At 50.0% G+C, this 69,488-nt stretch overlaps 3 protein-coding genes across 5 annotated transcripts; all 3 read left to right on the forward strand.

Annotated features, from left to right (window-relative positions):
* The first annotated feature begins 3,063 nt into the window (after window positions 1-3,063).
* Window positions 3,064-18,753, forward strand: SMARCE1 (SWI/SNF related, matrix associated, actin dependent regulator of chromatin, subfamily e, member 1). Of its 3 annotated transcripts, XM_062507929.1 has the most exons (11): window positions 3,064-3,105; window positions 3,831-3,881; window positions 4,389-4,432; window positions 7,300-7,404; window positions 9,670-9,750; window positions 10,862-10,993; window positions 12,511-12,682; window positions 14,305-14,477; window positions 15,512-15,613; window positions 16,177-16,387; window positions 17,094-18,753. In XM_062507929.1, exons 2-11 carry the CDS (start codon window positions 3,875-3,877, stop codon window positions 17,303-17,305), a joined length of 1,239 nt encoding a protein of 412 aa, XP_062363913.1. In that variant the 5' UTR covers window positions 3,064-3,105; window positions 3,831-3,874; the 3' UTR covers window positions 17,306-18,753. The 3 variants fall into 3 exon arrangements, with proteins under 3 accessions (XP_062363913.1, XP_062363915.1, XP_062363914.1); XM_062507931.1 differs by lacking the exons at window positions 3,064-3,105; window positions 3,831-3,881 and having other exon boundaries at window positions 4,388-4,432; XM_062507930.1 differs by lacking the exons at window positions 3,064-3,105; window positions 3,831-3,881 and having other exon boundaries at window positions 4,393-4,432; window positions 5,686-7,404.
* A 7,845-nt stretch (window positions 18,754-26,598) lies between these two features.
* CCR7 (C-C motif chemokine receptor 7) lies at window positions 26,599-33,961 on the forward strand. The gene is made up of 3 exons (XM_062507938.1): window positions 26,599-26,608; window positions 31,532-31,581; window positions 32,897-33,961. The coding sequence occupies exons 1-3, from the start codon at window positions 26,599-26,601 to the stop codon at window positions 33,959-33,961; spliced, it is 1,125 nt and encodes a 374-aa protein (XP_062363922.1).
* Window positions 33,962-59,355: 25,394 nt separating this feature from the next.
* TNS4 (tensin 4) lies at window positions 59,356-69,458 on the forward strand. Its single transcript, XM_062507918.1, has 12 exons — window positions 59,356-59,857; window positions 63,349-63,775; window positions 63,935-64,350; window positions 65,168-65,254; window positions 65,723-65,842; window positions 66,105-66,197; window positions 66,477-66,554; window positions 66,943-67,014; window positions 68,009-68,177; window positions 68,494-68,562; window positions 68,777-68,803; window positions 69,329-69,458. The coding sequence occupies exons 1-12, from the start codon at window positions 59,356-59,358 to the stop codon at window positions 69,456-69,458; spliced, it is 2,190 nt and encodes a 729-aa protein (XP_062363902.1).
* The last annotated feature ends 30 nt before the right edge of the window (window positions 69,459-69,488 follow it).

Consider the following 69,488-nt stretch of genomic DNA (forward strand, 5'->3'; position numbering starts at 1 on the left):
ATCGATATTGCCCCGTCCTGTCTGTACTGTATCAAACTCGCTAATTATCCTTAACCTGAATCATGAGCTGATGTTACCACTTGAGTACTTGGCATCCTGAATGTATCAGCCTGCTCCAGTATTTTCACTATGCAGCTTTTTTTTTTTTTTGTGCTTAGACTCTGTACATTTTACAATACTTGAATTTAAACTAAGTTTTAATTGCTTTACAGCACTTTAAACAGGGATACAAATTTACCAAAGTAAATTATAGTACTACAATAAAAAAATATTAAAATGGATTTTGTCCATGCATATTTTGTGTGTGTCAATGTCTTCTCTTTAAGTGGAAAGGAATAAAAGAGAAATGCAAAATAAAAGTTGCAGATAGGAAAATCTGTAGTACTGCAACAAGTGCATTCTAAGATCCTCTCTGCAATTGCAAAGGCACAAATTCCCTCAGAATCTTTATCATAACATGTCAGTGTCCTCCTGCTACGAAACTTACCCTTTCTTCCTCGTAAATCCAGTCACCCTGGCTATTTTCTTCACATGTGACTTCCTGATACTGACTTCAGTAGCTTCTGCTACTCTATGCCTGGTTCAAGTGCATTCTGGTTTAAACCCAGTTTTCACCACTTTCAGTAAGTATCTATTTTTGCATTATTCACAAATGCCATCTCTTCAAATGTAAAGAACTCTCTTTAGTTCACAAAGTAGTGAACTTCCACAAGTGTCAGCGTCAACTCCACATGAGCATCAAAATAATAACATCTCACCCTCATTTACAGGTCACTTTAAAGATGAATTTTTAAAAATCAACACTGAAGCTTAGTACTATGGTAGAGAAATCTTCGTTTCTGTGGTTCTAATTAAATCTGGACCAGTTGAGCCTCTGCCAACCAACACCTGCAAATGGCTGATGTAAAAACAAGTTTCCTTGTCTCAACCTACTTCCCAGTGAATATCTGTCCTCATTCCAGAGCTTGTGAAACTGCTGGTAATTAAAACAGTTGGGTAAGAATTAGTTTTTACATCCCCCCCTGGTGAGCATGGTGCAGTATAAACAATTCCATTAAATCAGCAACACTACTTATATATTGTACAGGATATTAAAAACTGTACGCTGGCAAAGCCTTTCACTATCACCAGATGGAATTGAGGCAAAGAGCACAATCAAAAAAAAAGAAAAAAAAAAAGACAGAATAAAACAAAGTAGGAAATACAGTGGTGGCTTTGAAAACATATAGTTATTTAGAACTATTAGTATGGAATGTGAGTTTCCATAAACGTACTTGAACAGCACAATAAACAATTCCGTTTTAAAAATTAATACATTTTAAATTATTCCAATTTAAAAGTTAAAGTTAAAATTTAAAATAATTAATAAATATTTCGATATTTCAGTTTTTAATTTAACATTAAATGCAACTTACACTATCAACAAAACCATGTTATTAATAAACTAGAAGTGAATGTATGAAACAAAGGGGAAACCTGGTCAAAATCAAGGGGAAAACCAGGTTATTTTTCACCTCTTACAAGTATTTTCTCTCCTTTTCTTTAGCTTTTCCTGCCCAAGTGAAGCTGGTGAACTAGCTGGTGACATATTTTGCTGTCTGAGGAATCTTTCCAACTCTTGCTTTAATATCAAATTGAAGTCACGGATTATTCTGCTGCATGTCAAAAAATGTCCATTGTGGGTACAGTCTAAGCAGATGAGGGCAGAGCTCTTCTCTTTATTTGTTCATAAAAATAAGTTTATTTAAGCGTAAAAGCAAACTGAACCAGTGGAACTGTAGGCATCAAGAAAAATTGATCAAACTTGCAGCAACTCATGTTCAGTTAGTTTTTTCTTCTTTTCACCTTCTACCATCCTTTTGGGTTAGGCAGGTACCATCCTCCTCAGCTTTCCTTCAGATTCACCCAAACTCTCCCTCATGAACGTCTGTAAGTATTTTATTTGCCACGTGAGAGCATTTCAATGCCAAACAAATTCAATTTCGGCGTCAAACATTCAATATCCAACTTTCAATTTCAAGTTTCATTGTCAAAGTTTTCATATTTAATTCAGTCACTTTGATGATTTTCAGTGTAAAAGGCTGGAAGCGTTGCCATCCCGGCCCCATACTGTGCACACACAAGCGTCCCCCAGCACTGACGGGCGGTTCATCTGACTCCAGCGCTGCTTTTATGGGATATTATTCGGGCTCCGACACCATCCCGAGCGTTTTCCCGTGGCCTCATGGCAGCCCGGGGGGGGCTTCAGAGACCGCGCGCTGCTCATGAGGGGAAAAAGGCCCTAAAATCCCTCAGGGGCCGCGGGCAGTCCGTGAGGGGAAAAAGGCTCTAAAATCCCTCACGGGCCGCGGGCAGTCCGTGCGGGGAAAAAGGCTCTAAAATCCCTCACGGGCCGCGGGCAGTCCGTGCGGGGAAAAAGGCTCTAAACTCCCTCACGGGCCGCGGGCAGTCCGTGCGGGGAAAAAGGCTCTAAAATCCCTCACGGGCCGCGGGCAGTCCGTGCGGGGAAAAAGGCTCTAAAATCCCTCACGGGCCGCGGGCAGTCCGTGCGGGGAAAAAGGCTCTAAAATCCCTCACGGGCCGCGGGCAGTCCGTGTGGGGAAAAAGGCTCTAAACTCCCTCACGGGCCGCGGGCAGTCCGTGAGGGGAAAAAGGCGCTAAAGCGCAGCGAACACGAGGCGTCCGCAGGCCCGCTCTGCGCGCCCGTTCTGCGCCGCAGATTCGCCACCGGCAGCCACCACTCGGGGCACCGTGACCGGGAGCCCGGCGCGGGGAAAGGGACTAGGGCGGTGCTGGGCACTGCGGGTCTGGGGCGCCTGGGGAGCCCCGGTGACGCCCCGCGAAGCAGCTCCCCCGTGCCGCTAATGGCGGGTTGCAGCCCGCAGATTCGCCACGGTCCCTGGAGTTGCCGGCGTCCCGGAGAGTGCGGGGACGGCCCTTGCCCCTCGGTGAGGAGCGGAGCAGGCGAACAAGCCCCCCCCGTAGTGAGTAGGGAGTCACCGGCGGGCCGAGGCCGGAGTGTCGAAAGTGCGGAGCGCTGCGCGCAGGCGCCGTCGCCGCCGCCCCGGCCCGTGGGAACAAAGGGAGCGCGGCCGCGCCGAGCTGGTGAGTACGGGGGGCCCGGTGGGGCTGACCGCGGGGTTCGGGACCGCCCCGGGCCCTCTCCGGCAGCACCGTGGGGCTCGGGAGGGCCCTTGGGCTCGGGGAGGGAGCGGTGGGGCCGAGGGACCCTCCCCGGTGGCCGCCTTGGGCCCGCTCAGGCTCCGCTCGATCTCCCCGAGCCGGCCCGGGGAGAGCCCCGAGCGCGGCTTTAGTGGGGATTCTGAAGGAGGTTGCAGCCGCCGTGGTGTTACTTGAAGAAAAAGGCCGAATAAACACTTTGTTACAGCGCTGTTTGATGCGCTCTCAGGTTCGGTGCTGAATGGTTTAAGCATTTCCTGTCACACCCCAGCTGCCGGGTTCGGTGGTTGGTATACGAACCCTGTAAAGGAAATATATAATTTGGTCATTTATGTGTTGATACCAAATTCCTGAAACAGTGAGTGTAAAATAATGGGGCATGTTCTTTTTATTTCTTAAGGGACAAAATATATTTGACCCTTTGATATGAAGGTGACCTAAACCTGGGTGCTCTTGGACAGCTATTTAAGGCCAGATTCCTTGGAATGTCCATTAATTCTTCAAAGAGATAATAGTTTATGAAAATTCTTTTGTCTGTATTCCAGAACTGACATACTTTAATAATCACTGCTATCGATAACAATCGGAGCTTCGAAGATCTGGTGGGGTGAAAGGCACAGCACTTACTAGTGTGATCTTTTGTCTTGCAGAAGTACAAATATAATGTCAGGTGGCTGAAAATTTGACTATCAAAATGTCAAGTAAGTTTTTTTTTTTAATAGATTTTTCTTTTTTTAACTTGATGTTTTAAAGATCTGGTTGTGCAGAACCTGTTTGTGAGATGATGCCATTATTCCTGGCATTAAAAGAAATTAGTGAGTGTAGTGACTAAACTCTTGGCCTTAAATCCTGCAGTGGCTGATTCCTGGCGTATTGTTTTTGTGGGAAATCCAGATATTGCAGCTTCTAAATCCTGTTGGACTGCATTTTTGCTTTCCCTCCATGTAATTGGTGTGCATATAAATGAATTTCATATTCTTCAGTCTTGTGCTTTAATAGAAGGCTGGGACTAGAGCAGTAGCATGGGTTCGATTTTTCTTTCTTGTGTTGCTTTTTGCTGTTCAGTAGCAAAACGTATAGTCTTTCAGAGTAGAATTTGCTTCTTCTGTAAATTCCTTTAAAAATGTTGGCCACAGCAGATGCCTTAAGAATTAGTCCAGATTTTCAAGAAAAAAAAAAAAAATGTGCTTACATTTCTATCTTAACAGAAAGGCCATCCTATGCCCCACCTCCCACCCCAGCTCCTGCAACCGTAAGTATAGTGATTTTTCTCATTAACACAGAGCCTTTAGTAACTTCCCAGAACAATAGTTATGGAGTTGCATCACCTTCTTATGTGGGAAACACAATATTAATGTGATATCAATTGTTTAAATTAAAATCACTCTGTTTTGAGAAGTTTGGGAAAGAGAAGCTGAATAAATTTGTTTTGCCTTTAAGGCTGCATCTCGCAGGCACTGAATTTTCTGTGGGCAATCACTTGCCTCACAGTGGGTTACAGCAGTACTGGGATAATTAAGAATGAACTGCTTGTAAAACATCCTACTCAGTTTGTGCCCAAATCATGGGCAGACAGTGCATTTTTCCACATTTCAGTTGTACTAAGCTGCTTTTCAGTGGAATGTAGGATTATGAAACTTCCTGTTATATTGGGGCACAATAATGAAACGCTCCTGATTCCAGTCTTGCATTCCTTGAAATCACTGGTATTTTGGAGTTTGGGGCATGGGAGATACTTTACTTTCTAGTAAAGTGACACTGAGGAAAACATGAACAGGAGTCTTGAGTCCCATCCAGTGACATTCCTGGATGTACAAAGGTGCTGCAGTACCACTATGCTGTGGACAGTAACTGTGTGAAAGTAAATGCACATCTTTGGTCACATTTGTGAATAGTTTGGATTTTAGGACAAATCCTTCGTACAGAAGATTGAGCAAAGATCTTTTTGTGATTTTTTTTTTTTTTTAACCAAAGTGAATTGGAAAACCCAGTAGTGTGTCTTTGATCTCTGCAGGATGGGAGTTAGGAGGAATGCGATCCTTCAAATTTATTGTGCCATACTTTACAGGAAGAGGCTTGAAAATTATATAATGGATAAAAATATAAGTTATGTTTTTTATAAGTTTACATAAATAAAACTTGATTTGCATAGTTTGCTCAGAGTTTTCATTTTGCACACAGCGAAATAGATCTGTGGCAGTGTTAGAAGGAACATGATGGATCTACTCTGACCACTGGATTCCTGCATCAAAAGCTGTGCATACACATGTGATTGTTTTGGGATGTAGCATGGATACAAATGTTTAATGGTTCATGTTGATGTGGTACAGTCCTTCAGAAGGATACATGAAGCACATGTCAGAACTGCAACCAGTGACATGCACTGCCTGTGTTACAAGCATCTTTTCTGTTGTATTATATTTTATACAGTCCTTCACCTGATGGTCTGTGCTCTGTTAATGCAAGTCACAAAGTAGCCAAATAACCTTGCTTGTTCTTCCACAGCCAGTTCCAGGTGCTGCAGTCAACAAAATCCAAGTAATTCTCAAAACTGCAGTACTGTACCCGAAATAAAAATTCTCCATGTGATGCAAGGTAGCTCCTGGTAACATTTAAATCCTGTCTTGCAGAAATAAAGAATTAAGCAGACGGAGATTACAATTGTCACCTGGTTTTATTGAAGAGATGTAGTTCAACATACTCAAAACTTGTTGTTATGGTAATACAAAAAAGAAAAAAAAAAAAAACAAACCAAAAAACCTGTTGTAAAACAGTGCCTTATGAAGCAGTGAATGTGTGTGTTATGAGCCCAGGTATACAGAGGAACACATCAGACTGAGTTAAAAAGCTTGGCAATAAAATCTCTATTGAAGACTGACTGTTAAAGGATAATTTTCCTCTGCACTTGTATGTTTAGAAAGAAACTCCTGCAGTGTGTCTGCATTGACCTGAAACCTTCCTAGTTACTGTAGTCAGTTCTTAGGACACTTCTGTTCAGTATTTGTATGTGTCATACTTTGGTTCTTCGAGCCCTGAACCTATTTGTCAAATTTTTATAACTGTAATCTGGAACAGGCCCAGTCAGCAAATCCCTGTCTAAGACTTCTAGGAACAATTATGCTGCAGAGTGGGGCACTGTGGGAATGACATTTAAATGTCCAGAAACACTACATGCTCTTGTGAATCCTAATGGAATCATAGAACCACCACAGTCAGGACTTAAATTATCATTAAATAGCTGATCTGTTTTCTGACAAAATCTGATTGGGAAAGGGGGGATAATGGAAAGGAATTTTTTTTTTTTGAGGAGGGAATACAGGGAACCTGGTGTCCATTGCTAAGTGAGAAGGGAATGTAAAGGAACAAATTTTTTTTTTTGCTGTGTGACTGAGGTGAGAGCAAATCAATCCACTTCCATGAATGAATGAAGATGTATTGATTAACTTCTGAATTGTCTTGGATTTGGTGATGTGCTCAGACCAGTTTAAGGTTTTTAACTTACAGGTCGTACTGCAGATGTGGAGTTCCTCAGCTCTGTCAGTCTACAGCCTGCCTTATAAACAGTGGGATGTCTCTGGGAATTGTCTTCAGCCATTGGCAGTGGAGCACAAATGGTGCTTTGAGAGATTTCCTCCCCTGCCCTGTTTGTTGGGAAGGCAGAATTCTGGGACGAAAAGCAGGCAGGAATTTTCATTGGTGTAATAAATGTGTGTACTGGGAATTTCTGCCCCATCACTGGGTGCTGTGTTGCCCTGTAACTTTCACCCCTGGGAGACAAGAATCTTCTGTATTCCTTGGTGGCTTATGTTGGAAAACTTTATTAGCCATGAACTGAATTTACAGAATACTTGTTTCAATGAGTTGCACAGTTAATAGAAATAAAATCACCAATTTCAGACAGAAATTTGTAGTGACACATTTGCTGTCAAGTCCTGATTCCTTACTAGGTTTATACTGGAGTAAGTTGTGTGTGTTGAGAAGACACCAACTGCTACACCTCATTGCTTGTTTGAATTCTGGTTGCTTTTGCATGCCATATTGCAGTTCATTTTCATTTCTGTGTTTTCCTCGTTTGAGCTCATTTCTCATTCGTGTTTTTGTCTCATTTGTTTCCATCAGCAAATGCCCAGCACCCCAGGGTTTGTGGGATACAATCCATACAGCCATCTGGCCTACAACAACTACAGGCTGGGAGGGAACCCGGGCACCAACAGCCGGGTCACGGTAGGAGAATCAACTATTACATCCTCCAGCAAACACCAGGAACTGACCAGAAATGGCTTTAGGGTTAGCTTCTTCGGAGTCTTGGCTGCTGCCACTTCTTTATTAAAAAAAAAAAAAAAAACAGAAACAACTTCTGATTCTTGCTCCTCACCTTCCCCCCCCCCCTTCCCCTTCACTTTGAAACCCTTTGCAGGAAAACGGGTTTTTATTCAGCAGGGAAAACTGGTAATGGTATATGATGCAGACGTCAGAAAAGACAGACTTTGTGGTCTTCAATGACCACTGCATGCATAGGAGAAGGTTCTGCAGCTGGGTGTGAGTTTTTGGAGGGAGGGAACTGCTCTTTTTGCTGAGATTCATTAGTACAAAAATAAGGAAGAGCATTTTGCAAACTGGAGATCATTGACAATCGTTGCATCATCCTGATGAGCCATGCGAGAGGTACAGGCCTTTATTTTTCTTTCTAGTCTGATAATAACTGCACAGTCCCAAGTTCAGTCATTATTTTTTCAGCAAAAGTGTGATGTTGATAATAAAGTAGAATCCTTCAGGTCGTATATGTGTCAGTGTCTGGGAAATGGATGTTGCATTCATTTTTCATGGAGTAAACAAAGTGAGATGGAGACAAGTGATGAGGGAGGTGACAGCTTCTTTCAAACATGAATCAAGTCCTAGCATTATATGCAGTTAGGAAACAAAAATAGACAGTGGAAATGTAACACTTTTATAACACAACAGAAACAGAAAAAATCCCTGATATTTTCTTAAATATCTCACAACTTTAAGGTTTTTCCATGTAGAACTTGGTACCTCAAAACTTCTAATCAGTTTGGAACATGATACAAAGATTTCTCAAGGATCAAATACATGGTGCTTATAAAGAAATGTAGTCTTTTTATGCCTCTCATATAAACCTTCTTTCAAACTTAATATATAAAGTTCGTCCAATTTGTTAAAGCGTTTACAGAAAGGACCTTCCCCTACAAGCTGGAATTGACTGTCCGAATGGATACTTTCCTTATAGAAGACTAAGTCAGGTTTTGTCTGAAAACTTCATTGTTTCTGTATGTCACAAGCATACACAGCCTGCTCTGCCATGCATATCCCAGTATATGGATGGTGTCTTTAAACCCCTCTTAATTTAAAAGCATTAAACAGTTTCCGTTAATGTTTTTCCAACCCATCTGTATGTGTATCTATGTATACATTTTGGTGATGCATATACCTCATGCACATTATTTATACACAGTTCTGTATGCATTGTTCATAGAGCTCCATAAATTCAGCAAACAAAAAAATAAAAGAAAAACCTTATAAGGAGGAAAACTGAACTGATTGAACATGAGCCTTCTGAGCTATACCCAAGTATTGATCTACAGGCCACAACCCTGAATGATCTTGAACTTGCTTTATATTTTCATGGAAATATTCCCGCTTAATACAACTCCTGGCATGTGGAAGTGCTGGAAGAGTGGAGGGTTTCAGACCCTGCAGTTGACAGAGGCTGTGATGTCACTGCAGTGTTTTAGGAGCAAGCCCTGTCAGGTGTTCTGTGGGTTGAGGGGTTGCAAGGGGACCCAGCAGCAGCATTAAAGCTCAGTGGCCTTTTGTGTGGTGCCAGCACTGTGGCAATTTAAAGCCAAAGGAAGACAGAGCACAGGAATATGTTCTGGGCTAATTGGGACAATACATTACAGCTTAGCTACAAGTAGAGCACATATTTACCTTTTAGCTACATAGGGTTGTTTTCTTTTCATAAAGAGTCTGTTAATAGGCTCCAAATTACCACTGACAAATTTTGTAATAAAATAATTGCTAGAAGTATTTGATAATGTCTCTAACTTAAGGTTTTGAATCCGCCTTCATATCTTTTTTCACCTGTACAGTAGCCACGTTAAATTGGTCAAAACAGATAAATTAGTCATCAGTAGTGAGAAAAAAACCTGCTGGAATTAGTGTTTCCATGACAGTTCCTAAGATGTGTAGTTCAGTTTTAAGAACATGGAACCCTTTTGATGATTTATCTAGTTACTGCTCTGTAAACTTAGAGAGAAGGACAAACTTACATTGGAAATTATTCCTGTGAGGACCAGCTCTAGCTAGTGCTTGTTCACTTACAGACTGGGTAATTTTTTTGGTTGATGTTGCTTGCTTCTCTTGGTGGGGATGTGTGAATGCACAAGAATGAGTGTTTTCCAAAACGAGTGCGTGTAGAAGCTGTTCAGCAATCCCATTAACAAATGGATTTATCCGGTTCTTTTATAGGCTTCCTCTGGTATTACCATTCCAAAGCCCCCCAAACCCCCAGACAAGCCCCTGATGCCCTACATGAGGTACAGCCGGAAGGTGGGTATTACAGTGTCCATCAGTAATAAAGTCAGTGTTCCTTTGTGCTAACAATTAATTGCTATGATCTTAGTTTCAGCTTCTAAACGTTGACTCCTAACAGCCTGCGCTCTCTTAAGGGGATGTAAAGTACAGAGTCTGCCCTGCAGAACAAAGGCAGCAGTAGTCTGGTCACACAGTTGCCAATTTCTGGGGGGAAAATTGCTAAAATGCTAATTCCTACCACTGTCTGCTGACAAGGATCCACCCCGCCACATTCAGAAGTTCCTGTGACTTACTGACAGAACTTTTTTATAAAAAGGAAATATTCCTTGCGTTTTCTGGGCTTGGTGCAGTGCTGTAGCTGGACTGAAGAGTAGCAATGAGTGGACTTTGCATGTTCTCCTTCACCACCCTAGCCCGTGGCAACGTTTGCTTCGCTATTCTGTGAACTGTTTGACAGAAAGTAGGAGAGAGACTCTTGTGGAGTCTGGAATCTGATGGGGCATGGGGAGGGCATGGCAGCCTGGCTGAAGCAGGTGAGCCAGAAGGAATTTCTTCCATTTCTGGTAAAGTATCTTTACCAGCATGTCTGTCTTAGGCCAAAAAACATCAACACACCCAAAAAAAAAAAAAAAAAAAAAAGTCAAGTGGCGCAGCAAGAAATTACACTGGCAGCTCTCCTTTTTTTTTTTCCCTGTAAAGTTAGAAACCTTTTTGGTGGAGTCAGAACTTGTTGGAACTCAGATTGATCAGCAAGACTGAAATATTGTGAAATGTTACATTCTGATCTGAAAAGCTCAGTCTCTTTGTCATAATCTACTGCTGGATGAGTTTACTCAGTAGCATTTTTTCCCCGAGATGCAGCGATGTTCATTTAAGAAGAGAATTGAGAGGGTTAAAGGCAATATTCCCATGAGACCAAAGCCACTCAGCAATTGCCTGGTTCAGTAGCTGGCTTCCTACTGACTTCCTGCCCCAGAAAATAATCCAGATAGTTTAGCCAGACTCATTCCTAACTTTATCCTGTTTTTCGTGGTGATTCCAGAAAGAACACTGAGATGACAATATAAAATGTTTAATTTGGAAGTATTTAGATATCATTAGTAAAGCTCCAGCTGTTTCTGTTAAGGTCTGGGACCAAGTGAAGGCGTCCAATCCTGATTTGAAGTTATGGGAAATTGGCAAGATTATTGGAGGAATGTGGCGAGATCTCACTGATGAAGAGAAGCAAGAGTATTTGAATGAATATGAAGCTGAAAAGGTAAATGGAAGAAATCTGGGATGTTTATTACAGCTGATTCTTCTAGGAACTGGTCTGAGAAGAAAAAAATCATCTTCCCCATGCAGGGGTGTTTGAGGCATTCACGAGAGCCCTGTATGTAACTTAAATGGAAGTTTGTCCTGACACATCTCTTAGATTTTTTAAATAACTGTGCATCAACTATGACTGGTCAGTTTTTAGACCTAATTCAAAATGAAGTATTTATAATTGAGTGTCGATTTTAACTGTTTAATGAATGGATTTGATTGTACAACATCAGTATTGAAAAGATTGTCTCAACACCAAAATCCTCTTTCAAAACTGGTGCTCTGCAACTACTGCTGTTGTCATGAACATGTTCCTAAGAGACTTCCAGTCACGTGGGGTTTGGTTTTCCTGGTGGAACTCCACGCTGTGGCATTAGTATTTTGTTTCTTAATAGAAAATGCTACCACTTGTAGAGTTTTCTTGTGCTTTTGTTCTGGTTTTATTGTTCTTAATGACAAGAGATGACAGCTGCCTCGTGTCTAGGTTGGTAAGTGTTGAGCACCTGTATGAGACTGTTCTTGTGATTCTCAGGTACAAAGGGAGAATAAAGCTGATGTGTTGTGCTTACACTTGGCAGGCACCCAAGGCTCTGGCTACCTGGTCAAATCTCAGCTGGTTTTATTCCAAGGCAATAGAGAAGTACTGCAAAGTACTCGGTGCTCCTAGCTGAGTAAAAAAAATATCCAGGAATTCTATTTTTACCTCGGTAATGATGTTTAGATTGTAAGCTCCTTGGGGCAGGGGCCAGCTGGTTTCTATTTGTGCAGTGCCAAGGCAGAAGGATTCTGGTCCTGATCATAAAAAAGCGTTTCAGGTACCTTTAGCAATATCATAGATTATATCCATTTTTTCATGGGAAATAAATCACTGTATAAAATCTTAAAAGTGATATTAAAGAAAGCAATTCAAAGGGAAAAGGTATTTCAAAGAAAGTGCAAATAGTGCTGCTGTCCTGCTGCCAGGAGACAGGAATCTGGCTGCAGCTTTCTGTACCATCCCAGAGCAGGGATGGGTCAAAGAATGGACAAATCTTAAGTGATTTTGAAAAGTGGTTCATGACATACTGGCATAAGGAAAGAGAAGAAATCAGAATCACAGATTTAGGTAGAATTCCAGAGAATTACTGAGAATATTTGTGTTTCCTAATTTCATCTTACCAGAACTTCATCATAAATGTTCTGAGGTGTTTGAATTTGAAATCTCAGAGAAAAAAGCTATCATAAGACTTCAAGGTAGTAAAACTGAAAAAGACCTAAAAACCAGCTGTGTTTTTAAAACACGAACGACTGTAGAAGAAGTTCTCATTTGTAAAAAAAGAAAGACTGAGAGAATCTGGTCTTTTGTATCTCAGCCAGACGATTCAGATTCAGCTTTGCCCGTGTAACCGCACTGTGAGTTTCACAGAGCGCAGTTGTGGCAGGGTGGGAATCACCCAGTGGTGCAATCAAACCGTGTTGGTCACCTTTCAGATCGAGTACAACGAGTCCATGAAGGCCTACCACAACTCCCCTGCCTACCTGGCCTACATCAACGCCAAGAGCCGCGCCGAGGCGGCGCTGGAAGAGGAGAGCCGGCAGCGGCAGTCGCGCATGGAGAAGGGGGAGCCCTACATGAGCATCCAGCCCGCAGAGGATCCTGATGGTAAGGAGCTTGTGTGCACTCCCAGTGGGACACTCTCATGGCAGGAAAGGCCATGGAGATACAGAGGACCACCCGTGGGCACCTTCCGCAGTGCTTCACCTGCTTTGGTGCTTTAATGCCGATTTTCATTGCTGCATTTTATTCCATACAGCTGACTTGGTTCCCAAAAGTGAGGTGGCACCCGTGGCAAAAGTTATTCCAACCCTTCTTAATTAAGTGTGAAGTAATGCTTAATATTTCAAACCAAATCAGTCTGCTTACAGCTCTGTAATGGCTTTAGCACATGCTTTAGAAAAGGCTTAGATGCCTGGTTTAATCCGGGTTGGATGGAATGTTGTGCTTTATTACCAGAAGCACATAAATCTGACAGGCAGAGTTCTGGTGTGATTAAGAGCACCTGAACTTTGAATGTGTTCAACAACTGTCATTTGAGATTGTTTGGAGAGTGAGGTGCCCTTGCTGCTGACAAGTTGATGAGAAAATTCTGAAAGTTTATTTGACTGCAAGGAAATGCACCCCACCCAGTGGGAAAAGTCAGCCTCACACACCTCATCTCATGGCTGCTTTTAAACTCATCACCAAATACTTGTTGAAACCTGAGGGTAAAAAATGTACGCAGTTACACCCTTTTTTTTCCTTCCCCCTTGTAAAAGCACACCCCTGAGATAAAGCTCATGGCAAACAGCACTTTCCCCCATGTAAGGTAATTGCAACATTTATGTAAATATATTTCATGCTGGAATAGCTGGAACCTGGGGATTTGAGATTCTGTTCTGTGCTATCTAAGCAAAGTAGACTCAGGCAGAACAAACCTTTACATCTTTTTTGCTTTGTTTAATCAAATACCTTAGTGAGATACAATATAACACTTTGAAATAAAGGAAGTTTCATTCAACTACTACTCTTCTTTGGCAGTATCTCCTCGCATGGTGTTCAGCTTAAGGTTTCTGTGAATAGGTGGTACAGTCATCTCCATGGGAATACTTAATGTAAAACAAATGAGACTGCTGGACTTTTCTATGTGGCATTGTTCTAGGAGATAATTCATACTTGTTGTTTAACTGATTCCTCTTTAGCGAAATGCACTTACTAATAAATAATTGAATATTCTTTATACATGACTGAATATTCATTGATGAATAAATGTGTCTCACTACTTCATGCTTTCAGTCCTCAGTGTTTTAAAAAAATAAGTGGTTTTGATCTGTGCTACATAGGTTATTTATAGAGGAGTCACTATCCTGCTGGCATTTTGTTCTGGAAACATGATTAATCAGGAATGGGTCTTTTATTTGGTGTATTAATAGTCCCTCTTACTGTGGAAATGTGGAAAGCAACAGAGTGAATAACTAGGTCAGTCCCAGTTTCAGCTGGGAAATGCCTGTGAAATCAGCCATTAGAGCTGTGCCAGGTAAATGCTGCTCTGGCCACACTTGGTCTCCTTTTGTGATTCTCTGATGCTCTGTGTATGTTACTGTGAACTTTGTGACATGACAACTACTGGTGTTAGGACTCATATTTTGTTTTTTTGTGAGCGGTAACGTGGATACAGTGTCCTTAGCCTTGGCTGTCACTTAGTGAAATCAAAGCAGTTGATTTGATTCCTCAAACTCCTGTTCCAGATTACGACGATGGCTTCTCCATGAAGCACACGGCCACGGCTCGGTTCCAGAGGAACCACCGGCTCATCAGCGAGATCCTGAGCGAGAGCGTGGTGCCTGACGTCCGCTCTGTGGTCACCACAGCCAGAATGCAAGTCCTGAAACGCCAGGTTCAGTCTCTAATGGTTCACCAGGTAAAAAGAAACGATATGGATGCAGCTAAAAAAGCAGTGGGGTTGGGCTGGACTCCCAAGTCTTGGCTCATTTGATCACCTACATGACTGTTCTTGCTGGGTGTCAATGTTCTGTGTGCTCCAGGAGCTAATCTCTGGGATTTCTTGGGAGCTGCAGAGTGTGAGACTTTACCTTCTGTTTTGTTGTTTTCTGGAGAATCATGTTAGGCTGTAGTTCATTCTTTGGGATATCCTAAGTGTTAGTTCCGTAGTTCTTCATTATTACACGCAATCCTCTGTATGCAGTGCTTAGTAAGTACTGGTAGGGTTGTGGTTTTGGATACCTGACAACTCATCTTGTTTGTAATGATTATTTTCTTGCAGTAAATTGTCCCCATTCTAACATTTTTCACTGAAAGTTAAATTAGTAGAAAATACATGGTGAAGTCACACCTGCATGTTTCACCCAGCTCTGGGCACATGCCTGTGTTTTCCAAACACTCGAGTTACCAAAAGAACCCTTTCAGCATGGTCAGTGTGTGTGTGGGGGTGAAGTGAGACCAGAATTAAGTAGAGATTTGTCAGGGTTTTTTTTAATTACGGAAGATTTGGAGGGTGGAGGGGGTGATTGTCCTTCTTTCCTGTGAATTGTGGCCTTTCTGTGTTAGAGAATATAATTGATGTGGAGGGTGTGTCTATACCTGTGAGCTGTGTATATACAGACCTGTGGGATATGCATACACATATATACACATATACACCTGAGGGTGCAGAATAGGAAAGAATATGTGCAGATTTGATGCTGGAAGCTTCACCTCAGGTACACATTGTGTAAATTACAATATGCTTGTACTGCTGCACAGACTCATGTACTGTTCCTACTTTTCAGTATGAACTTCTGAGCTAGTGGGTATCAAAGGCAGGCAGAATGATATTTACATATTAGACCAATATTTAAAAATAAATCCATGTGAAAATTTGTATGCATAGCTGTACCTTTGCCCAGTTCTTAGGCCACTGCACAGTGAGGTTCTTGCTGTTTGTTTCACTTCCAGCGTAAGCTCGAAGCTGAGCTGCTGCAAATTGAGGAGCGTCACCAGGAAAAGAAGAGGAAGTTTTTGGAAAGCACAGAATCTTTCAACAACGAGCTTAAAAGGGTACAACTCAATTTTCTCACTTAGTCTGAGGAAGCTGCTGGTTCCATGGTGGTACAAGTGCTTCAGTTCTCTGTTCAGTTCTGAGCAATTGCCCAGCTGCTGAGGTAGTGCTCTGGTGTGGGTGGTACAAAGCACAGGATGATTTCCTGCTCCTTCAGTGACCTTTAGGGGGACATTGGGCCAGTATAGTTTAGAAGTGCCTCGAGGCTGGGCTGGGTGAATTCACTCAAAGCAGCTGGAGGAAGGTGGCCTGAAGCCACTGTGGAGGGCACACTGCTCTCCTTGGCTGCATTCCAATAACGAGTTTGAGGTTGTTTATTTATTCCCTCTCTCTTTCTCTCTCTCTCTCTCTTTTTTTTTTTTTTTTTTTTTGTTTGTTAACATGCCTGTATCTAGCTCCCTAGTTACTTTAAAACTTTCTTAACTTTGTAAAATCAAAAGGACTGTGTTGCATGTAGAAATAATGAACTCATCGTCAGGGTTTACTGATGATTTATTTCACAGGGTAACTAAGGTAATAAAAGGGCTAAAGAATTTTCCTTTGTTTTGTTTTTAATTGCTAGTTATGCAGTTTGAAGGTGGAAGTGGATATGGAAAAAATTGCAGCTGAAATTGCTCAAGCTGAGGAACAGGCTCGCAAGAGACAGGAGGAAAGGGAAAAGGAAGCAGCTGAGCAAGCTGAGCGTAGTCAGAACAGCCTGGCAGCCGAGGAGGAGCAGGCAGCCAGCAAGGGGGAGGAGAAGAAGGAAGAGGAGAGCACTCCAATGGAGACAGGTAACTGCATCTGAACATCTGCTGCAGAATCCTCCAAGGATCAGTATTGAAGAGTTCACTGCATCTTGTTGAACCCAGGCATTTGCTTACTTCTCATTAAATTACTCATTTTTGAAAGAGGTTATAATAAGATCCCACAGAGCCCCATGTCATGCTTTGTGTGTGATGTACCAAGGGGGGGGGGGGGGGGAAATGCTAAACCTGAAGTTAAACTTTGATTAACTAGGAGCAACTGGGAGTGTTTCTTTGTCCTACTGTCAGTGTCTAGCCAGGACGATGCAACAGCAATGCTTCCTATGCAGCTTTCAGGCAAAGTTTTAAGCTGCTTTGTGCTCTGGACACAGTGGGAATAAGAAATGCTGCTGGATTCAGGAATCAGTGAATCACTGCTGCAATAGCAGGAGCATAAGGAAAGAGGGACCAAGGAGTTTGAATTCCAGTGCTTCTGCTTTAACAAGGCACATGGCTTTCTTATGGCTGGAATTCTGAGGCCAGGCAACTTTAGCTAACATCAGGATGCTATGGCAGGACCACACGCATGCTTCAGCACTGAGATACCTGAGCTGTGCCTGTCCCTGCATGTTCTAAGTAAAAGAAGTGACTGCTGTGGAATACTCGGATTTATTGTAGCTTCTGTTTCTTCCTAAATCCTAATTGCACAATAAGTATTGGCGTGTAAGTGACACTGAGAAATATGTTTTTCCAGAGGAGCCTCACCCAGAAGAGAGCACAGAGAACCAGCAGAACGGTGAAGAAGGAACCTCCACCCCAGAGGACAAGGAGAGTGGGCAGGAAGGGGTGGACAGCACAGCTGAGGAGGGAACCAGCGACAGCAACACAGGCTCAGAGAGCAACAGCGCGACCGTGGAGGAGCCGCCCGCAGACCCCAGTGCTGAGGAGGGCGAGAAGAAAGAATAATCACTGACTCAGTTCCTGTGTCTCTGTAATGAAGTACTGTTTGATTTCAGAACGTGCTCTGCGGCTGTTGTACCTTCCCTGCCTCTGTCACTTGTCTCTAAAGGATACCGGGGCTTAATGACACGTCAGGTTATCAACGTAGCAATGTGAAGGGGCCTGTAGGGGCACAGGGTGTCCTGCAGCAGGCAGAAAAGGAGCCTCATGAGTCTAAACACAGCTATTGCCATGTGGAGAGGTTGTTTATATCACTTGTAATCCTTCCCTAGAAAGACACCACTGGTTTTGGTTTCTATATGAGAAATCAGGCCTTCCCCCTTTCTTCTGATGCCATAGACCCAGTGGCACATTTCCCCAGAGGCCCTTCCTGCCCCTTTGTGGCAGCAGTGAGGTGCAGGTGTCTCACCTGTGCAGCAGTCCTGGCCTGACTGCACGAGGGACCTGCTCCTGGCAGTGGCACTGGCTTTCCTGGAGAGGCTGCAATGTGGCTGAAGCATTCAGACCTGTTCTTACTGTGGAGCAAAGACCTGATGCCTGCCCAGGGTGTCCCCTGGAGCCTCTCCTTACCTAACAACCCCAGAAGTCCCCTATATCCCACAACTACTGCGCTGCATGTCAACAAGGGCAATTTCTGCTGCAGCTGCCCCAGTCTGTGCTTTTAAAGAAAGCTCTCAGTCCTCAGGAGCAGCTCCAGAGTGAAGCTGAAAGTCTGGGGTTTAGGGGTTTTTTGGTGTAACTTGTTTTTCTAGAGTAGCTGCTCTGCAGTGGTGGAAACTTGCTCATGGTTTGTGTGTGGCATGTCAGGAGATCCAGTTCCAAAGGGCTCAGTGTAGTTTTGCCCGAAATGACACATCATGAGGGATTTTTTTTTTTCTGTGGTGCAGAATTCTTTATAACAAGCTTTGGCTTTTCTTTTCCAATTAACTCCTTTATTTGCTACCAAGAGCCCCTGGTGTGGCCTCAGCCAGAGACCTGGCACAAAGCAGAGCAGGAGAGTGTTTAGACACGCACATGTTCTCTGAGCAGACAGTCACTGATATGGCACAAATGGTAAAAAAATAGTAGTTTTGCTTGTCATGAGCTTTCAGAACCTCTGGAGACTCTACAAATGTACTGAAAAGGCCATGATTTGCCCTATATAAGCAAAAGCCCACAAATAAATACACTGAATTGCAGCAACAGCCATGGGCCACTTCTTGACTTTACAACTGAGGGAACACATAATGTTTCAATGAACCAATGTGTATTTGCAGAGCAGTGGGTCTGTCAGATGATGTTTTTTAAATCTTTTTTTTTTAATGGTCTAAAAATAATAAAATTCAACATGTTTGGTTTTTTTTAAACTCACAGTGGTCTGTTCTTGTGTTTTAAGGTAGTGCCAGTGTTTGGTTCACAGCTTTCATCAGCTGTTCTCCATCTCAAGCCAGAGGAAAATGAGCACACAGGATTTTATTTCTTACACAGTACCAGCTGCTGGCTGGACTGGAGCCCCCCTCCCTCCCAGACCCCATGGGGCCCAGGTGGTGTTCCACACCTGAGGTGCTGCAAACCCTTGTTGTGCAACAGCTTTTATCTGCAGCAGCTCTGGGTTCTGTAGGCCAGGGGTGCTTTTCATCTGCTCCAAATTCTCAAGGTGTATGTAAATAACTAATTATTGGCAAAGACGGGTGTGTGCAGCTCAGGGTGTGTATGTGAAGGAGTGGGTGTCGTCTTCACGAGTGAAAGAACTTGTCCAAGCACATGAGAACGTGAAGGAATACCCATGGGCAGCATTGGAGCAGTGACCAGCCCCATGGTGCCTGGCAGAGGTGCCTACAAGGGACAGGAGCATCAGGGACCCAGCACAGGAGAGGGACGGGTCTCTGGAGAAACCTGGTTCCTGCAGCAGGAGCCTGGAGTTCCTGGTGGACCCCACGTCCTACAGACCCTCAGTGGCATGTTCTTCATGGACCCTGTGGCCACCTGCAGGTTCTCAGCAGGGCCAGGAACCCTTCCTCCCAAGAGGAAGAGCCCTCACACTTTGCAGCTGGTCCTGCTGGAGCTGCTCTCTTTCCTGGGTGCCCTGTCTGGTGGGTGCAGGCTGCAGGTCTGGGGTGCAGCCAACCCCATGAGAGCTGGTGAGTCCCTCATGCCCGCAGGGGATTGAAGCAAAAAGGCAAATCCAAGCCTTGCATCAGGCGAGGGAGTTTTCTTTGGCTTATTTTTCTCTTCAAGAAAATCTAGGGGTTTTCGAGTCTGACTCAGGTGTTATGACCTCTGACATCACTGTGCTGCTGCTGCTGCTTTGCTCTCCAGGCAAAGGTTCTTGTCTGTGTGAGGTTGTTGACAAAAATATGCTTTTATCTCACCACAAAAACACACTCAGTAAAAGTTATTATGAAGCCTGGGTTAAAAAAAGAACTGATCTCTAAGTTTCTTTGTTGGTTTGGGGGTTTGTTGGGTTTTGGGGTTTTTTTTTGCATTTATGTAATTATTAGATTTTATCACCCCAGAAACCTTCTAACTTACAAAGCTGGTACAGAGTAACGGGTACATAGCACTAAACAGGCCCAAAGGGTAAGTTTTGAAAGGGATTTAGATGTTAAAATATGAGCCAGGCACCTTGTGAGGTTGTTCAGAAATGATTCACCAGTTAAAGTGAACCCAGAGCCGAGGCCTCCCAAGAGCTTCATGCACTTAAATCCCTTACAAACCCCTCACCTACATACAGGACTGAGCTTGGCTTCCCAGAAAGGCAAAAGCTTCATGTTTGTGCAGCAGCTGAACTTTGAGAGAAGAAGAAAAGGCTTATAGAGAAACAAATAAGATGGTTTTTTTTAAAAAAAAATTGTAAGAAATCACCTGTGTATCACCTGGACAAGTCTTGCCAAGTTGCTCTGCCTGGAGCCAAACGAGCTGCAGACGCTGTTCACAAGAGAGGATTATGCTGGTGACAGAAAGAAATAAAACAGATTAAAGGAGCCTTACAGGAATAAAATATCAAAGCAAATACGAACGCTGGCACAAAGGGGTGGCTGGGGCAGCTCGTGTGTCAGGGGAACCAGAGCCTGTTCAGAGCCTTGTGCTGCAGCAACACAGCTCAGGGCAGGAGCAGACCCTGAACCCTGACCTTGGGGAAACAGGTCCAGAGCCCCTGATGGGGGAGCCCACATCCACACCTGTGTGGTGATAAACTGGGGGTGAGGAGGGTCCTGAGAAGGGGAGGTGCGGGTGGGCAGCACACAGGGAGCAGGGTCAGACCCTTGCTCTGCTCAGGCTTTGCCGAGGTCCCTCCTCTATCCCAGGATGTGTTTTTCCATTTCCCACCAGCTCCAAGTGAAGCTTCTGTGCCTGCCCTGGCCCAAGGAGCCAGGGATAGTTTATTTCTCCTTTCTTTGCCCCAGGTTTTGCCCTGAACTTCCAGCCAGGCAGGCTTTGCCTTCAGTTTTTTTGGTACTTTTTTTTAAACTATTTTGGTACTTTTTTCCCCTCAATTTATCAAAAGCTACACAAAGCACATTTGATCAGCCACCAATCCAAACCCCCCACCATGCTGCCACCACCACCAAAACGGAGGTGGGGTGTCCTTTATCCCCTTAACTGACAAGTGTTCCCAGCAGTCCCAGGTGCTGGAATACTGGGGAGGAACACCCTTCATGGCTGACTGGAGATGCAATTGGTGCAGGTGATGCACTGGCAGAGGTGTGTGAGCTGCAGCAGGCACTGCCACCAGGAGTCCCCATCAACCTGCCCGAAGGACACACAGCCCTACCCTTGGCTGTAAACGTGAGCAGTGCTTTTCTTGTACAGGATCGGCAGTTCCAGCAGCAGCAGCAGCAGTTGTGGTAGCTCATGCTCTGTGTGACTGCTCAGGGCTTTACAAGGACACAACTCCCAGTTGGAGGTCTCACCCTAAGAGCTGCTGGTTGTATCAGCTCAGAGTGAGATGCAGTTGTACCAACTCATGGTGTGAGGTATTTGTACCTATTTGCTAAATCAGGATGAGATGCAGGTCACTCACCTCCAGCTTTGAGTTCTCCAGGCACCTGGATATGAACTTCAGGTGCTCCACTGCAGAAGTGGGGGTTCAAACATGTCAGATGGTCAGAGAGGCTGGAATTGCACGTGCTCTCCCAGACAGGCACCCAGAAAGTTCCAGTTCCATCCCTGTTACAGCCAAGACTATTCATGCCTTTAAGGAGTTGCAACACCTGCTCAAGACTTTGAATCCAGGGCTTGGACCCCTGGGTTTGAAATCCCCCATATATGCAGACTGTTCCTGACAGTGACTGGCAAACTCTCCCAGCAGGATCTGATGATCGAGTGGGATCAGGCACTCGAATCTCAAAGTCCAGATCCTGCTTCAGGTCTGTCTAGCTGTTTGTGCTCTCAGTTCCCTTCTTTCACTTTGACGTTTCTTTTTCCACAGTCTTCGAGGGGTTTTTTTGAAGTGGTTTTGTGTGTATCAGGCTGGTGTCTTATTTTGTTGCAAATCATCATGTAAAGCTTCACTTGTGACTCCAGCAGTCAGTAATTTCTGTCAACAACCAGTTTCAATTTGCTTTTATTACCCAATTCTGTTAAAAAGACAAGAAAAACCATTTTAGTTCTAGCACCAGCTTCAGGGTGGGGAAAGTCAAACCAGAAAGAGTGACAGTAACAACAACAGAAACCGAGTGAAAAAATCACATTATCATGGGGTTATTACAGTTTTTTAATCCCAGAGATGAGAAATGCCATTTCTGTAACAGAGAGGGCTGGATGAGCTCTTCTTGGAACAAACACTGATGGGATTATTTCTAGTTTCTAGATCCAGGTTTTATCCAAAGTCAGCAGCAGATTGGTGTTAAACCTTCCACCTTTTGAACAAGGGAACACAGCCCACAGGAGTGATGTTTGCTGGATGGTCAGGGACACCACAACTCTCAATTATTTTTAAGGGTCATAATGCTTTATCTCTTTAATCAATATCCCTTTATCTCTCTAAACCATATCCTATTATGTCTCTAAATGATTCACTGCTCACCAGTGTTTGATATCCTGTGGGAGCTGCCAAAATTTTGCCCACCTGGGTGGGAAGTTTCAAACCATCTCTAGACACAGTTGGTAACCCCCATGACATAGTTTCTGTAACATCCTAGGAACTCTTCTTCCCATTTTCAATCACCTCTCCCACTCTTTTCACTTTGAGGTGACCACTGTCTCCTTCATGTTCTGGCCAGAAAGATCTGTTTGCTCATCACAGCCCCTCTGCATACAGCCCAGGCAGTGTGGGCAGACAAGAGGGAGCAGATGCCATCTGAAGCTGCCCAGCCCTGCCCTGAAGGACAGAGGGACCAGCAGTGCATGTGGTCAGTGGCTGATCACCCGCATTGCTCTTCTCACCCTGGGGATGGAAAGGGGAGTGTCGATGTCCCTGCCAGCCTGACCCCTCCCCACTGGTATCTCCAGGTGTTTCCCTCCTCACGTCTCAATTCCCGGGCTCCAGGATGAGGGAGCTGCTTTCATGGAATAGAATCATAGAGTCATTTAGCTTGGAAAAGATCTCCAAGGTCACCAGGTCCAACCTGAGACCAATTCCCACCTTACCAACCAGACCAGAGCACTGAGTGCCACATCCTGAACACGTCCAGGGATGGGGACTCCACCACCTCCCTGGGCAGCCCCTTCCAATGCCCGACCACCCTGCCCATGAAGAAATTCTTGCTGATGTCCAACTGTTTAGTGCAGGGCAGAAATTTTTTATTTTTCTTAAAAAAAAAAAAAAAAACCAAAAAAAAAACTGGAGAGCCAGGCCACCACCTAGGACATGATGTAAGCACAAAGCAGGCGAATTCTCAGTGACACTGGGTGTGCCTTTCTTTGCTGTGGCTGACCACCATGGGCAACAGTGCATCCCAATCAGAGCCTGGTGCTGCACAGATTGCTTCCTCCCTCCGGAGGATAAAGATCTGTTAATAACCTGGTGGTGAGATCACAATCATGAGATGTTTCTCAGGGCATCCCCTACACCCGCTTAAAGAACTCTGCTGGGTGAGGAATCCCAGCTTGGTGCCACTCTTAAGGTCAAGAATTTACTCACGATTTCACTTCTGCTATTTTATATTTGCCTGAGGAACAGCAACGTCAACACCTCCCTGGGGTGACCCATCTGACTTCCACCACAAACCCCTCTGGATGTCCCCAGACGTCAGGGGGGTCTGGGCAGGACCACAGCCAGACCTGGGAGATCCTGGGCACCTCAGGCTGGCCCTGCCAGGCAGAGGGAGCAGCAGGACAGACGTCAGGGTCCCTCCTTGACGTCAGTGCAAGGATGTGGCTGGGAAGTGCAGCTGAGAAAGGTCCACCCTGAGCTCACCAATGCTTCTGTCGGGGCACCCCTGGCTTCCTCCAGCCACGGGGACAAACCTTCCCATGGCTCATGTCAGCCAAAGGGCAGAACTGGGGCACAGAGCCAGTGTTTCCATCTCAAATCACCTAAAGCAAAACTGGTGGAAAATACCAAAAAGTTTTGAACCCAGGATGTAAGGGCATCCTGTGCTGAGCTTCTCTCAGACCAAATTCCACCTCCATAAGCAAAGCCATGAGTTTTGATTTCCAAGGTCTCCCAGCCTGCACATGGTGCCTGGGAGCCCTCTCCTGGAGCTCTGGGATCTTTCCCACCTCAGGATATGTGTGAGATTGTGTTGGGATTGAGATGTTGAGATTGTCCCTGTGTTGGGACATCCCACAGGAATTCATTTTACATACAGGCTACGAATGTGAAACACAGAGCTAAACTTCCTTGTGATATTCCATTGATGAATGAGTTACAACTTAATGCCAGGACAATTCAAGATAACACGGTTTGATTCAGTTCAACTCAATATTTCAGTCCAAGTGGAACCAATGAGAACTGAATCAAAATCTCTTTGAGCAACTTCCTGTGGAATTTATCAGGAGCTGCATTTTCATTTACAAGTTTACGGATGAAAGCTGCCACCCAGCTCCTGCTGCAGCCTGGGCAGCAGGTTTAAATCACTGACTTCCACTCTCCTGGGAGCAGAGGGACCCAGAGACTGGAATCCCTGATATTTGATTCTTTTTATATAGTTGATTAACTTTGGAATAAGAAATAGGTTGCAGTAGCGCAGTGCAATGGCTTTCATGGGCACAGCTCAGGCCTGGCACTTTCTGAGTTTGGTCTGTCTGCTCACACAGGATCACAGTTTTGTGAAAAGCAGCTCATGGGGCACCCAGGTTGAGGCAAAGTGTCAAATAGATGGAATCACTCAGGCATTAAATAGGCTACAAATATACACAATCAAATTAAGCAAAGATTTAATCAATGTTCTGAAAACTCTCTGGGTATAAAACGTGACTGTACAAGAAGTTCAGTGTCATACATAAACAGCAAATAGTTTATTTTAAATATCCCAATTTTAAATATTCCTTTTTTTTTTTTTCAGAAAAACAGTTTGCTTGAATGGACTCTGACAACACAGAATTTGGCTGCAAACAAGCTGCAAACCACCTGCCTGGCTCCCCTCTCTCACCTTTGGCTTCAGCCAGAGTGGACATGGGGATGGATCCACCAGAACATTGCCTGGTGCCTGTGCCTGGATCAGGGTGAGCACAGAGCACCCTGAGAGGCCCATGCCCCCTGTGCACACCCACTCCCTAGGCAGTGCTGTGACCTCGTGTGAAGCCTCCAGTGTACTGTTACACCCCTCAATTCCGGGTATTCTGCTCATACCCAAGGGAAGTCTTTCATCTCTGGTTCTCCTGAGCGGAAGTGGTTACAAGATAAAGCTCTCGAGGCAGCGTACCTGCCCGGCTACCTGATGAGCAAAGGCAAACAGAGCAAAAAATAGCTGCAGAGATGTGAATGGCGCCTGGTGACTGAGATAAGCGCCGGGAGAGGTGCGGAGGAGTCAGTGCCGCGCACACAGAGAGCGCCGAGGCCAGGGAGCAGAGGAGAACTGTCACAGTCATCCTGTCCCAGCACCCTGCCCCTGAAAACCCCAAAATCCTGACCCTGAGTACCCCAGCACCCTGTTCCCTGAGCACCCCAGAATGGACTCGGAACCACACCAGCACTGGTGCGCTGAGAGGGAAGCACTGGGAAGATTTTTGAGTTGGGCTGGGACCATGTCAAAGGAGGGTCTGAAACTGGATCTGGGTCTTCAGAAAGGACCTAAGACAATCCACAGGAGCCTCAAAACTACCCTCAGCTTCAGATATATTTAATTTGAGCTGGGATTCCATCCTGTGATGCCTTATTTTTCCACCTGGCTGTAGTAACAACACTGACATAGCATAAGAAGACAGAGAGGATAAGATGCCAAAGGCATCACTTCTAGTTGAGCCTGGCTTAGGAGAAAAGTGGGTTTGTGAGGAGCTGGAGATGTTTCTGTCTGAGAAACAACCCCTCTATCTGAGGACTCTGTTTCAAGAGCAGAGCCCTCTTTGACACCCACCAAATGAAAGCCACTGTTTTGCCTTGGGGGAAGGCATGACACTGACAAAGTGCAGAACCTTTTGGGGAAGACAAAAATACCCAAAAAGAGAAAGGGGGGGGGGAGGGGGGAGGGGGGAGTCACTGAGCTACTGACAGTGTAGTGAAGGACAAAGGACTATTGGTCATGGGTGGTCCTGTGCACTGAGACTTTTCATCCTGAACACCCTTCCCAAAACAGGGATGGTAGAAGGGATGGGATGGGATGGGATGGGATGGGATGGGATGGGATGGGATGGGATGGGATGGGATGGGATGGGATGGGATAATGGGATGGGATGGGATGGGATAATGGGATGGGATGGGATGGGATGGGATGGGATGGGATGGGATGGGATGGGATGGGATGGGATGGGATGGGATGGGATGGGATGGGATGGGATGGGATGGGATGGGATGGGATGCTTCCTCCAGCACTGAGCACTGATGAAGTAGGATTTGCTGGAGAGGGGAGGTAAGAAAGAGCCTCCTTGCCCTGTTTCCTTCACCACAGCCCATTCCTCTTTTGTCAGTCCAAAAGCAGAGCCCATTTCACTTCCGTGACTGTCACTAACAGCTCTGGGTGTGTGGAACACTCTGAGGCAGCACCTGAGCACCCTGAGAGCTCAGCACAGCTCTGAACACATGAGAAGGAGGAGGAGGAGCAGGGTCTACCAAATGTGAGTGACATCAGGAGGGTGCCCGTGATCTCTTCACAGGGGCACAGGAAGTATAAAATCAGAGTTCCCCGAGGAGGATCTCTGGCAGGAGCTGGGGAGGCAGCGCTGGAGTGGGTGATGCTCTCGCTACCTCTGTGACTGGATCCTGCTGGAACCACACCATGGATGGGGGTGAGTACCTGGGCTGCAGCCTCAGGCTGTGTCTCCAGCTTTATTAATGATGCCCAGTCCCTGTCCTGTGACACAGGAGTGGAGCACTTTTATCGGAGTATTTGAATAGTAGAAGAGACTTTCATCTTCCTCATTTTTGCTATTTAAAAAAAATGCACGGTTCTCTTTTAGAAGCTCAAAAACCTCAAATCACTTCATAAACAAACACAAAAAAAGAGGTTAGGAGGCAATTTTAAGGGGCCCTTTTGTTCCAAAGCAAATGGAATCTTGCATAATTTACACCTTTGCTCTTTGTTCTTAATTTTAAAAAATAAAAGAGAGAGCGCACTCTCCTTTGCAACATTTTAATTCAGTGAATCAATCGAGGAATTGAGAGTAAGTAGAGCGGAGTTTGTCCACTAAGTCCATGTAGTCTTTTGTAAATTATTTCTATTAAAAAATATCTGCAGGAACACTGGGGGAAGCAGGATGCATGGGAGATGCAGGAGGCTCTGGGGATGGTCGGGGGATGGATGCAGGAAGTTCTGGGGAATAAAGGAAGTTCAGAGGATGCTCCAGGGATGCAGAAAGCTCTGGGGAATGCAGAGAAAAGAGGGGACAGGTCCCAAAGGGCCCTCCAGGCAGTAGCAGGGGATGGGCTGAGGGTCTTTCTCCTGGATGTCTCCTCAGAGCCTCTGGCAATCAAAGGTGGAGGAAATCTTGGATTTTGAAATCCCTGCATCCAAACAAACACCCAGCTAGACCTGCCCAACACACATCATTCTTCTCCTTTAAACTTTTGGCCTCTCCATCATCCTGTGGGCACTTTGTGGGCTGCTTGCTCCAAGGGGTTCAGTGTCCACAGGCAGCTGAACTTTGCTCCTGGGAAAAGTTAATTAAAAGAAAGGGAAAGAAAAAGTTAGTGAGAACCTGACCAGATTATGATAATGTTCCTGCATTGGAACATTGCAAGAACCTGCACTGTTTTTTTTGTTCAACTATTGTATTTCAGAGGAATATTTCTTTTCCCTGGAAGATGCACCACCATGGTACTTTCTTTAAAACACAATTAGCTCACTTCAGCAGGAAATATTTTACTTGCTTATCTCTGCTTTTCTCATCTTTTGTTTCAAAGTTTCCTGAAAGGAACGAAGGTAGATAATTACTGAGTTTCTTCTGTGATAGATCAGTGAGCACATGAAATAGAGAGCATGACTGTTTTCACTGCATCACTGGGATGCATTCACTCCCGAGATGAGTGTCTTTCCTCTGCCAGTTGTGAGCAGGGCAAGGGGGGAAAACAGGCTGTTAACTGCCAGTAGTCATTAGATCACTTAATCATGATTAATTTTTCTCAGAAATGTCCGGTTCTTCCCCCAAAAGCCTCCTGTACTGCTGGAGAAGGGGCACCAGAATCTGGTACATGTATATATATAAATATATGTATACATGTATACATGTATATATATATAAAATACAGAGAGCAGGTTAAGCACTGCCTACGTGTGTGCTGACGCCGGAACTTTTGCTTTGCAATTCCAGATGGCCAAAAAACGTTCTTTCACCACGAGGGTTTGGCCAGAGCAGGTTTGCTCAGCTTTACCAATGCTCCCTGAAGCATTCCCAACTCCTGCTTTGCTCTCGTGCATCCCTTGGCTGTAGCAGCAGCCAGACCCTCATGAGCTGCCCTGCTCATTTGTGTGATCTGATTAATCACCCTCAGGGCTGTCTCTCTGCTCTTCCAGGCAGATGTCCTGATACCAAATATTTCCACTGTCAGAGACTTTTCTGGGTGCACCTGACAGGATTCACTGCTCCTGCAGCTGCTCTTACCTTGCTTACAGTTAGTAGCTGGTGCTGAGGGAGATCCAGATAAACTGGGAGGGATCTGTCCAAACTCACCCACTCTTCTGCCACAGCACAGCCTCAACTGTGCCCCAGGTGCTCACCCCAGGGCTTAAACTGGGACTTTAAATCACTTGTTTCTTTCCTTTTGCTATTGAGGGAGCCTGAACATCTCAACAGCTGTAAAGGGATGAATCCTGCTCCTTGGTCTTAATCTGTGGGGGAAGATTGTAAAACTGAGGGGTTCCCATTCCCTGCCATGAAGAGACGCCTTTCTTCCTTCACTCCCATGGAGCAATTCCCCTTTCCACCTGTTTCCAGGTCCTTCAGGACAAGGATGGCCTCAAGCAGCACCTCTCAGGCTGAGGCATGGGGGCTGACACAGGGCTTTAGGACCAGGCTGACTCATTTGCTGTCGTGGGGTTTTGGTGTATTTTTATAAATGAGGTTTCTAGTGCAACTGGTTGCAGGGACTTTTGAGAGGGGATTTTTTTCCTTAATATTTTGAGGAACAAAACTTTAAAAACTTAAAAGAAAATACCCACAGCAGCCAACTGCCAGGAGGTGTTAAAAAAGAAAGAAAAGGTAAAGAAATGTACCTAAACTGCCTGATAAACTGCGCAGTAAGACTCATGTCACGAAAATTGTTTCTGCCCACTGCCCCAGACCACAAGACGAGGAGATGCCAGTCCTGTCCAGTCTGACTGAAACCAGTGACACAAATGTGCTCAAACTGGTGCAGAGGGAGCAGGAGGCAGCAGGGCCTTTCTGGTTGTGCTTTTGCAAATGTGTAATCTGAGGTGGGGGCACAGAAGAGGGGCAGAAACAGCACATGCTTTCTTTCTTTCTTCATATTGAAAAAGTCATTTGACATTTAAGACACTTGAAACAGCAACTAAGAAGAGGGAGAAAAAAGAAACCTAAGATGATCTTCAAAGGAATGATGTCGGCTTAACTTGTTTCAGGAGTTGGTTGAGTCACATTCTCAGTCCTGTTTTTCTAGACTTTTGCAAGTAAGAAAACAGAAGAGAGCAAAGGAGCCCTCACCGGGGCTGAGGCTGGGACTGGTCAGGTTAAGTCAGGGCTGGACCTGGAGTTTTCAAACCAAGCCACGGAGAGTTGGTGCAGTCTGGTTTAGGTGGGTGCTTTTCTCCACGGAGTGAGGGTGGTTCTTCTCTGCCTCTTACCCAGCTGCCACAGGGGTAATTTCCTGGTGGGGCTGAGCTACCAGCACAGGTACTCATCACCCACCCACAGGCAGCCAGGAGCACCAGCTCCAGCAGTCCCAAGGAAACCAGGCTATTCAGAAGGTGCAACAGAAGACTAAAGGCTGCTCTGGTGTTTGCAGGGTCAGGGACACTGTGCCTGTATCCCAGGCAAGAAGGGCAGCTACAGTCTGTGCTTGCTCAAACCCACCCAGTGGGTCTCAGTCCTTGGGGCTTTTAGTGTGTTTCCTGTGTCATATGCAAAAGCCAGAGCAGCAGTTTGAAGGGAAGACAGCCACAACAGGCACCAAACCTCTTCCTGCAGTCTGGGACTGGTCAGAGTGAAAGCCACTGGCTGGACAGAACAGCCAGAAGCTTCACTTCACCCTCAGCCCCTGCCTTGCACTCCTCCACTGCTGAGCCACTGCACTAAGGGTTCCCATGGGAATCCCTCAGACACCCCCAGGAGGGTTTGGAGAAGGTATGGGGAGGGTGAACACAACTGAGCACACAGCTGCATGAGCACAGAAGATGAAAATAAGGAGGGAAGGTGAGATAGAGCTTCTAGGAGACCTCAAGGGAGGAACTTGCACAGGCCTGGGGATGAGCAGAGTTTTCCCAGGTGGCTGAGGATCTCTCACCCACACATCACCCTTGTGTATTAAAAATATCCCCAGTCACAGGTAACTCTATCTGTTACTATATTTATCTGTTATATATATCTGTGGGAAGCTGTTTGTATGTGACTTAACATAGGGACTTGGTGCAGTGACCTGTAGTGGAAGCTCATCATCCTGGTCTGCTGCAACATGAGCAGGAGCCTGGCACAGCAGGCTCCAAACTGAAAGCAAGCAGAGCTGAGTCCAGCAGACACTAAGCACAGGAATCAGTCACACTCATGAACAACCAGGCCATGAGGAGCAAGACAGAGCTCTAGGAGGAACAGGCAGCTGAAAGCCAAAGGTATCTCCTTGCTCAATGCCCCCAGAGCAGAAAACCTGCAGGGAGTGAGGGGCTGCAGGGACCAGCCAGTGCCTGGAGGGACATCCTGGGCCAAAGCACCCCTCAGGAAGAGACACATCTCCTCCTCACACCAGAGTGGAGCCCGGGGCTTTCTCACTGCCACCTTCCAGCTGAGCAACTTTTAGTGACAGCTGCCTGAGGTAGATGCTGGTACGAACTGTAAAACCAGAGAGGAGAAAGCTTTCCCTGGCCCCTGCCCTGCTAACCACAGCAGGAAGAGCTGCTTGGCTGAGATTGCTCTCACCATCATCACACCTGGCTCTGAATTCAGTTTTTCCTTCCAGCTGTCAGCATTCTCTATTTTCACATCCCAAGGCAGCAGAAGCCAACTCTTGACATTTAGAGACAAGCCATAAATTTCAGCCAGCTCCAGTTCTGTCTGTCCCATGGGGAGCTGACCCCTCTTCTCCACAGCCTAGGCACTACAGGAGCACAGCTGGGCCAGATTTATGGCCCTCACAGCTGGATATTTTCACATGGATTAAGCTGCACCCTCACTGCCTGAGTTAAGAGTCCTCAGCTCTCAGCCTTCACTGCACGGGGTCCTGGGCAAGCTGGTCTGGTTGAAGACATCCCTGCTGACTGCAGGGGTTGGACTGAATGACCTTTAGAGGCCCCCTCCAACCCAAACTGTTCTGTGATTCCGTGAAGCCAGAAGGGCCAGGCTCCAGCACTCCACCAGTGTTCTGACAGTAACACAGATGACCCTGGGTTATCTTGTTGGCATCTTACTCAGATTTTGGTTTCCTCAGTGGTGAGGGCTCTGCAGGGTTCCCAGTGCCATGGACAACATGACCCACTGCTTTTTCAAAGTGAGAGCCATGTGGAAACCCCCACTCAGCCACTAACACATCATCTCCTTCGTCCCTAGGCAAGCAGCTAAAGGCCGCCCTTGTTTTCAGCCTCCCGCTTGTTTTTCAGGTAAGATGTTTTCAACAGTGTTGAAATCCAGCTGTTTGTTTTGTGGGTAAAGGGAGATCTCAGAAACGCAGAGCCACCCACAGTCCCAGAAATGTGTGGGGACACTGCTGCTCACCCCAGGGTCCAGCTGTGGGAGGTGGGAGGTGAGAGCAGAGGCCAGCTACAGAAAAACAAACAAAAGAAGAAAAACAAGGAGAGAAAAATGGTGACAAACGCAGTGATTTTCAGATTACCTGGACTGTGTGAGTCCCCTTTTAGCCCCAAAATGAGTATTTCCAGGACAGACAGGAGTACATCACCTTGATTGCAGGAAGCAGCCAGTTTCTGCTCCCTGAAAATTCCTGGTTAAGGTGCTGGGCTCTGACCAAGCACAGAGCTGGAAGGAATACACCCGAGGAGGGAGAGTTCAGCATCTTCCCCTGACCTTGCTCGGAGTCCCCTGGCCCAGCAAGGAGGACCCCAAGCACAGAGCTTGTGCCATGACCTGCTCGCAAACCTGCTCTCAAACACCAGGTCTTGTCCTGGTGCCTGTGGTCCCTCGGCAGCACTGGCCAGACCCCAGCCCGTGGGGCTGCCCGGGGCTCAGCCTGCTGGCAGAGCAGAGCAGCCCATGCTTTTCCCTTTCACTGCCTGGCAGGATGTGGTGAAAGCCAAACCCACTGAAATGGAGAGCACCGAGACACTCTCTGATAAAGGGTGGGGGTGTCCAGGGGAAACCTTTCATGTCTGCGCGATGGGGAGAAGGTTCTGGAGACTAATAAGTCACAAAAAGCAGGGCACAGATAACGCAGGTTATGGCAGCGTAGGAAGATGAAACAAGAGTAATCAGAACTGAAATCAGGGGCCTGAATGAGATGCCAGCCCCGCGTCTGCACCAACACGGAAGCAGCTTCCTGCTGCACTCACTGCACTTCCTCATGGACTCACTAACACCTTCACTGATTTTTAATTTAGCTGAAGGATGTTTTATTTCTCACATTTTATCTGACAGCCAGCTGTGCACACACAGCTGGAGGAAGGTCCTGGAACACTCTGAGAAGCTGCCACACATGTGAGGGCTTGCAGGTGTTACTTTGGCTAAGCATGAAACATTTCTGGTGGAATTCCCACTTGGAGCCCCCCAAAAAGTCCCAAACTTCACACATTTACGGGAAACTCTTTCAGCCACAAGGTTGTGTCTGCTCTATTTGTGATGTTGGCATGAGACAGCACTTGGGAACTCCCTGGGACTTCTCTCCAGGCTCCTTTCCCAGCACGGCCACGCAGGCAACACAGTCCTTGTCCCAACACACTCTTCTTCTGTTTCCTGTTCTAGTTCTGTGCTGGGAACAATGTCACTGATGACTACGACTCCAACAGCACCATTGACTACAGCATGTTTGAGTCCCTGTGTGAGAAGAAGGAGGTCCGTAACTTCCGTGCTGCCTTCCTCCCAGCCATGTACAGCCTCATCTGCTTCATGGGGCTGCTGGGGAACGGGCTGGTGATGCTCACCTACATCTACTACAAGAGGCTGAAGACCATGACAGACATCTACTTGCTGAACCTGGCTGTGGCAGACATCCTCTTCCTGCTGACCCTTCCCTTCTGGGCCACGAGTGCAGCCACATACTGGATTTTTGGGAACTCTCTCTGCAAAGCTGTCTACTGCATCTGCAAAATGAGTTTCTTCAGCGGGATGCTGCTCCTCCTGTCCATCAGCATCGACAGGTACTTCGCCATCGTCCAGGCAGCCTCAGCCCATCGCCTGCGTCCCCGCATGATATTCATCAGCAAGGTGACCTGCATCCTCATCTGGCTCCTGGCCTTCATCCTCTCCATCCCTGAGCTGGTTCACAGTGGTGTGAACAACTCCGAGAGCGATCCCCATTGTTCCATCATTGCTAATGACTTGCAGACCTTCAACATTGGCATCAAAGTGTCCCAAATGGTGTTTGGCTTCTTAATACCCCTCCTGGTCATGTCTTTCTGTTACCTCATCATCATCAAAACGTTACTCCAGGCCCGCAACTTTGAGAAGAACAAAGCCATCAAGGTCATCATCGCCGTGGTCATCGTCTTCGTTGTCTTCCAGCTGCCCTACAACAGCGTCATGCTGGCCAAGACCATCTCAGCCTTCAACCAGACCAGCTCGTGCGAGGAGAGCAAGAAGCTGGACATGGCGGATGACGTGACCTACACCCTGGCCTGCTTCCGCTGCTGCCTCAACCCTTTCCTCTACGCCTTCATCGGCATCAAATTCCGCACTGACCTCTTCAAGCTGCTGAAGGAGCTGGGATGCCTGAGCCAGGAGCGCCTGTGGCAGCTCACCTCCTGCCGTGACAACAAGAGGTCCTCCTACGCCATGGAGACAGAGACAACCACCACCTTCTCCCCGTGAGCCCAGCTCCAGGCACACTTTGGTCGAGCTGAAATGGTTTTGGACATTATCTCTAGTCTGAACTCCTGGCAGAGCAAGACCTGCCACACTGCAGAGAAGTCGAGGGGAAAATTCAGAAGCCTCCTCCTATTTCAAGCAGCAAGGGCTGCTGGCCAATATCCCACGGGTGGAGAGACTTTAAAAGAGAGTTGTCACTAACAGCAAAGCAAGGGAGAGGTGGCGAGTCTACAATTTCTCCTGTCATTTCACCTTCAGCTTAGTCTTTCTCTGTCAAAACGAGAAATGCTCAAAATAGAACATTTACTCTAAAAGTGACAAGTACCAAGAGAAAACAGAGGTTGGTGGAGCAGAACTGTCGTTTGGAGCTGAACTGCCAGGAGCATCACCCTTGCTTTGGATGCTGCTTTTAACAAGACAACGGCTCAGCAATCCCACAGAAATGCCCTTGTATTGAGTCAGTCCAAGGCAAACCCACAGCCACAGCCACGGGCTCAATCCAGCACACAACCCCAGCTGTGCAGCACTCAGCTGCTCTGTCTTCCCCCGTGAAAAGGGAGCAATGACCACAGCTAATGCAAAATCCAGACAAACTCTAGCCATAATTCCAATTACTTTGTATTATATTGTAACCTGTCATAGCTCTGTTAGAAAAAGTACAAATTCCACTTTACTTCTGCCTGTGTCCTGTTTCTGGGCTATCACCTGCTGACCTTGAGATAAATATGAATGTAGGTTTTCTCCTCCCCTCCCACTCCTTCTAGCAGGACTTCATCTGCTTTTGAAGTCAGATCTGAATTTCACTCATAAGCTACTGAGGCGTGTTTTGCATCGGTGCTGTGGGCACCAACAAAGACACCACTCACTGAGGTTTGATGTGAACGCAGTCCCAGCACTGCCAGGGCCACAGCAGCTGAACAGCAGATTATTACCATGGAAGTCAGACCTTGGAGGAGCTCAGACTGTAATTCCAGTTGGCGCTTTGACAGGAAGAGTGAAGATTCCTGATGACAGATGAGCGCTCTGGGAACCGCTGTGGTGGGACAGCTGAACGTCAACTCGGAGGAGCTGCTGCAGTCTGGGCAGCTGTCCCTGTCCTTGTCCTGTGTGCTCTGATCCCACAGCTCTCCCAGAGCCATCACCAGAGGAGAGAGGTCTCAGTCTGGAGCTGCTCCTGGGGCTGGCAGGGGAGATATGTCCATGTTCCCCTGAACACACAGAGCCATGAGCAGCAAAACACTCACTAAATGGTCCTTTATCCTTTCTTTCAACACATGGATCCATCAGGAGTGGCACAGAGAACTCTCTGGCTCATGGGTTGGAGAGCACTGCTTCGGAGAATTGAGGATTAAAATCAGCCTTCCAAGACAGAAATCACTGACTTAGTCTAAGACATCTGGCTGCCACCAAATCTAAATAAATTCTCCATAAACCATTTATCTCTGGTATATGAGATTTTTGCCAAGGGCTGGGATTTGGGAAGAGAGGCTATTCTGCTCTGTGTTACCTATCTGTTCTCAGCTGTTGAACTCATTTTCGTTTGCAGTGCCCGGGTAACTCTACAGAAGTGTTGTTTCTCTGTCACATGAAACAGGGGGTGACAACTGACACTGAACAGCTATTTGCCCTTGGTTTCCTTCTCATCCTTATTTGGGCAAGACACAGCTATCACGATCTTGGCCAGAGCCAGGGACACCCCCAGCACGGGGTATTTGCAGTTTTCCTCGTCAGCAACAATACATTGCTAATGTATATTCAATACATAAAGCTGCTTTACACAAAGTTCAATCTGTTCACGAATGTACCCCAAGAACACTCTGCCTCCATGGAACCTTTTTATGCAGAATCCATTCACCTCATTCCAGCCAGGAAACTGCTCCACCAGCACATGAAACTGTTCTTGTGTTCTGCAGGTAAAAGCCATTCCCCTCCTTCAAATGAAGAGGTTCTCAGGTCCTTACACACTAGATGAATTCCAGATAGGATAACACACAGCTGCTTCCATGAATGAGATGCAGAGGCACTCTCTGGGGCAGCTGCAGCTGGTGCCTCAGCGAGGCAGTGGCGATGTCAGAGTGCCTGGCTTTCCCTGGTTACATTTAACGGACAGAACAAATTTGCATCTAATTTAGATGAGTCATGTTAACACTGGCCTAAGATCCCAACCTGAGGTTCCCCACTGGTATCTGAAAATTGACTGTATTTTGCTACCTGAGAAGAATAAATTATAATGATTTAAACAAAATAATTCTGGTTTGCTGTTGCATTTTCTCCATCCTTGCACAGTCCTTGTCAATCCTTCTGTCCTGTCAGGAGCTGTTTGATCAGCTCAGCTTCATACCAGTGCTGCCTTGCAGGAAAGAGAGTGTAGGAAATAAACTAAATAGAAAAATGTTGGTATACTTCATCTGCTGATGGATTATAAAAGAAACAAGTCAGCAGCACGTTAAGGAGTTTTTATTTTAACTATTAACCGACCTGTTTTGATGCTGCTCCACAGCTGGAGGTACCTAATAGCTACTCATCAACCTTTAAGTGAAAATTCTTTGAGCTGTAGCATTTCATTATCCATATTTAATGAAAATTCAGTAATAAACCACCACATTACTGTGGCATTGCTCACAGGGAGAGGCAGAAGTTCTGGGTGCTATAACCCACATCCAGGGTGAAAGCAGGAACTGTAACTAGAACAATAAACACACTACTCCTGCCTGACCTTCCCAGTTAATTTGTGCCTCAAAGCACACGGGGGGGGGGGAGTGAGGGGGGACCCATATCCTTCACAAAAAGTGCCTTGTAATTGTAACCACGGAATCAAAGAGGAAGAAACTCAAAGAACACGAGGAGACAGAAGCTTGACACCTGAGTGCCAGAGCTAAGGCACATTTCTGCTTTCACTGAGCAATGAAAGTCTCACGTTTTCTCCCAGAAGAGAAAGGACAAGGTGAGTTTCAGCATCTGGCCCAGAGACTCAAGAGGCATCTCCAAACTACAGCACAACGCAGCTTATGATGCAGAACCCCAAACCCAGGGATCCTTAAACAAATGCTGGGTCTCACCACGGCGAGGTCCTCAACTGCCCCAAGAGCTCATTTGTGCACAAGGTGCTGTCAGTGGAGCAGGGCTTGGAACAAGAACTGAGGATCTACAGAGAGACACAGCACTTTTAACCATTCCCCTACTCCTCTGAGGTGAATTTGAGCCAAACTCTTAATATTCAGGAACTTTCTTAATTAAGAAAACAGACTCCACCTTAAAACCCTAACTTAAACCAGTAAAACCCACCAAGCAGCGACACAAAATCACAATTTGGGCCACAAATACTGCAGCTAAGTCACAAAGAACTTGTTACCCAAAAAAGAGTGTATTTCTCGGATAGATTTAACCTATTTTAGTACCTTCACCAGCAAGAGCTGCCTACTCCTTTTCATAGTTCCAAATCTTCTTTAAAAAGCCAATAAAAAACCAGCCCTCATTAGAGAAAGGGGACACAGGTTTGCCTTACACTACATAAAGGAGTGAGTGAGGAGGGAGTGACTGCCCAGTCCCAGTTTGTCCTGCAGTCCTTGTTCCTGGTTATTGTGGGGAGTCCTGTATCACTCAGAAGCCCTGGACCTTTCATTGCTATGGATAAGCATCACTGCTGATCATTTCTTTTCCCCTGACAGTTCTTTATCTCTGTGCATGTGTATTTTTAAGTTATGATTTGAAAGCTCTAAGTGCCAAATGGATCTGGGCTGGGTGGGAGCCAAACTGGAATGAGGAGCAAGTAACTGGTACTGGGGGAGTTGGCAGCTGCTCCCAGCTACCCCAGAGCATGGCACTGGTGTGTCACCTCCCTCTCTGTGCTGGCCCAGGCTCTGTCCCCCATCACTCACTGCTAAATCACTTGAAGGGAGGGGGAAGCTTCTCCAGGCAGGGCTGTGGTTTCTCTCGTGCCACCTGGGCAGCTGCATGAGGGAAGTCCTTGTCACCCTAAAAAAGAATGAGCTGGAACTGAGTGAGGTAAACAAACCCTAAAAATAATGCCCATGGGTGCTGGGGAAGGGTGGGGGCACATTGCATCAATCATAATAGCTGAAAGCAGGCCATGGCTTCCTCCTCACAGCTTCTTTTGTAAGGAAAAAAAAAACCCAAACTCCTGTTCTGGGGGTGGAGGTGTCACATCTCTGGGGAGAATTTCTTGTACAGCCAAGTGTCCTTGTTGGCAGAGCTGCCTTGCCTGGGGCACCTCCCCCAGTGGGGGTGAGGTTTTGTCCATCCCTGGTCACTGTGAGAGGCACCTGGGGAAACTGAGACAGCTGAGACATCACCTGCCCTTTGTGTCACCACAAGCAGCTTCATGACCTCAAAGCAAGTGAATCAAAGAGTCGGACCAGGACTTTTTATGGATTAGAAGGTGGCAGGATCAGCTCAGAGCCAACTGTTGGCACCAAGGAGGGGACAAGAACAAGGGAAAATAACCAGATAAGCAGCACTCTTAAAAAGCTGCTGCATTCAATGACGGCAGCACAATGCACTGCTAGACCACCTCAGAGCCCTGGAGTGGGAGTCATGTCCCCAGCTCTCCTCCTCACAGAGCCCAGCCTGTCCTGCTCCTTCCCCAAGCACTAAAACCAGGTAGGATATCCCTGGCTCTGTGCTCATCCCATGTGTGGGAGCCCTCACAGCCTCTTGCTGAGATGAACACAATTTCACATGTTCAGACTTAGCAGAAATCATCAGTTTTCAAGCCCAGCTGTGGCAGCCACCGACCTGCCCAAAATGAAAGTTATTTTTTCACTTTCACTAAGACCCCAGTCCTGCAGAGATGAGTATTGATATTAAATCAGCAGAGAATGAAGTGCTGATATTCAACCACCACCTGTCACTGCCCCAGCTTGTTGTAGAAACCTTATTCAGGTCTGAACAGATAAAGAGACTTCTGGCTCCACGTGCAGGGCAGCTGCAGACATTTGCAGCCCAGGCATTTGTCACTGCTGAGCCCCTGAAGCTCCTCATGTGCAGGAACCAAAACTTCCTTGCCTGCTGCTTTGTTTTCAATTGTCTAAAAAAAAAACCAAAACTAAACAAAACAAAGCCAAAAAAAAAAAATAAGAAAAAGAAAAAGCAGCTTTATTTGCTGCTGTACTTTCCTTTCTGGGCTGCTGAGTGCTGGCACAAAAATTATTGTCAAGCAGGCAGGGGCTTTACTGGGAAATTTCTGTGACAGAAGGACAACACTAAATGCCCAGAATCATCCTGAAGGAGAGAAAAAAGCCAAGTAATTTCCAGTGACATAGAAAAAAAAGGCCTTCCAGGATTTGGAGTCTGTGCATGCTTCTCTGTACCAAAATCAGAATTTCTCTCACCAGTTCCAGTTCCTAGATCCTGCAGGTTTTACCCATGGCTTTGTCTTCTCACCAGGGAAGGTCCCACCTCCAGGTGAAGCTCAGTGAGCACACACACGTGTCCCAGCAGCCCTGGTTTCACTCCAGGGCAATCACAGCACAACCCAACCCCACTGGGGCAAAACTCAGATGTTAGGGCTGCACAGAGAGAAACTTCTGTTTTCAGGGCAGAGTTGACTGATTCCCTGGGAGATAACGTGTTTCTTCTAAGTTTTGGCCACACCAAGCAGCGAGAAAGATTTTCAACCCTGTGTCAGGGTGGGGAGTGGGAGAGGAAAAAAACAAAGCCCTTTATGGATGACTAAGCCAGACTCAGCTCCTCGGCTGTGCTGCATGAGCCCCTTTGAAGAGTTTCACACTTTTCAGGTGAGTCCTGGCTCTGCCTTTCCAGGGGGTCACAGGTAGGGACAAGGCTCCTGCTCAGACATCACCCCCTGTGTACAGGGGGGGAGCACGGCAGAGCTGGGGCACCCACAGCCAGCAGGTTTTGGAGGGTTGCAGCAGTCCTGGAAAGGCACCAGATGTGTACAAGGCTCATCCAGCTGCGTTGCCAGCAGTTCCTGGCAGGCCCCCACACCCCTCCCCACACGTGCCAGCGCTGCCTGCGCAGCCCAAACAGCCGGAGGCGTGAGGCTGGGTTGGAGCTGCAGAACAACCAACAGAAAAAGTCTCCCCAACACCACAAACAAGCCCTGAAAAGCTGCCAGAGCCTCCTGCCTCCACCGGGAAGCCTGTTCCAGGCATTACCCAGGCTGTGGCTGCTGGACCTGAATCATGGGATCATGGAATGGTTGGGCTGGAGAGACCTCAGGATGGGGGAGCAGCCCCCCCCGAGCTGTGCCACAGGTCCTGTCCCAGCTGCCCCAGGGCCAGGGCATGGAGGTGATGTTCTGGTGAGACATCAGCTCTGCAGAAAAGCTGCTCCTCCCACGGGACTTCTGGTACATGTTCCACTCCCACTGAGGACCTGCTCCAGAGCTCCAGCAGGGAAATGAATTCCCCTTTATAATCAGTAGTGAAGAAAGAGCCTTCCCTCACAGGGCATTTCTTCCTGCAGCCATGCAGGAGGTCATGGCACCGAGACACACCATGAGACAGAGCCCCAGTGACCGAAATGGAAATACTTCCTTCTCTTCCCTGACATCTGAAACAAACAAACAAAAATTTTTTTAAAAAATAATAGAGATTACAGGAAAAGCCCGGAACAGAAAGAACCTCCCAAAGCACTAGTGACCTCCCCAGGGCCTGAGTGACAACCTCAGGAATGACAGGACAGCCCAGACAGGCTCTGAGTGACCCACAGCACATCCAGCACGAGCCTGTGGTCACCATCCCCCTTTGGCTGCAGCCATCCTGGCCCTGGAAACCAGCAGAGACTGAAAGCTGGAACAGGGGAGAGCAGGGACATGGAGGAAACCACTCTCCTCTTGCCTTGGGTGATGAGTTCCCCGTTCCTGGGAGAGGGCTCCCAGCCAAACCTCTGAACTCCCCACAGGCGACCAGGACCGAGCACAGCGCTCTCCTTGAGAGCTGCTGACACCGTGTGGGAAGGGCTGGGAAATGATCCACACACACCTCCGAGCCAGGAGTCCCGGAAAAACTCGGAAAACTTACCCTGAAGTAAAGTTGTGGGCTCAGATCGTATCAGTGATATCATATGGAATCCCTCTGTCAGCAGTCAGGCTAAAAAGTGGGGTTGCTCTACTTTAGTTTCATTTAAATCTATTGGAAGTGATTTTAAATGGCTTTGATTCACTTGACTTTTCCCTCTGGATCAGCCCATGCCTGTTCCATGTGACTTCAATAATCCGTTCTCACTGTTTTCTTGGAGTTTCCCATAAAAATGACATCTCCTACAGACCACCTTCTGCTGGCTTTGTACCCAAATTTCCTAGACAACTCTGAAAAATATAAATGCCTTTTCCAGCCACCTCTTTTCCCTGTGGGAAACTCCAGTGCAGCTGCTCTGGAAAAATCCCAGCATGGAAAATGGGATTTGTCAGGCAGCAGAAGATGCTTGTTTTCAAGCAAGCTTTCCAAACACACCCTTTTCCCCACGAGGCTTCATTGTGCTTTTCAGTCTTTCACCACACAGGAACGGGTGGCTTCAGCTTCTGAATTTGTAGGTGAACTGAAAAAAACACTGCCACAAACGATCGATGACTCAAAGACTTCGTTGTGCAGGTGATGATGAACGTTGCAGAGGTGTGAACTGTGCACCGAGGTGAAGCTACAGCTCGCACAGGCTGGGACAGAAACTCTGACAGTAAATGGTCCCTCTGCTGGAAGGTTCTGCCACCCTAAAACACCACCGTGTAAACAAATCTTTCTGAAGTAATTCCTGTGTAAAAGATAAAGATCTAAAGCTATTTGAGAGCACTTGAAGGGGACGTGAGGATGGTGAAGAACCTGGAGGGGAAGGGTATGGGGGAGCAGCTGAGGGCACTGGGCTCTTCAACATCCTCCTGGTGGGCAGCTCCAACCTCTGCTCTGTGACCAGCAACAGGACACAAGCAAATGGCTGGAGCTGTGTCTGGGAGGGTTAGGTTGGAGAGCAGGGAAAGGTTCTTATCCCAGAGGGTGCTCAGGCACTGAACAGACTCCCCAGGCAATGCTCACAGCCCCAAGGCTCACAGAGCTCCAGGAGTTTTGGACAAAGCTCTCAGCACAGGGTGGGATTGTTGGGGCGTCGTGTGCAGGGACAAGAGCTGGGGTGGATGATCCTTGTTGCGGGTCCCTTCCAACTCAAGATTCTGTCTTTGCCAGCAAAGATCCCCATGCAAATTTACAGCTTTTAGTGCAGAAACATGCCCATTTCAGGCTCGTTTTCCATGGAGTGTCCAAACCCCTCAGATCCCAGCACCTCTGTGCTCCTCCCGTACTTGTGAGGAGCACCTGAACTCCCCCCATTCCACCCCCCCGCAAACTGAAACCTCACCAGCTCCACGCACACTTATCCACTCGGGTTTTGCCTTTTCCCCTTGTTTGCATAGCAAAAAAACACGTCCTTTTTTGTGGCTTCTGCAGAAGACAAATGAACAAAAACAACCCCGCTCACCCCACCTATGCCATCGGCTTTTATCTGCGAGAGCCAGAGCCCACCCCCTCAGACCTTATGGAAATAAACACTCGGTGACAGCAAATCTGTTTTCAAGGGAAGGTTCCCACACCCACTTACAAAACACTTCAGTATTTTTTACCCAAAATGCTGCCCATGCACCTCCCCTGCAAGCCCAGCACGGGCACCAGGTAAGGAACCCTCACCTGCCTCCCTGCTGTGTTCGCCTGTCCCCTCCTGTCCCCACCTGCTTCCCCCGTGCTTACCTGGCCCCATCTGTCCCCACCACTCTCTCTTGTCCCCATTTACCCCCACCTGTCCCTACCTGTCCCCTTCACTCTCACCTGTTCACATCTGCCCCCACCTGCCCTCCTCGCTCTCTCCTGTCCCCACCTGCCCTGTTCCCTCCTGCCCCCATCTGCTCTCCCCACGTTCACCTGTCCCCACCTGTCCCCTTTACTCTCACTTGTCCCCACCTGTCCCCACCTGTCCCCTTCACTCTCACCTGTCCCCATCTGTCCCTTTACTCTCACCTGTCCCCACCTGTCCCCTTCACTCTCACCTGTCCCCACCTGTTCCCTTTGCTCTCACCTGTCCTCACCTGTCCCCCCACCTGTCCCGCGCAGTCACGTGACCCCCGCGTGCCGCCCCCGCCCCCCCCCGCCTGTACCTGCAGCGCCCCCTGGCGGCCCCGAGGCGAGCGCGGCTCCCGCCGCCGCTGGGGGGAACCGGAGACCGCGGGATGGACTGGGAGAACCGGAGACCACCCCCCCCCCCCCCACGAGCCACCCGACCCGCCAGAGACCCCCCGAGCCACCGGACCCACCGGGAGAACCAGACCCACCGGAGACCACCCCCCCTTCGGGTCACCGGACCCACCGGGAGAACCGGACCCACCGGAGACCACCCCCCCCTTCGGGTCACCGGACCCACCGGGAGAACCGGACCCACCGGAGACCACCCCCCCCCCCCGAGCCTCCATATCCACCAGCAGAATCGTCCCTGGCACAGGTTCCTCAGAGCACCTGCAGCTGCCCCATCCCTGGCAGTGTCCCAGGCCAGGCTGGATGGGCCTTGGAGCAACCTGGGATAGGGGAAGGTGTCCCTGCCCATGGCAGGGGATGGGGCAGGATGAGTGTTATGGTTCCTTGCAACCCAAACTTTTCCATGAGTCTATGGTTTTATGCACACAGTTGTCACTGTGGGACAGTACTGCCAGGAGTGGAACTGCAGCAGGATGCAGGAGCTGCAGATGCTACTGGGATCAAACCCTGATGAACTTTGTATGGTTTTTATTCCCTGTATCATCTCCCACGAAACTTCCTGAATCTGTCTCAGAGCTGTGTGCTATGTCACTCTGGGGCCAGAGGAGTAGTTGGTGCCCTTCAGATTTTTTGTTAAGGGTCTAAAAGTTCCGTTTGGTGCTCAGATGTGCTCGTGCCTCCCAAGCAGACGCTGTTCCCACTTCCCTTCTCACCACTGCTGCAGGGAGCAGGTGATGCCCAGGAAATCCACAAAAAATATTCCTGACTGCAGTCGTCAGCTTCTCCTTCCAACACAACTTCACACCAGGTAAATCCTAGTGCCCCTGTCAGTGGCCACCGAGCACAATTCCCATTCCTCCATACCTTGAACAACGCAGTGGCAAAGCCCAGATGGAAACCAGGCAGGAGAACCACACTTTTCATTGCTCTGGTACCTCCTGAGGGTCTCGGAGGCCCTTTGGAGATGGGAGCCAAGCTCCCAGTACGTGCCACAGAGGGAGAGAAAGGAGCCCAATGTGATGCTCGGGCTGTGAGCAGAGCCCGGAGCTGGGCTGCTGTTTCCAATGTCACGAGCTCGTTCCCGGTCCCGTTTTGCTGGCACAGCCCGTGGCACTGGAATTCGCAGGACTGGAGGAAGCAGCACTGCAGCACTCGGATATGGAAATGAGCCGATAAATAGAGCATGACCCGGCTGCGGAGCACGGGAAGGGCACTGCAGTGATCGGTTCCTGGAGAAAGTCTGGGAGCTGATCCCTTCCTCGTGCCGAGCCCTAACACCCTGGGTGATCCCCGGGAAGAGGCGGAGGGAGCGCAAGTGCTAACTCACAAACACGCAGGAAAACAACAAAACCAGGGGCAAACCGTCCAAATTATTTTTGGTTTGCTCTGTTTTCCCACGGCACATTTTTGTCATTAGAAAAGTCCTGAAAATTCCTAATGGTAAAATAAAAATTAAAGAGGCCGGCATATCACTCCTGGCACTGGGTCAGGCCCATCCCTGTGTTCAGGATCCAGCCCCAGCAGTATTTCACCTGAGAGCTCCTCGGAGGAGGATGCCGGTGTTACCTGGCGGAAATGGGATGCTGCTGAGGCAGAGATCCCCAAAATCCTCTGCAGAAGTGGCTCCGGCCTCAGATTTCCCAACCCACCTGCCTCCGCATTTTGCCTGGAGCTGCAAATCTTCCTCTGCTCCAATCTGTTGAAGCTGTAACCCCGAGGGATGTCCGAGAGCGACAGCCAGAACAGCCCTGGAAGTGCGAGTGAGCCGTTCGCTGCTTTTCTCGCTACAGGACAGCTCGGCTGCCTCCCGGGAGGATCCTCACAGCTCCATTAAGGTCCATTAGCAGCTTCCTCTCCTTTGCCTGGCACTGAGTGTGGTCCTGTGAAAGTTGTCATCGTGGTGGTCCCTGGGGCTGGAGCTCACGGAGAGGGGCAGCAGCCCCAGACCTGCCCCGGCTCCGGGCAGGAAGGAACAGCGGGGGCCTCGGCTCCTTCCTTTTCCTGCAGCCTCGGACAATAGCAGGGCAAGGGCTGGAAAGACACAAGCAATGAGTTCCCCAAAGCAAAGTTTTAATAAAGACTTATAATAAAGAGCCACTTTTTTTTTTTTTTTTTTCTGTCCTGCAGAGGGTCTTCAGGATGTTGGTTCTTTGCCGTGAGCTGTCCCTGCTATCAGGTTATTAGGGTTTATTGTTTATTACGGATAAAGTGAGCAAGGATGGTGAGATAGGTGAAGATCACTCACTGCTGGAGGGCTGCCAGGGGCTGTGAGTGGGACAGGGAAGTCTGAGGGCTGCAGGTCCCTCTCTGCAGCTCTGCAGGGACAGGCACATGCACGTTTCCATCTTACAATGGCTCAGCCCCACTGAAATCTGGAGCAGCCTTTGAGGCACCGAGGATCAAGCACTCTCCCAGCAGCTGTTCCCAGATTTTCCCATGCCATGGCCTTGCCATCCCAGTCACAGAGCCCTTTGCGTCCCTGAGCAAAGGCTGGAAAGGAAGAATTCAGGGCCATGCGGGACAGGACTCATATGGGAGCGTTTTGGCCAGGACAAAGCTGCCTCTTTGCTGGGAAGTGGGTTGGCCTGGAGGCTGCGGGGGGATCCAGGTGCCCTTCCCAACCTGCGGCCCTGGCAGCAGCCGGGCCAGGGCGCTGCGAGCTGGGCTGAGGGCGGGGAAAGCGGCACTTTGGCCCCTCTGCGCCCGCACTGCGGCTGCAAACAGCCTCCATAAATACCAAAATGCTTTCAGCGTGACAAGTGTCAGCAGCTGTGAGTCAGTCCTTGGCACTGCCTGCAGTCACCAACCATGCTCCCATTGTCTGGGGTCCCCTGGAATGTGAGCCCACACCAGCAGCGCCGCTGATCCCCTGGGCTGCAGGCACGGGGGAAGCAGCACCTTGTGATTCCCGATGTGGTGATGCCCAGGCTACAGGGATCCGAGGGAAGAGGCCACTTCCCAAAAAGCACTGGAGCGCTTTGTGCACCGCCAGTGTGGGATTCGGGGCAGAAAATGCACCCTGAGAGTTTGTCCCAAGCTCTTCTCCCGGGAAAAATCTGGGAACAGCTGCTGGGAGAGTGCTTGATCCTCGGTGCCTCAAAGGCTGCTCCAGATTTCAGTGGGGCTGAGCCATTGTAAGATGGAAACGTGCATGTGCCTGTCCCTGCAGAGCTGCAGAGAGGGACCTGCAGCCCTCAGACTTCCCTGTCCCACTCACAGCCCCTGGCAGCCCTCCAGCATCCTCACCATCCTTGCCCACTTTATCCCAGTAAACCCAGAATAATCAGCCTATTCTTCTCCAGCCCTTTGTTGCTGCACCCATCCGGAGGCCCTCGCTACACCTTGGCTCTACCTTTCCCCTTCCTGCCCTCCCTGCTCATTCCTCCTCACTCTCACTATTAACAGTAAGAGCTATAATTAATGTTCTGGCTGTGCCCTGAATCCTCTCCCTTCCCTCCTCACAGGGTTTACAGTTTTTCCGTTGAACAAATATGGGAGCAATTCCCCTGAATTGCCAATCCCTATCAGTGCTGGCGTGGGGCACAGCAGCTAGAGCAAACAGAGCTGATTGTGGAGGGGAAAAGTGAGTGTGGAAAGCAATTGTTCTCCTTGAGTTCACCTTGATAACAGAGACGCCAGCTCCAAGACAAAAGCTGTTTCATGATTCCATGCCCTGGGGTTGCAGGAGTGAGATTGGAAAAAGGAAAAAACTGGTGGTATTAGTTAAAAACGCAGTTCAGAGGTGGGAAGGAGAGTCCAGGCAGTGTGAGAAGGGCTGGGCTCCATTTCCTTTTCTTCTTCCACCACCCTGAAACCTCCAGCAACTCTTGTGCTCTAAGAATATTACCAGGATTATTTGTTTGGAAGCTGTCAGCAACTATAGTTCAGAGGTTAATGTCTCTCCCATTGCCGTGCTGTCAGGGTGTGCAGAAGTGCTTCTGCTGAGAGGTCACTGGAGCGCAAACAAGGACAGGTGTGATGGCTCCATCTCATCCCCACCTGTGCACCTGAACCATGAGCCCAGCTGCCAGCAGGATTTATGGCCAGCACGCCAGGTTTCTTTACAGCAGGAACAGCCCAACCTTGCACTGATGGGAAACAAACCCCTGAGGATCTCACTCTGCAGAGGAGAAGCCTCTGTACCTGTGGACACACTCAAACAAAAGCACCTCCAGGATTTCTCCACCAAGACAGCCCCTCCTTGCTGGAGGCTTCTCCCGGCACACAGCTCCCCTGGGACAGCCAGTGGCAACCAAGTCTGAACTAGCTGATGGATTTAATGATGAAACTGTGGCTGGCTTACTGAGCAAGTCCTGCTGCCCAGCAGCTCAGCCTGGGAGTGACCAGGACAGTCTCCTTCAAAAATCCCTGGGATTTAGTGCTGATAGTTACTAGAATGGCTCCAAGTGTGGGGTTTTTTTTCAGGCAGCATCTCCACAGCCCTGTGTCACTGATCATGTACAGGAGTGTGGAACTGCTCACTGATCCATGGCTAATGTGCTCTTTGGAGGTGTCTGAGGTGTTCTGGCTCTGGCTGGCTAGGAGCAGAGCTTGAGGCAGTGTCTGGAGACCAAAGGATAGAGAAACAGCTCCCAGAGGCTCAACCACAGCAGCAGGAGTGCTGCTGCTCCCCTGAACACACAGCATCACACTTCCCACCTGGACAGCCTCAAGGGCCTGTGCCCTTGCATCACGATGGGAGCTGGTGAGGGGCCTGGAGCAGGCACTGGGAAGATCCTCTGGTTCCAGAGAATCCCAGTTTGCAGACCCTCCTCAAACAATCCAGCTGAGGGTCCCTCAGTGCCTCCAGGGGGACTGTGGTGACTCTCTGCAAGGGGATGGTGTCACTTGGCACAAGCTGAAATATGTCTGTGGTGGGGAGCCAGGAGGCTTCGTGATTCATTCACTGCCTGACATCAGTGTGGAATGGCTCATGGCTGGATCCGGGGTGGATCCTGGAAGCCTCTTTCCAAGGAAAGTTTTGGTCAATGACATCCCAGCTTCTGACGATGCCATGTGGGACAACCTGTGCTGCTTTTTCCTGCCTTCCCACAGCAGGAGGAAGGCAGGTACTCCCCATGTGAGGCTTCCTCACTGGAAATGATCCATCAAAAGCTGCCACAGGAAAAGGGTTTGCTGCTAAGGAAAGAAGAGCTCGGTCTCTAACTCTCTGAGGTCCTGAGAGCAAAATGCACCTGCAGATGCAGGCTATGGAGAGCTGCCCTGTGCTCCTTTGCTTGCTTTAAACCTCTGGGAAACACCCCAGAGAAATCCAAAGTGTTCATCCTGGAGGACAGTTCCTCAGGACAATTATGTGCTGAGCATCAGCATCCTTGGGGCAGGGAGCCTCGAGATGCCAGTTTTCATTTGGGCTTGTCTGTAGCTCTTTGGCACATGCTCAACTACCGGTGTCACCCAGCACCCTCCAGAAGAGGGGTTTTCTTCGTGCCCCACCTCCACAGCCAGGTAATTCCTCGTGGGAGGCAGCAGGAACCACCTGGTGCCCTCCCGTCGGCTCTGCCCGTGCAGGGCAGCAGCGGAGCCTCATCCTGTGTCCTTGACGTCAGAGTTTTCCCCTCTCAGCTCCCGGCGTGTGCAGGCACGGAGCTGGAGCTGTGCTCAGCCCTGCCCACGCCTCTGGCACGTTCCGGGCACCGCTGCTCTTCCATTCCCTCCTGCACAGACTCAGCCGCCAGCCCCACCGCAGGGCATGGACACACGGAGCTTTCCCTGTCCTTTCCCTGGCTCCCCACCGGTTCTGACCGTCACCGATGGTTCCAAGCATGATGAGACTTCCCTGGAGCCTCAGACCGTGAAAACCACAACTGTGAGGTCTAGAAAACAAAAGGTCCCTTTCTCACTGAGAGGAGGCTGATTAACACCCCCTCAGGGGAACCAAAGAGCCTCGTCACCTTCCTGAGTAAATATGTTTTGTTATTCCATGAAAAGGGTGACTCACCTGGCGAGGAAGCCGTGAGGTCCCTGCAGCCAAACGTGGCTGTTAGAGGAATCCCGAGGGAGCAGGATCCAGGGAGGTGTGAGAGGCTGTCCCTGCCCCAGCAGCAGCCTCTGCTCGGGTCCCCAAACGCCGAGGAGCTCAACCCCTCCGGTGCTGAATGCTTCGGGCTCCCCAAATGCCGAGCTCTGCTGGACATGGTGCCCAGCAGCTCCCACACCAGAGGAAGGGGCTGGTTTGGCTGGGGGAATCTCTGGGGGTGTTTGGACATGGCAGCAAGACCCAGTTACAGACCCTTGGGGGTGTTTGGGATCTTCCCTCCTGCCCTGTGCCGCTGGTTGAGTACAAGGCAGGTCAGGAACCTCTCAGAGGGTTCTTTGGGAGCTGCCCAGACCTGCTCTGCTTGTACCAGCTGTGCCATCAATCCCCAGAATGCCATAGCCCTTTGTGGCTTTTTCAGCCAGGTATTGCAGCACTTAACATGTTTTCTTCATTTTTGCAGGCCCCAGAGGAAGGAGGAACGCTGGAGGAGTGAGGAGAGGAGGAGGAAGAAGGAAGATAAATGCAGTCTGCTTTCTGCACAGATTTTACTGCTCGGTCACTTCCCATAACACTTCTGAAGTGCTGGACATGCTGTCACTTGGTTTCACCTGTGTCACACTTCTTGAAGGTTTTCCAGAGCCGGTAGCAGGAGAGAGTTGGTGTCAGTGGCAACTCAGGACACAGGGCAGAGCAGCTGCTTGGGCCAACTTACGCGTTTTATTTGCTCTTTTTTTAGCTGTCGGGTTAATACTTTGTCCTTTATGAGCACGTCCTGGGCAGGGCCATGCCTGGAGAAATCTGCTCTGCACAGACAGGTCGGGTTTAACCAAGGAAAGAGGAGGCACAGGAGGTACCTTCAGAGGGGTCACAGAGAATTCTGCCACGGCCTCTGCAGAGAGGGGTTCCTACAGTGAGGAAGGACCTGGGGGGACAATCCCTTGTTCCTGCCCTTCTGCACAGCCCCAACATTTCAGGTCCAAGGCCTCCCACCTTGCCTGCCCCCATCCTGCAGCCCCTGGAGCTCCATGGATCACCTCCCCTCACACCAGAACCAAGCCCTCCGTTCCAAGTAGAGGTAACAAAGAGAAGGATGTTTCATCCTTTTCTCCTCGTTTGCACAGGTGCATTCCAGGGAAGCACTCCCAAGTCTTATTCATAACCAATATTTGTTCCTCTGAAAATGTTTTTTTTTTTTTATGTTGGGTCCCTCGTCAGTGTCTGGGAGTTTATTTTGCTCAAATCCCAGAAACAAGGAACCACACATTTGCAACCCTGCAGGAGGGACTCTGTGGCTCTCTGCCTCTCTTGTTCTTCCTCCAGCCTGTCCTGTGGCCACTCCAGTTTTCCTTGGCCATCTCCAGCTGTGACCAGAATGCTGTCCCCAGTCAGTGTCTCACTCCTCATTTCCCTATTCTTTCTCCTGGGAACAGGAATGTGGCATTAACTTGCTGCTGACAACCCCATCCCATCCATGCTGCCATGGTCTTGCCCACCTGCACACCTTTATCACTGTTTACAAAGTTTATGGATGTACTGTTTGTTAATAATGTTTAGGGCCTTCAGGGTGGGAAAATCCAGGATGATGCAGAGGCTTGTTCCTGGTGGGGTTTTCACTGCAGGGGAAGTTCACCTGCACAGGTGAATGGTGGTTCTCACAGGCATTGCTTCTTCAATCTAAAACCTCTGCAGTAAATTCAGTGTAACCTGGGTTCTAATTGGGGTAACCGAGCCCCAATATAAGATTTTTACACCTGTGTGACACAGATTCAGGGCCGGGGCAGAACACCCTGCTGTGTGCACAACCCTCCCTGCACTCCATTAATTCTTCCCTGCTGATCTTCTATGGATACAGAGAGCACAAAGCAAATGTAACAGCTTGGCCAAACTGCTTGGCCTCACTGCAGAAGCAGCAATGTTAAAGTCAGAGGTAAATTATGTTTTATTCTGAGGGTTCTTGCCACATCTCTGCATTTGCTTCAGCACTGGGGAGGAGTTTGACAACCCTGCTGCAAACCAACCATTTTCTATAGCAGTTGCTCCCCAGGCCATCTCATCATGCCTTGCATAACACAGACAGAAAAACAGAGAGAGAAGACAGAAAAGCAACATTAGGGCAGAACAAGAATTGCATTTTGGCTTCCAAAGTGCCAATAGCAGGAACATCCCATTGCCTTGACAGAGAATTGCATCACTCCAGGACACAGAGGCCTCTTCAGCCTGGGCCAACACTGGAAGTGAACACCCAGCAAACAGCTTTGCACGGATTTCTGGGTTGCTGAGCATGTTGATGTCAGCAGAAGGCGACAGTGGAAGGTGACCATGGAGGTGTCAGCACCTTCCTTTGGGGAGGCCACTCTCCTCCACAGGTGAGTCCCATCCAATCCCCACCTATGTGAGCCAGGTGCTGGCTGGGGCTGGGCACTGGGATGGAGTGGCACAGCACAGGGTCACTTCGGGGTGGTTTTTCCAAAGGAGGTGCTTAGCCCTGAACACATTTATCCTGCTGAGCTTACCAGGGGTGTGAACAGAGTCAAAGCCAGTGTGTGCTCAGAGCTGGCTCAAACAACAGGACCAGAGCATGGAGACACCTTGTTCTACTGCCAAAACATTCTTCTTTTCCCCAGCCTTGGTGCTTCCCTGTCCTCTATAACCACCTGAGCACGCCAGGACAAAGAAGATACACAGCTTGAGGGACCCAACCCAATGTCACTCCCCTTTGGCTCCCTCCAGCTGAAGTCAGGCTGATGTGTGTGTGATACTGAACGTCCTCCAGGTTAGAAATTCCATCTGTCAAGGACCTAATCCAGGTGAATTTTACCAGCCAGGAAAAGGAAAGCTGCCAGGAAATCACTCCCACTGCAATCCCACAGCCATCACAGATGGGAAGGGGCTGTGCTGGCCATATCAGACTGTTTGCCCAGGGATGTAAGGACAGGAAAAAACAATGGCTGGTAATAAATGAAACGTTGGAAAGATTGTAAAGTGAGATGAAGGAATTTAAGGCAGGGAGTTTATATGGCCTATTTCCTGATAAAATCAGACGTTTCAAAGTGTCCCTTCACAGTGTGGCAACACTGCAGTGAGCCCAAGGCATTTATGGGCAGTAGAATAAGTAGTTTCCTTGAAAAAGGGTATTTCAGAGACATGGTTTGAAAGGCTGCTCCATGGCTCTGTGCCCACTGACACTGGAAGAAACCCTTGAGCCAAAATGTACAGAATCCAGAAGGATGCTTGGGGGTTGTTTATTACCCCCTGCTCCCAGTGTGGGAATGCTGCGTGCAGCAGTCAGGCCTGTCTGCTCTGGGCTGGACACTGCAAACACTGTTTTGAGACATGGTTGTCTTTCTGTATGTTTTTCAATCTTCTCCCTGTAATCTACCAGGGATAACACTCCAGTGATGACAGCGTGGGCAGACCCTTGGATGGCGACAGATGCCCTTTAACCAGACTGATGATAATGTCTTTCCCTTTGAACCAACCTCCCTCCTTAAGGCAGCACCTTAGCCACGAGGCAGTGACACAGGACAGGCTGTCCCCTCGTATACTGCTCCTCCCAGAAATGTGTCTGTGGTGCCTGCAGCACTCAGGAGGAGCTGGTACCTCTGGAAAGAAGCAAGATGAACTCAACTCTGATGCTCCAGCTGAAGATGAGCCTGTGCTTGTTCACTCTTCATTTATTGTCACAGCTGGCAGCCGAGGTTCAGACAGGCTGAAGCGCTGAAGCACAGTCCCCATCAGTCCTGCCCCACCGACAGCACCAGGGCTGAGGGCCGGGCTGGGGCTGCTGCTGCCCGGGGGATGCAGGGGCAGGCACAGTCCTTGGTAGCTCTAGCATCGACTCCTCACCTGCCCCAAGCAGGTTACCTTGCTCTGCTCCCGCTGAAAGCCATCCCTGGCTGGAGGGGGCTCTGTCCCTCCAGGCCTCCCGTGCCGGGTGCTCCGGGGGCAGCCTGGCCCCTCGCCAGCCCTGCGCTGCCCCGGCTCCTACCCCAAACCCCGCGTCTGGATCTTTCTTCCCTCTTGCACCACACCTGCGGGGCACGGAGGGGCGGCGAAGCTCAGCCCAGGTGGGAGGGACCGGGCTCCCGTTAAATCCAAGCTCCCAGAGAACCCGCTCCTTGCACAGACCCACCCTTGTGGTTTATGAGCTCCAGGTGCTGGAGGTGCTGCAGCGGAGCCGCGCAGGAGTGGGGACGAGCCGCTGCAGCCCAGGTACCTCCGAGTGCTGATTCCAGGGCCATCTCTGCCTTTGCCATGCCTCTTTCAAGTCCTTTTATTCTTTCGGTTCTCATGCTAATGCTGCGTGCAGTTCGTATCAGTTCTTCACTTCCATCCTCCTCTTGCTGCTGCTTTGCATTTAGATGGAGATTATTCTTGTGCCCTAGGAGGAATCTGCTGCAGGGCTCTCAATTAAGTCAAGACGTGGTTGTTCCTGCCCCAGCAGTGCTGCCGGTGGGCAGAAACTGAGTGGTGGTGATCCAGGGTGGGGAAGGCTGCTGGATAACGCTGGGACCAGTGGTACGGAATTATGCATACTGCTTTAGCTGAGGTTCTGAGGTTTTCTCAGTAGTCCATGGAGTTTATGACATGAGCAATTGCCTTTCTTATCCTTTTGAAGCCTATTTAAGATTTCCAGTGGTGTTTGTTGTCTGTGCATGTTTCCTCCACTGCCTCATGTGAGCTCAGCTGAGGTGAAATGGCTGGGATTTTGTGTTCCAGTGCATGATCCAGTGTCTTCTTCCTCCCTGTGGGAAGCTGTGGTGTGGGAATTGTGGGGAGCTCAAGGCAATAAAAGTGCCACGTGGGAGCAGAAGTGTCAGTGGCTGAGGCAGAGGTTTGTGTGGGGCTCTGAGTTAATCAGGCTGTTGTGGTACCACTGAACCTTCTTAAGCCACAGATAGGCCAGGAAGGTCAAAGCCCTGGGAATGGGGTCAGTAACAAAAATTCTGTGAAACCAAAACCAGGTTCTGGGCCTCCATCTTGTGTCAGAGCAGAAGGATTATCAGGAGGATGGCACAGAATCTGTGCAGGCAGGGCTCCAGGTGGGAGCCCTGCAGGTGTAGGTAGATGTATTGGGAGGAAAATGGAGTCTGAGGAGGGCAGGAAAATAATCTAGTCCCCCCCTCTAGTGCTTGGACCTAAGGGAAGAGCCTGAAGCATGTTCTGGTGCTTCATGAGGTTCCCAGGTCCAGGTGCAGCACTGTGCACTGCAGGGGATGTGCCCAGGCCAGCACAGATGTTCAGGGCCCTTCTGAAACACCTGCAGTGTGCAGAGTCCCCCATCCAGCAGCTGCCATCCTCTCCCTCCCCTTGGCACCCCTGAAATGCAGGGAAACAGCCTCTTATGCTGCAGATTCCTCTGTCTGATACTGCCTAGTCAGTCCCACAAGGGCTGGAGGGAGATGTTCCCATGGTCTCAGAGCAGAAACATCCTGGCTGGTGCTCCAACTAGCTCATTAGTGTCTGTTCCTGTAACTCATCTCAAACATTCTTAGGATTTGCTAATTTAGCCTATTTTTAGACAGACACCCTGCTCTAAAGACACTGTTGTCCCTGAGCATCCCACGTCAACTGCTCACCCACAAAGAAGGGAGGGGAAACTTCTGCTGCGCTGGGACCTCTGTTGGAAACCAGGACCAGGCTCTGTGCTGATCTCGTACCCAGAGAAGCTCTTGCCAGAGGGGAAAGAGTTGTCCCGGGAGAGGAAAAGGCCATAAGGCAGTGGGAGGGGGAGCTGCTGGAGCAGCGATTTCAACATTCCTAATAACCCGCCTCCTCCAAAGGCCTGGAGACCCTTCCAGAAGTCCAAAATGTTGCTAAACAAGCAGCGCTTTGGGAGGGGGGTGGGTGGCTCCTGCTGTGGATGCTCTCGGGTTGCACTGGAGGGTTTTTTGCTGCCCCACCAAAACATCCTGCTCTGGCATTGCTCATGCGGGTGCAGCCCCATCGTGCGGCTCCGGGGGCTGGTCAGACACAAAGATGCTGTCTGGGATTTCATAAGCGCGCTCCTTCTTCTTGCTGCTGAGATTCCTAATCGCTCATGTCTGAGCGAGGGAGGAAGCTCTGACAGACTTCCCTTCGCCCCCGGAGTGCGAGGGCAGCCCCTCCTCGGGCACCAGGTGCTGGAACCCCTTGGAGCTGGGGTATATTAATATCTGCCATGTGATACCGTGGCTCTCCCTGCTCTGCAGGGAAAATACAGCATAACCATGGGAACTTTCTTCCTCAACCCCCTCAGCACGCCCCTCTAATCCCGGCAAGTCGCCCGCAGCCCTCGCAGTGATTAAACTGTATATAATGAGCTCTGGAAATCCTGGGTGTCCCAGCAGTTCCCTCTGCCCTTCCTGGCGAGGGGATGTGTAACAGGCTTGTCATCGGGAGGCTCCCAGGGCTCACGTTGCAAGGATAAACAACCAGACTTGGCAGCTGGCTGAGCTGTTTCGGGGTCTGCTCAGACAGGGAGCGAGGCTGTGTCCCGGCTCGTATGTCTGAGCTCCAAATAACCGCGCCGGGACACCCAGCCTGCAGCTGCCGGCGATGCTGCGGGGCAGCTCTGCCCTTACCCTGCCCGAGCTGCTGCGGGGCCGGGGGTCCCACCGGGGCTCCCGGAGTTCCCGCAGATGAAGCAGGAGGGACTTTGCTCTGTGTGGATCCCCGGGCTCGGCCCGTGTGGCGTCGCGGGGCTGAGCCGTGCCCGGCGGGTTTGGGAAGGGCGGGTGGTTATCGGGGTGTGCCGGCTCAGCCCTGGCTCCAGGGCACCCTGCTTCTCCCAGCCTCGCCCAGGAGCGCCTTGCAACCCTCCAAAGCCAGCTCCCCACCTCCTGCCCCACCTGGGTGCTCCTGTGCCAGTCCTGACACCCCGAGCCCAGCTCCTTTTCCAGCCAAGCTGGGATGGAGCAGCACTGGGGTTACCGGGCTGAGCTGCAGCTCCAGCCCCACAGCCTGAGGTTCCTGCTATAGCAGGCAGGTCCCTCGCTGAGGACATTTCTAAGAGTGTCCACTTGCATGTGAAATCTGTAACTTGTCCCTTTCAGCTTAAAGAGAGTTGTGTTCCACAAATCTGCTTCCAGTAGCAGAAATTCTGCAATTTCCAGTTGGGTGTGTTTGTGCCAGCTTATATCCATCTCTTTCTGTTCTAGCCTTGACTTAGCTGAGACAACGGAGCTCCTTCCCTGGAATTTCCATACAGCCTGTCGATCTCCCAGCCCTGGCTGAGCCAGCCTGTCCAGGCATGGCTGCAGTGCTGGGGTTCCCTCTGCCAGGGCTGCCCCGATTCTGTCCCAGAGCTCGCTCTGCTGCTGCCACAGAGCGCAGGCATGGCTCATGGCACGGTGTGGATATGTGTGATACACGTTCCTACCTGTGCCTGGCCTCTCTTCCCTGCCCACTCCTCGCTGGCCTGTGCATGGGACACTGCCATTCCCAGTGATTCTGGGGAGGTTCTGATGTTTGTGGGCAGCATTTGCCTGTCCATGGCTGTGCCAGCCACCCTGTGATTCACCTCCTTCACCTCAGCCCTTCTCCCTTGCTCCTCCAAGCACAAGAGCCTGCAGCCGAGGCTCAAAATTCCTATGAGGAGCCTGGGAGACCTCTCACTTCAACCCAGAGAGGGGAAGGGAGGAGAAATGAGATTTGGAGGCTAATTCTGGCAGCATCACGCATGAGAAAGATCAAAAACTCAGGGCAGGAGTACAAGAAAGGAGGGAAGCTGTTGCGTGCATGCTCCTGGAAGCCCCGACAGCCCTGGTTCATGCATCCTGCACGTTATTTCTGTACCTACTTAAATTAAAACCAGCCTTGTCTTGCGGATGCTGACTGGAGCCAGGCAGTTCTTCTCCCCAGGGGAGAATCCAATTTTCACTCCATCTCGCTTGTGTTTTTGACCTGGAATGACTCTTCTTTTTATATTTAACAAACGATCCCTCTGAGCTTTGTACCACGCTGCACTTCTCACGCAGAGCTGGCAGTGTTGTGGCACACGGTGCCCCAAGGCAGGAGACCTTGGGTGCTTTCTCTGATTACCCGGGCTCTCTGACCACCCCTGGCAGAGCTGTGCTGTCACTCAGCTGGCGGTGACATGAACTTCTGCACATGGCCAGCCCAGCTGCTGTGGGAAAGGGGGGCTGGGTCTCAGCCTGCTCCTGGATCCACTGTGCCCTGGGGTTTGGAAACACCAAGGAAGAGCCAGGTGCTGGTGCTGGCCATGGCACAGACAGTGGGGCAGGCAGCGTGGCTTGTGGCACTGCTGCAGTCAGAGGAGGGACCCCACTACCTGCAGCCCCTCACCCACCTGCCCTCCAATTTCTGGCAGATGCCTTCACAGCTGGTTCTCCATAGAGATAACTGGCTCCAGACTTGGTCCATCTCCTCTGGGAATTGGGGCAGACCTGGCTCCTACAGTATAGCCCCAAATTCCCAGAGGTTCCCATCTCTAGGAATAATTAGCAACTATTCAGAGGTGCCTTGGACCTGTCTAATTCAGGCTGCAGAGGTGCTTCCCTTCCTGCAGCACAGCCCTTCTCTCAAGCCATTCTTGTAACTAAAACCTCTCAGAGGCTCAGGAGACACGGCGGGGGCTGGACTGACAGGAAGGTAAATGGGGTTCAGGTATTTACTCCTGCAGCTCTCTGTGCTCTCGGAAGCCCTGGAGAGGGCTTTACCTGCTGGGACTTGCCCGGGGCCGGGTGCTGACAGCAGCAGCAGACAGCAACGATGTTTTACTTCTAATTCCCTACACTTCACGATCCCGGGGTATTCCGGGTGCCTCTCCAGCAAGATATGAGGCTTCTCCGGGGTTATATAACTCACCCAGAGCACAGCTGCTTTGTTTTGAGCTACTCTCCGTACCTGTTCTCAACACCTGGTGAGGCAATTAGTCACCAATTACAGTCAGTGACGCAGGGCACCAGCCCAGCTCCTGCCTGCACCCACGGGGCTGAGGGACTGCCTGCCTTGGGGCAACGTGTCTCTTTCCTAATCCTGTGACTCCATCGTTAATCAGCCCAGGATAAGGTAGTAAGTAAGTCCATCGTTGGAGGCTGATGCAGTACAGGACAAATATTCTATGAAGTGTACCCCTCTGTTTGTGAGTGTCACACAGCAAATCTGTGTGGGATAGGGAGCCCTGAGCTGTGGTCCCCACCAGCACTGCCCTCCCCAGGCACCAGAGAGGATGGTGTGGTGCTGGCACAGGGACTGTGCTGGGCCTGGATGTACCCAACACGGAGGCGCTGGGCTTGGCTGCCACAGTGGGTATGGAGGGAGACAGGGTTATTGCCCTCATCCCAAGCCAGAGGAGTGAGGGTCCCTCTGTGTTTGGTGGCAGCATGTTGCTGAGGGATGGCTGCTGCCAAGCAGGAGGGGAGCAGCAGTTGGGGGAACCCCATTTGATTGCTGATGCAATGGGGCAACTTCCCCACCTCCAGTCAGTATCCCAACACCCTTTTTCCCAGACCCCTGGGGGAAGCTGACCTCAATCCATAGGATTTTATAATGGGGAATTAAAAGATACTTTCTGCCTAAAGCAAAACCAGGGACTATTCAAAATGTATCTGCAGTCAGATTCTTTGAACAGCACCATGAGTGAGGCAACAGCCACGTCCGCAGGCTTCCAGACTCACGTTGTACCAGGAAAATAAAATCCTGGATTAGCTGTACACCCACTTGCAGGACACTGCCCTGGCAGGCAGCTCCAGCTCTCTGCCCTGCAGGGCTCCAGGCTTGCTGGCTGCCCTTGGAAGGCTCCCAGGGGTTAAGGGTCCCATGGGAAGGCTGTTAGAGCCTTCATTTCATTCTTAATCCAGAAAATTAGCAAATAAGAGCAGGATTCCATTTCAAGCCTTTGAATCCTGAAAAGCTGTTGCCAATGCGTCTTTCGTGTGCTTGCCTTGCTGCTCTGTGGCACTGGGAGCTGGAGGGGGTGGAAAAGCAGGACAGGGTCACTTGTTTTCATATGAGCTGAATTCCAGCTTTCACTCCAAATCCCTGTTTTTATAGACTTTTCCGCTGAAGTCTGCTCCTGCCCGGGGCATGCCTGTGTAACCGCTCCTCTCTGCATTCCTCAGATTCTTATTCCGCTGGAGACTGGATTGAAGAGGGGTCTGAGGTCCCTGGTGGAGGAAGGAGGTGAGGAAGAGAGGGAGGAGGTTTCCCTTGGCCTCTAAGCTGTGAAACCGGAAAACCAAACCATGTCACAGGTCATAGAATCCCACGTGTTACGTGTTGGACAGACTGTGTGTATTTCCTCACCGGAGGAAAGCAAGAGCCGGTACCCGGGCTGCTCCACGCTGCCAGGCAAGTACGTCTACTACTCCACGGAGGCCTGGACTGACCCCCCCTCCATGGTGGTGCATCACAAGGCTCACCTGCTCCCCAGTGGCAGAGCATACGGAGCCCAGCCCGTGTCAGAGCATGCGGCTGCTCACACGCAGGGGAAGGGCCAGCAGAATTCCTCCTTGGAGAAACCCCCTGCCCTGTGCCAGCTGAAGGAGGAGGAGAACACCTGTGCAGACCCTGAGGCTCAGCCCATGTCTCCCTCCCTGGATGTAACCATAGAGACTCTGAACCAGATGATTCTAGAAATCGATCCGACCTTCCAGCCGCTGCCGTGCAGGCCGGTGAAGGATGCAGCCCAGCCTGCTGCTCAGGGTGACACAGTGGCTACCAAGAAGCAGGACCTGGAGGCAATAGGTGAGGCAAGGGCAGCACTGGGGCTGTGGAGCTGGTGAAGCTCCCATTGGTGAAAAAGCTCCCCAGAGCCTGGGGCAGAGGGGTCGGGCGCTCTCCTGTCCCCTGGACCCACACGAGGTCCTGTGCTCCTGGAGAGGCTGGAAATGGGCATCAGGGACATTCCCCACTGTCCCCAGGGGGATCAGCCTGACATAAGGGTTCAGTGCTCCCATGGTCCTGGTCTGATCGCTGTTGATATGTCTCATGTCCAGACAGCTCAAAGGGGTCCAGAAGGGAACAGGGAAAACAGCCTTTAGTTCTACCTGATGTTCGTTTCCCTGTGTTTGAAGAAAACGATTCTCATTACAAATGGGACTTGCAGCTCTTGGAAAACTTCTTATCCCAGCTGTCACCACCAGTGACTGGACCTGGGTTCTGGCTGCCCAGCGAGGACCCTTCTCCCCTCAAGGGCAGCAGAACCTTTCTCAGAGTCACACTTGACCTGTGGGAGCACATGGATTTGCAGCCAGATTTCCAGAGCCCTGGGCTAAGGTATCCAGTGTTGCACAACCATCCCATTTAAGTGTTCCCAACTCTTTTGCCAGGGAAATTCATTTTCCAGGGCTTACGCACTCCCCGGGCAGCATACCTGGCATAGGCAAGGCACCAGCAGCACATACCAGCCCTGTCTCTGCTCACGAGTGCCTTATGTGAACCCTTGAGCAACTCTTCCCTGTCATCCCTGCGAGCCAAGCTCTGATTTGTGAGCTTCTCCTGATCCAAGTATTCCTGCCTGGGCTCTCCTGCTCGTTTTAGGTGTTCAACACCCTGTGGACGGGCAGCCCCAGCACATGGGGGAGCTGACACTGCTGACAAGACAGGTCTAGGGTGGTTAAGGTGCCTCAGGTCTCCCTGCTTCCCAAAAGCCTTATTGCCTGTCCCTGTCTTTACACATGGAAATACCCTGACAATCAGCCCCCAGGCTTCTTTCCACCACAAGGTCAAATCTGAGGATGTTAAAGACAAGAAAAAAAATTCAATTCTCCCTGAATCCATATGCAAACATGAGGATGGCAGGGCTGGAGCAGGATGAGGTGGGTGTGAGGGTCCAGGTGCTGCAGCAGGACAGCAGCACTTCAGGAGCCAGGCAATTCCAGAGCAGACAGTGTCCCTGCTTCCTGCTGCAATGGACAGGGTGGCCTTGCAGATAAAATACCGTGACAAAGTGCAGATTCTGCTCAGTGCCTGACCTACTCCACTGCCCCACTCGTGCACTGCTGGAGTCCCAGGCGGCTCCGCAGGTAACGTGCTGTGCTAGTGGTCTGGAGAATCTGGCTCCAAGTGTGGAACTGAACATCTGGAAACCTGGCCGCAAATTCAGTGGGAAAATCCTCACTCCAGCTTTCATTTTCTTTTAACAGCTCTTGTTTTTTTACACAAACTTCCTCCTATAGTGCAGCGTCCCTGTTCACTCACCTCCTCCTGCTCCAGCCCTGCAACCTGTGCCCTGCTGTGAGGGTGGGCAGGGACTGATGGTGCCCAGGAGAGGCCTGTTCTTGTCTTGTCTAGTGGAGACCATGAGGAAACTTCAAACATGCACTCGATCCTGATGGGTCCATTCCAACTCAGCATAGTCTGTGATTCTGTGAAATGCTGCAGCAACAGGAGGCATGTTCATGAGAGGCACTATTCCCTCTGGATCCTTCTAGTTCCTAGAGGAGAAAGGAGATCTCAGATCTTGGCTTGCGTGACATCTGGGCTCCTTGTTTGTGGCACTTTTGCCACTCCTTGATGCTGGAAAACTTGCCAAGGTCTTGAGCAAATATTTGAGGTTTAACCACAGGTGATAAGAGGAGCAAAGGCAGAGAAGTAGGAGGTAAAAGGCCTCCTGAGCCTGGTGCACAGATGCTTGTCAGTTCTTTAAAGAGAATTAAAATCCCAGTTTCTTTCTCCTTTTGGGGACACATTGACCAAAAGCATCTGGCCAGCTGGCTGCAAGGGTTTGTGCACTGGTTCCAGGACACAGAGCTACCCCGAGGCTGGGCACCGGAGGAGCTGCTGCTGGCAGCAAGGCTGTAGAGGTGCAAGGCTCTGGCTCTGTCCTGCCATGATCCAGCTGTGTCCCCACTGCAAACCAGCCCTCCTGGCTCACCCAGCACCTCCTTGGTGCTCATGGCTGCCCGCGTTTATCCAATCTCCTGCTGGGAATGGCATAGAGAAGGGGCTCAGGGAGTAACTTCTGTACAGCCCTGTGCTTTTCCTGCTCATCCAGCTCTGTGCCCCAGAGCTCAGGTTGTTGCTTGCAGTAGCCAGCACCAGAAGCTCCCTCACAGCCAGCTCCATCAGGACCTGTCACACCCTGGGCAGGGAGCTCAGGGCTGTCAGAGCAGTTTGTCTTTGCTGCAGCAAAAAGGATTTTCCCTCTCTGAGAAACACCTTTGAGAAGGAGAACTTTCCTGAACTCCATGGCAGGGCAAGAGCCAGGCGCTAAAAGCAAAGCTGGGCAGGTCCAGACTGGAAGGGAGGTGCACACCTCTGGCGCTGGAGTGATTAACCACGGGAGCAGCTTCCCTGGGATGTGATGAATCTGCTGTTGCTGCAAGCGCTCAGATCAAGTCTGAGTGTCTCTTGCTAAAAGACCTCTTCCAGCTCAGCCAGAAATTCTGGCTTTGTCCGAGGAAGGACATGCATCAGGCATGATGAGGAACCCTGCTGAGGTTCCACTGAGGGTTTTGGACAGGAGATGCTCTGTCAGGTGTGTTCCATGTCACTAATGGCAAGTGGAGGGACTGGCTCTAAGCACAAAGAAGGAAGAATCCCACAGCTGGACACAGGCACTTGAAAGTTACTTCCCTAGAGAGATTTGTGCACGGTGGGAGAAAGGAGGAGGGAGCAGCCAGCCCCTGCCCGGGTCTGTGCTTGCTGCCAGCATAGCTGGTCCTGTAGTGGACACCAAGAGTGTTATAACTGCCCCTGTCCCATGTGGATTTCCTCTGCCTCACTGCCACAGTGTGGATGGAAGTCCAGCTGTACCTGGAGCCAGGTGACATCCCCCTGCTCCTCTGTCCAGGATGTGCAGGGCCACCCTCTGAACCTGACGTCACCCCGGGGGGAGCAGCCAGGTGTTTTTCTCTTGAGTCAGGTACAAACAGAGCAGCTGCTGGAAGGAACACCCACCTCTGGCTGCAGGTCTTGGCAGGTCCTGGCTGGGTAATGCTGGCGAGGGGGGTCTGAGCAGCCAGACATGACTGCACGTAACCCCCTTCCCTGGGAGCCTGCCAGCACTGGGGGGATGGGGGGGGTCACTTCACCTCGGGATCTGTGAGGAATCAGCCCCCACGGGGTCTCAACAAAGGGTAGTGCTGGACCCCCCAGCCCTGCAGAGAGGGAGCCAGAATTCACAGCAGGAAGAACATATGCATGTTCCTCACAGAGCTTTGCTAAGGAGCCCAGCTTGCACCCCATATCCTTCATGACCTCCCCTCTCTCTCTCTCTCTCTCTCTCTCTGCAGACATCAAGTACATAGAGCTGACACCGGGAAGAGCCACGGGGCCCGACCTGCCACAGGGCTCCCCCAGCCCTTCAGGCACCCCATTCTCCAGGTCCCCCCAGGCCAACACCTTCCTGCCCCAAAAAGGGGCACTCGGAGGCAAATACAGCACCAGTGACAGTGTGGTTTTCTCGAGCCCACCTGGACCCTCAAGCCCCCAGTCGGCTGCCCTGAGCTGTAGCAAAGCATCCGAGAGCACCAGCGCACCCTGGCAGTGCCTGGCAGCACACACAGACCCAGCCTCCTACAGCCCCGGGGCCCTCAGCACCTCCCCAGGTGTTGACAATCTGCTGAAGCCCGTGCAGGTGTTGAGGACCCGGCAGAGGGGCAGCTGGGTGTCCCAGCTCTCCACGAGCCCTGGCTCTGACACCAGCTACATCCTGGGCAGGTAAATGCCGCCTGTGCCTGGTGCAAGGGGCACAGGGCAGTACCTCAAGTCCCTCATTCCTTGGGCTGGGAGATGATGCCTCGCAGGGTTGGTGCAGTCGTTGGGATGGTCTCTGTGTGTGAACAGCCCCCTGATCTCTGCTCCGTCTCCCTCTTGCAGCAGCACCCACTCGCTCCACAACGAGGACTCGGATGCTTCGGCCGCTGCCTCCCCATCCACCGCCAGCTCCCTGGGCAGCCCCTGCTCCCCTTCCTCTGGCGTCTTGTCTCACTCCAGGGAAGCTTTTGCCCAGAGTCCCTCACAACCCTGGGCAGGCGGCTCCCTCAGCACCAGCACCTCCCTGGCCCAGAAGGGCCAGGCCAGCAGCTGCCCCCCCTCCATCCTCACCTCCGCTGCCGACATCCCGGTGCTGCTGGTGAACGGGTGCCTGAAACAAGGAGATGGAGCCTCCCGGCTGGCCAAAGCCTCCCCCAGCTCTGCCACGCAGCCCCCCCTGCCCGGCTGCAGCCCAACCTCGAGGCTCGGTGGCCTGAACAACGCGCTGTCAGCACCTGCACTCAGCTGCCTCTCAGACAGTGAGTCATGGGGCAGGGAGGGGACGAGCTGCAGACCCCAAAAGCTGCTGGGAAAGGGGGAGCAAACCCCATTTTCCCTCCGCTTTAGCTGTGGATGATAGACACAAAGGATGAGAGGTCCTTGCTGGAGCTCTTTGCTGTGTCTTCCCATAGTCCAGGTGGTCTCCAGTTTGAGGCTGGTGACCCTGGATTAGCCACAGCTTTCTGCCCAGCGGTGTCCTGGGGCATGGGCTCAGCAGCCAGGAATGTTCTGCACCCTCCAGGAGATGCAGATGTACCTATTTATAGTACCTGAGAATGAGAAACATCATTCTGTCCTGTCCTGCCTGTTTGCCGACTCAGACCGGGTCGGGAGGAGGGATTGGGGTTCCCGTTTGCTCTGAGGACACCAAAAGGTACCAGGGTTCACAAGGTCCCCCATTCAAGGGCAAACACTGGAGTTATTGTTCTCTGGAGGAGATGAGCAGAGGCAGCTCTCGGGGCAGAGGGTTTTAATTGGGATTCTTGTGGGAATAGCAAGAGTGTGTGTGGATCAGATCCTGGTGTAAATCCCATGGTCCAGTGGACTGTGCAGGGCTGGGCAGGCTGGCACTGCCAGGGGATTCCATGTGACCCTCTCTGCACTACATCAGAGCCTGCCAAGAGAGATAATTACATGGGAATGAGCTATTCTGAGGAGTGGGGAGGAAAGGATTCAAAAGGATTGAAAAACCTTCAGCCCTGGCCAGCCTGAGACAGAAATGTCTTTGCTGGGCTCTGCCATCCGTGGAGGTCCTTCAGGTTCCTGCTGGCCTTGACGTCCTGTGGTCTCCTGCAGGTCCCCTGAAGGCTGGGCAGCCCACCATGAAGTTTGTGATGGACACATCAAAATACTGGTTCAAGCCAAGCATCAGCAGGGACCGAGGTGAGGCAGGAAAGGCTCCATGGGTGTGACCCCACCTCGGGCTCTGGCCTGTCCCTGGAGTTCTCCAGTGTCCCTGTGGGGATTCGGTGGGGGCAAATCAAAGCCTGCTGGGGGTTGTTGGGTGTGGAGGGACCCTGTCGCAGGTTGTGGGAGGGTGGCTCAGAAACAAGGGCTGTGCCACAGCCCCTCTGTGTCCTCCAAGTCCAGCAAAGCTTCTCCTGCCTGTCACACAGCATGGCCTGGGCAGGGGCTGAGTTATCGTGGGGACTGCAGGGACCTGTGGGACCAAGCCAGGGCCCTGCAGGGATGCTGCAGCTGGTGCCACACAAGGGATGTGCGTGTCCTTGGCACACGCTCCAGAGCTTTTCCTGCTGCTGCCAAGGAGTGACTCCCTGCAGAGCACCAGGGCACAGCACAGGCAGGTCCCACCTGCTGTGTTTGGCTGAGCCCCTGCCTGTGCTCTGACAGCAATCCAGCTGCTGAGGGACAAGGAGCCGGGCACCTTCCTCGTGAGGGACAGCACCTCATTCCGGGGCTCCTTTGGACTGGCCATGAAGGTTCCTGGCTCTCCATCCAGCAGCCAGACAGGTACGGGGGTGCAGACGGGGGGGTGCTTCAAGGGTGTAACTGGAACTACTCAAACTAAAGCCAGATGAGAAGCCACAGGACTCTGGCATGTGGGAGGTGCTGGCACCGAGTGGTCTGTGGGTGCCCGTTCCACTTCTCACAGGGGCTGGCACTGTGGTAGTGGCACAAAGCAGCTCCAGTGGTGCCCTGGGATAGGACTCTGGGATGGGCTGGGATGACACAGTGGCACTGGGGCTGGTGCTGATTATGGTCCCTCTTACAGGTGAGGACAGCAGTGACCTCGTCCGGCACTTCCTCATTGAGTCCTCCACCAAAGGGGTTCACCTGAAAGGTGCCAGCGAGGAGCTGTATTTTGGTAAGGATGGTGCTGTTGCCCACAGCAGCCCTGGCAGCCCCAGGAGCTGCTCCCAAAGGCCCTGGAAGCACCAGCCAGGACCAGATGAATGTGTTGCATGCCTGCCAGCACAGGAATCCCCCAGCCCCAGGTCCTGCCTCTACTTCCTTGACAGTGAGACCATGGTAGTAGCTCCACAGCAGGAGCATGAGCTCTCTGGGACACTGTTGCAGGGTGGAGGTGTGTGGGTGGGGGGTTCCAGGCAGCAGCCCCCACCCCAACTCTGTGTTCTGGTTGCAGGGAGCCTCTCTGCCTTCGTCTACCAGCACTCCATCACCCCGCTGGCACTGCCCTGCAAGCTCAGCATCCCCACCCGAGGTAGGTGACAGGACAGGAGGGATGCTCCTCCCCAGCTCCGGGGAGGTGGGCACGGTGGACGCTGTGGGGAGGGGTCTGAGCCTCCCCGGGTGCCTGTGAGGGGCTGCTCCCCTGCTGCAGGTGGAGCAGGGACCTGCAGAGCTGACCTGGGGACAGGACAGCAGTGACTCCCTTCTGCTGGGGATAGGGAGAGGGCAAGGGAAGTAGGAGTGGGAGATCAGAGGTGAGCAGAGGGAAATGAAGGACAGTTAAGTTAATTACTGCTCTAAACCCCTGCAATTAGAATGGTCCTGGGCCTTTGAGCCTCTTGTGAGATAAGGAACGGCCAAAGAGGTGACCAGCTCAGCCCTGCCTGTGGCATTACTGCTCCTGCTTGTCCTTTGTGCAGATCTCGCTGATGGAGAGGACAGCCCTGACTGCGCTCCTGAATCTGCACTGTCCCTGGCCAGGAGAACTGCAGGTGAGGACACTAGCCAGCTGCTGGCCCTGGGGACAGCCCAGCTGGCAAGAGCTGGAGCCTTGGGCACATTGTGACAGCAGCAGATCACCCCTGTGCAGTGGTGGGCACTGGTGTGACATCCCCCTCCAGCTTCCCTGTGGGGCTGGAGATAGCTGCAGGATTTCTGCAGATTTTTCCCTGGGGTGCAAGGGAACCTGATATTTTTAAGGAAAGGAGACTTTGGGTCCTCAAGATGCTTGAAAGCAGTGTTCTTGAGGTCATGAGGCTGATAAAAGACCCCCGGGTTCCACAGTTTTTTAAAGAGTTCCTGATTTTTAAGCCTCTCTCCTGATGGGCTTTAATGGGGTGGAACAGCTGGAGCTTTAGGAGAGGGATGGGCAGTCAGGGGCTGGTGAAATTGCTGAGGGAGCTTATGGGGCACATGTGGGAATGACAGAGCAGGATGGGGAAGGGTCTGTGCACCTCAGCCTGGGTGGGCTCCAGGTAAGAGCAAAGAACAAAGGGCAGGAGACCACACGGATGGGTCACAACACAGGCTGGGGAGCTGGGGAGTGCTTTGTTTTGCTGGAAATTCTGAAAAATCAGTTGGCAAGCTGGAAAGTTTAGTTTGACCCAGAACAGCCCTTTAAACAGCTCAATCAGCCTGAAATGTCATGTTTTAGGTTGGCCTTCAGCCCTTTGTTGGCTTGGGGTATTTCTGCTTTTCATTAAAGGAAATATGTAATAAACAGAAAAAAAACCAAAAAACTAGCAAATGTGACATTTAGAAACGGGAAATTAAATACTTTGACTTTTACAACAATTAGTGCAAAGAATTAAAGTAAACCAAACTAAATTAGTGAAGAATTTCTGAGTCACCAAATCTTTTAATTTTTGTCAAAACAAACCTGACCCGGGTCTGTGTGAGGGATCTGCAGGATGACCCCTGGGACCCAGCCCTGGGTCTGGCCTGTGTCACATCCGTGCTGAGCCGGGCCCTGTGCTGTCCTTGCAGTGTGCAATGTCCTGTACCTCAACTCGGTGAATGTGGAGACACTGACAGGAGCCCCAGCCATTCTGAAAGGCATCTCCTGCACCTTGGAGCTGGAAACACTGCCCACCCCCATCCTGGTGCACTTCAGGGTGACAGAGCAGGGCGTCACGCTGACCGATGTCCAGAGGAAGTAAGAGCCCAGAATGGGCCAAGGGGGTGGCCTGGGAGGGGGTTCATGGAGAGGCAGCTCATTCCTCACCTCCCAGCCTCAGGAAAATTGGACAAACCCATATCATGATCCAGGGATGGGCTTGACCCCTTAACAAGGGATGATGTGTTTGGTGGCATCGCAGGGGTGGGATGCAGGAACCAGCTACACCCAGGGCTGGGATTTTGGGTTACCTTGAGTCCCTCAGTCTCCCACAAGCACAGCAGGGCTTGGATTTGCAAATTTGTGTCCTTGCCCAGGCCCTTCCCTTTCCTAACAATTCCCTTTCCTCTTCCAGGGTGTTTTTCAGGCGACACTACCCCTTGGCTGCTGTCAGGTTCTGTGGGATGGACCCTGAGAACAGAAAGTGAGTTTTGGGCTGCCGTGCCTGCCTGAGCCACCTGCTGTCCTCCCTTCCCTGTGGTTCCCAGTGCCTCTGCACGCCTTCAAATCCCAATTTCCATAAAACTGCCCTGGGCACACTGTGCTGGGGTGGATCTAAACATAACCCTTGGCTTTGCAGCTGATGGAATGAGTTAAACATCAGCCTTTGAGCAACTCCAATTCTGTTCTTCCCCCAGGTGGCAGAAGTACTGCAAGTCCTCCAGGTAAGAGCAGGGACCTCCTGCATGGAGTGGGGGGCTGAAATCTGGGGGAATGACGCTGCTTTGGGAAGTGGCTGCACTGCAGAGCAGCAAAGAATGAATTTAAAAATGTGGAGGGGATGTGATAAAAGTTACCATGGTGGCAGGATGAGGCGTGGGACTGATGGGTGAAGCTTTGGAGGGGGTTGCTCTGTAGGTTTGGATGAGAGGTTTGGCTGAGCCCAGTTTTCCACATCCCCTTGTGCAGAACCCCCCGTCCAAATCCCTCAGCCTTCCCAGGGACTTGTCCTGGGCTCAGGATGTGAGTTTATATCTGGCTCTACCTTGTGCTCAAGAAGCTTTTCACAGCTGGGGAAGCCTTGCCAAAAATACTCCTCCCGGCTGCTTGGCTTCCAAGGAAACGTGATTGGGGAGTGGGCCAAGGTGGAATTGCTGGAACTGGGATTTGGCTTTGTGGCTGGTCTGGTTTCAGCCTATTCCTTCAGATTCCTGGATGCAAACTGAATAAGCCTCTTCTCTTTCTCAAAGAATCTTTGGCTTCGTGGCCAAAAGCCAGACAGACTCGGAGAACCTCTGTCACCTGTTTGCAGAGTACGACACCGTGCAGCCAGTGTCCCTTGTCATCGACCTGCTCCGCCAGCTCCTGCCCAGCCCATAGGGACAGAACCCTGGGATGCTCAGGGCCAGC

This window comes from Cinclus cinclus, chromosome 24 (genome assembly GCF_963662255.1).
Source record: "Cinclus cinclus chromosome 24, bCinCin1.1, whole genome shotgun sequence".
In the NCBI taxonomy this organism is placed as follows: Eukaryota; Metazoa; Chordata; class Aves; order Passeriformes; family Cinclidae; genus Cinclus; species Cinclus cinclus.

What these genes read in the sequence shown, in the direction of transcription:
- SMARCE1 (XM_062507929.1), top strand. An exon ending in ACATGAGGTACAGCCGGAAG is followed by an intron (nt 9,751 to 10,861) that starts GTGGGTATTACA and finishes GTTTCTGTTAAG; the next exon opens with GTCTGGGACCAAGTGAAGGC. An exon ending in GCCCGCAGAGGATCCTGATG is followed by an intron (nt 12,683 to 14,304) that starts GTAAGGAGCTTG and finishes CTCCTGTTCCAG; the next exon opens with ATTACGACGATGGCTTCTCC.
- CCR7 (XM_062507938.1), top strand. An exon ending in GCCTCCCGCTTGTTTTTCAG is followed by an intron (nt 31,582 to 32,896) that starts GTAAGATGTTTT and finishes TTCCTGTTCTAG; the next exon opens with TTCTGTGCTGGGAACAATGT.
- TNS4 (XM_062507918.1), top strand. Translation starts at nt 59,356, where the DNA reads ATGTCACAGGTCATAGAATCCCACGTGTTACGTGTTGGACAGACTGTG. An exon ending in ACCAGCTACATCCTGGGCAG is followed by an intron (nt 63,776 to 63,934) that starts GTAAATGCCGCC and finishes TCCCTCTTGCAG; the next exon opens with CAGCACCCACTCGCTCCACA. An exon ending in AAGTACTGCAAGTCCTCCAG is followed by an intron (nt 68,804 to 69,328) that starts GTAAGAGCAGGG and finishes TCTTTCTCAAAG; the next exon opens with AATCTTTGGCTTCGTGGCCA.